The 72,089-nt window shown below is 33.9% G+C and overlaps 1 protein-coding gene, 1 long non-coding RNA gene and 1 pseudogene across 2 annotated transcripts; all 3 read right to left on the reverse strand.

Moving 5' to 3' along the window:
* Positions 1–3,896: 3,896 nt before the first annotated feature.
* Positions 3,897–5,807, reverse strand: LOC141664234 (uncharacterized). Its single transcript, XR_012551895.1, has 4 exons — positions 5,498–5,807; positions 5,321–5,353; positions 4,579–4,641; positions 3,897–3,988 (listed from the first exon to the last, which is right to left on the reverse strand). It is a non-coding gene; the product is annotated as an uncharacterized LOC141664234 (long non-coding RNA).
* A 5,328-nt stretch (positions 5,808–11,135) lies between these two features.
* Positions 11,136–12,387, reverse strand: LOC141665023 (glucan endo-1,3-beta-glucosidase 14-like; annotated as a pseudogene).
* Positions 12,388–31,859: 19,472 nt separating this feature from the next.
* LOC141665024 (glucan endo-1,3-beta-glucosidase 14-like) lies at positions 31,860–37,941 on the reverse strand. Its single transcript, XM_074470980.1, has 6 exons — positions 37,828–37,941; positions 35,798–35,838; positions 35,490–35,523; positions 35,227–35,304; positions 34,021–34,209; positions 31,860–32,924 (listed from the first exon to the last, which is right to left on the reverse strand). Exons 1-6 carry the CDS (start codon positions 37,939–37,941, stop codon positions 31,860–31,862), a joined length of 1,521 nt encoding a protein of 506 aa, XP_074327081.1.
* Positions 37,942–72,089: the final 34,148 nt, after the last annotated feature.

A 72,089-nucleotide genomic window follows, 5' to 3' on the forward strand; every position in this document is an offset into this window, starting at 1 on the left:
CAAGCAAGTCTGGTATCTCTTTATTGTAATTCTTTTATTGGCTTTGGGTAATATTCATGGTCTAAATACTTTAATATTTCTTTAGTGCATTTTTGTACAGAATGGTGTCGTGGCAGAGCAGCAACAAGATTCTACAAAAATGGGTTAAATGGAAGCCTGACTTGTTAGCACAAATTAAGAATCTGATACATGTGCTCTCTCTTTTCCGTGTTGCTAAAGATAGCTGCCAGATTAGTTAAGTTAATTGTGATTCTCATAAATTAGACTTGTAATGTTTGTATTTAGTAGATTAAGAAATTTGGGATGTATTAGAAATAGTACATTTAAATTGTACATCGATTTTATGAAATGGTATTGTTGGATGGATCATTGGGTTAATGAATTTGTTTTTGGGATTGCATAAATATCAACAAAAAAATTTCATTTTTTTATTAGCAAAGTGTTACATTAGATTTATAAAATGTTACAATAACAAAAAATGGGACCCATATTCCACGTAATAACTGTGGGCCCAATGTGGGTCCCACTTTTTTAAAAACACTTTAGAACTCTAGGGTAACATAAAAAACAAGTTACAACTGATCTCTCTTTATGATGCATTAGCAAGCTAAGGCAACATATAAACAAGTTAAAACATGATGTTGCCTTAGGAACCAAAGATGTTACCTTACACCGCTAAGGCAACATGGAAAAACCTATCTTTAAGATAATGTTACCTTAGCTTAAAAGTGGGGCAAAAGCAACATATTTACCCCCTAATGCAACGTTTTTTTGGTGTTACAGTAGGCATTTTATGGTGTAGTGAATGGAGGGGAAGAGCAAGAGTAAAGAGGGTTCGTTTGGTCTGAGTTATCCGTTGTTGACAAAAACAAATTACACGGTATGGGCTCTGAAAATGAGGGTCTTCATGCAAGCTCACGGGGTGTGGGTTGCAGTCGAGCCTAAGAATCCTGAGACTGTTGTAGATGACAAAATGGACAAACGTGCACTTGCTGTGATTTACCAGGGGGTTCCAGAGGATGTGCTGTTATCAATCTCAGAGAAACACACATCCAAAGATGCTTGAAAGGCTGTCAAAACCATGTTCTTGGGAGCAGATAAGGTGAAAGCGGCCAGAGCACAGACCCTTAAGAGTGAATTCGAAGCTTTGCGTATGAAAGAAGATGAGCCACTGGATGAGTTTTATTTGAAACTAAACAGTTTGGTCACCAACATTCGAGTTTTAGGAGAGAAAGTAGATGAGGCCTATATGGTCAAGAAATTGCTCAGAGCGGTTCCTTCGAAGTTTCTGCAAATTGCATCGGCTATCGAATAATTTGGGAATTTGGAAGAGATGTCGGTAGAAGAGGTTGTCGGTTCTCTGAAGGCCCATGAGGAGAGGTTACGGGGAACAATGGAGAAAGGCCAGGGACAATTGCTACTGACAGAGGAAGAGTGGAGAAGAAAAGAAAGCATCGAGGGGCAGCTGTTATTAACTCGAGAGGAATGGTTAAAGAAGAGTAACAGAGAGGGGACTCGAGGCGGAGGAAATACTCGTGGGGTACGGGACAGAAGTAGAGTGAGATGTTTTAATTGTCAAGGACATGGACATTTTGCTGCGGATTGCCGTAGACCAAGGAAGGAAAGAGACATGTCAAGGGAGGCGAAACTTTCAAGAATTCAAGAGGATGAGCCGGCCCTGTTGATTGCTGAGGTTGGATAAACGGAGAAGTTGGCCATGTTCTTGAGGGAAGAGGCAGTGGTACCAAAATTACGGACAAATAACGAAGACCAAAAGGAATCACAAGTATGGTACCTAGATAATGGTGCTAGTAACCATATGACTGGGCAACGTGGAAAGTTCAAAACATTGGATGAATGTGTGTCTGGAAAAGTTAAGTTCGGTGATGGGTCAGCCGTGAGTATCAACGGAAAGGGGACAGTTGCGTTTCAGTGTAAAAATGGAGAAGAGAGAACACTCGAGGATGTATACTACCACTACACCATAAAATGCCTACTGTAACACCAAAAAAATGTTACATTTGGGGGTAAATATGTTGCTCTTGCCCCACTTTTAAGCTAAGGTAACATTTTCTTAAAGATAGGTTTTTCCATGTTGCCTTAGGGGTCTAAGGTAACATCTTTGGTGCCTAAGGCAACCTCGTATTTTAACTTGTTTATATGTTGCCTTAGCTTGCCAATGCAACATAATGAGAGATCAGTTGTAACTTGTTTTTTTATGTTACCTTAGAGTTTTGAAATGTTTTTAAAAAATGGGCCCCACAGTGGGACCCACTAGCTAACATGGCAAGTGAAGGGCCCATAGTGCTGAGTTGTCTTGATGACGTGGCAAGTGGACCCATAGAACCTAATGTATCACATTGAAAAGCTCTTGTAACATTATAACTATCCTAATAAAACGTTTTAAACATAATATGGTAACAGTTTAGGAGGCTATTGTAACACTTTAGCACAAACAAATTGAAATGCTTATTATATAAACTGAAAAATCCCAATTATACAATTTCATAACTGTAAAATAATCCATCCACCCCAAACATTAAACATCCAAATATACAACCAAATTAAACGTCCAAACTAACTATAAACTAGTTCACATTTTTTACTTAACAACAGCCCAAAATTATAAATTTTAAAAAATACTACTAGAAGCTAATGCTTAAATTTGCTTCACTTTCTCCTCGACTCGACCATGCGGGCGTTTCTCTTTTTATACACGTGAAGCTTTCTCTTGTAAGTCTTCTTTGTTCCCTGAAATATTAACTAAGTTATTTGCAAGAAAGAAATCGAACCAGCAAATTTTGAATACCATATCAAAAGGCCTCTAGAAAATACTTATTAAAAAATTATTCTCTGATCATTGTTATTTGAATATCTATACTGCTACAAAACAGCATCCTAAATTGAGAATTATATGCAAGAACATAACTGATTTACAGTTTTTTGAAATGACGCTAATAGTCAATAAAATACTAATTTACTAAACAAAGTACCTACATAAATTTATTAGGTTTAAGATAAAATTTAAACTTTGCACATGCACACAAATTAATAAAAAAGACGTAAAAAGCCATTTAGTCAAAAATTTCTGCCTTTTCCTACTCTCAAACAAAAAGCACTAATCGACACATCAATATACTAACCTGTATTAAGAACAAATAATTACGTCACTAAAACAACTATAATTACATCACCAGTGCAATGAAGCTAAACATTCTTAAATTTCTTCAATTTTCCAAAATCAAACATAAATCTTAATTCTTAATCTCGACCTCTACATAAGAAGTACGACCTAGTCCATTTTAAATTTAAAGTAGAAACTAGAGCATATAATAATTCTAGAAATATCGAGCTACAGCAGAAAGTACACTACCCTCAACACGTAAACTCGAGATTAAGCATATAAATTCCAGCACATAAATACCGAAAGGCAAAATCGAACATAACATTAAACTCGAAATATCGAGCTCTAGCTAGAACACACCAACACAATAGCACTCACAGTCAATATCAACTTAAAGTCAGACATAACATATAACAGAGGAAAAAAATAAGTGATATGTTAGAGGACTGAATTTTATAAAGTAAAATATACCCTTCGGCATGCAGTAAAGCTTAGTGTTAATTATACAGGATATGATCCTGGTAAGTCCAATTACTAACACCCTGAGGTTTTAGGAGAACTGGTAACTTAAAACTTTGTAAGAACTCCTGTTAAAACCTGGAATTAATACACTTGAACTTGTTTTATTCTAGTTTCACATTGTTTTATTCTAGTTTCACAAGAAGTTAGAAACATACCTACTTAGTATGTACTTGAACAAGACACAACTAAAGCATTGTAATGTTTACCACGAAATCGATACAAGAAAATTATCATAAACTGTTCTGTCATACCTCCTCAAAATGGCTTAGTTTGAAATACTTCTTTCCAATTTTAGTCTGTCTTACTCTGTCAAACCCTTTACCACCATCTATTTTCACAAACCTAAAGAAAGATGACAGAAAAAGGTAGTTAATTGGGAATGTGAAAATATAAATAAGCAAAATCCCAAAATACAAACAAACGACTTCATTAATAATAACATCTTTATACCTATAATATGATAGTTTGTACATGAGACAAATAGTAAAAAAGCATCTCTCAGCATACAAATTTAGCATTCATGATAATAGTCTGACAGAGGAAGCTATAAAAGTAACGCAACAAGAGGGTCATCATGAAGTTAGAAAAAGCATTCACCCAAATTCAATATGTAAATGTAACACTGTGGTAAAGCAACTTCCAGGAAACTTAACAATTTACTAACAACTTACATAATTTAAATTACTCAATTTGTGTGAAAGAGGAATATTAGATTTGAGCTGGTTAAAGAAAACCAGCAGCTTGTTAACATATACTAAGAAAGAGGAGTCTGAATTAAAATAAGAAAGCATCGACGCATTAAACAAAAGAAATAAAGAAAAACTTCCATCACCAGTGAGTCCCGCAATAGAGAATCATGACAGTGCTTACTAGATAGTGTACTCTTGCACTAATAATAAGAAACCAGGACTCTCTAGCACTCTTGCCCGCACCTGCACCCAGAACTTCTCCAACTCGTAAGAAACCAGGAGCAAATCTCTCATTGTCTCCACAAACTGAGAAGATCAAACTAATTACACACCACTTCTGGAAAAATGATAATCGAAAACATTTGAATAAACAAACGCATGACACGAATAATAAAAATAGATCAACTCTATCACAGATCACATTCAAATTCAAAAAATTAAACATTTTCAATTTTTGAAAATTTAATTAAATTTTTCCGCTTATAAATAAAAATAAAAATTAGGCTTATAAATAAAAATTAGGCTTTCCAAAAGAAATTATATATACTTTTCCACAAATTTCATTATATAATTACTAATGAACTTTAATATGACCTATATGTTAATCTAGAATGAATATTGTACATCTTAGCGGTCCTTTCAAGAAAACCACAAAATCCTTTACAAGTAATTTCTATTAAACTGAACATGTAAATCAAGGTCCAACAGTAGCAAAGAACAACACAGTTAGCTGCTTCCAGCTTAGCTTTACAGAGGCATTGATGATGTGCCCAGGAAAAATAAAACCGTTGTAACAAAACATGGAATCATATTATTTAGCAGCATAGACCACAAGATTTTGGATGTTTGATGACCATAATTTTTAATGATTCACAACATGAGGAAAGATAAGGCGCTGCAAGTTATGTCACATCATCGATTACAAAGTACTAATGGTCTTACTGAATAAGTGAACGAGAACAAGAGCAGTAGTTCATGAACCAACCTCGAGAGCTTTTCGCCATTCTTTTCCTGACAGCTGTAAAAATAATAGAGAAAATAATACAATTATTATAACTATTGACCAAAAACTACAAGAGATACTTTGCTCAAAAGATGCAATGAAAGATAAACAAATGGAAAGCCAACAATTGTGCAACTAGACTTGCAAACATTGACTAACCTTATGTAGGAGAATGTCAAACGGACCTTGATCAGAAAGTGGCTTGCTTTGGTCAATAGCAACAAATAAAATACCCTTACTCCTGTATTACAACCAAAGATGACCAGTATACTTATTGCACAACAGAAACCCAAAGAAAAGTCAATAGAGGACATAAAGAGTGTCACAAAAATGTTGGACCAATCGACACTCTACGCTTCCAAATTATGCCTAAAAACAAATGGCATATTCAAGCACACTATCATACCAAAAGATTATTGTACAATGACAGAAGTTGCAAGTTCAAATTAACACCTACTCAGCGAATGGTGCACAAATTAGCAAAATTCAAAATGTTGGATTTTAGTTTAATAAGCATGGTGCATATAGACGATTATACATAAATAACAAACAGGAAATTCTGGGATCATAGTTGAACATAAGCTTTTACCCAAGGAAACATTTTTCATGTAGTCAGCACATGAGAATTTTTTTGTTTAAAAAAAGTGAATAAATATATAAAGATAAATCTTATCGAAATGATTTCTACCCTGAAACCCCATCACGTATGCAGCTTTAATTCGGAGATACGCTTAACCATTAGACACATATATATAAACCTCTCCATTAAGCTCACAACTTCCTCATTAGTGACTTGTCCTCCAAATACGACCTTACTTATTCCATCAGATGGCTATAATTCGCAAATACTTATAATGTTAAATCAGCTCAAAATAAATAAATTAATAAACATTACATAACTACGATGATTTGAGAGAGAGAGTGAGAGAGAGAGAGAGGAGACCTGGTGAGAAGTGATTTGAAACCCCAGACAATGAGAGACATCAAACACATGTTTATCTTATGTCATTCTTTATAGCAAATCGAATACATAGATAGAGAGAAAGAGACATAGAGAGATAGAAAGAAACAGAGAGAGACAGATTCAGAGAGAGACAGACAGAGAGAGAGACCGAGAGAGAGAGGGAGAGAGAGAGAAAGAGAAACTAAACACACAATTACACAACTGCACACTCACACAAGCACACAAAACTCAAATAAAACAAATCCCTAATTAAAAAGTACCTTAAAATAATGTCTTCAACTGCAAGCACAAACACGAACACCTGAAATCAAAGAGATAGAGAGCGATTAGATAAATAATTGAAGTTTAAAAGCCCTAATTGAAGCACCAAAGCCTCGGTCCCCAATTCAATTGAACCCTAATTAGAAAAGCAAATCCCTATTTACTTACTAGAGGTTAATAATGGTGGCGAGTGAAAGATAAACTGGAGCGAGATTGATAATAATAGAGAGAGTTCAGCGAGAGAGAGGTTAATGAGAGAGAGAGAATTTGAGTGTGTGAATTGTGAGAAAGTGAGAGAGAGAGTGTCTGAGTGTATGGAAAAATTTTGAATGGTCTGGAATATTGGGCGGCCAGATTCCAATAATTTTACCGCTTCCCAGCCCAAAACAACTTTCCGCTCTGTTCAAACATGCTCTGTCCAAACATTTCTATATTTTAATATTTATATTTTATTATTTTATTAGTATTTTTATAATAAAAGATTAAAAAGTCATTTTAATAAAAAATAATTACTTCTATATATTTTACTAAAAATATAATTTGTATATTTAAAATATTTCATATTATATATTTTTAGAAGTTATATATGAGTGCTTATATTAACATTCTTATAAAATTAATTTAAAGTAATATTTAAGCTTAAAAAATATTATATTTAAATTTTGGACTCCAAACTAACACTTTTACAAATATGTTGCAAACTGCAACACTTTATAGCTAATGTAACATCGGGTTTTTGGCTAAGGTAACATAAAAATTACAATGTTACATTAGAGCATAAGTAGCATAGCAAAGGTAACATATTCATGTAACATTTCTCGAGAGCGGGTTGCGATAGGTCATTTATGGTGTAGTGTACATTCCGAATTTATGTAACAACATCATAAGCTTGGGTCAATTATCTGAAGCGGGGAATAGAGTAGTTCTTGTAGGAGAATATTTGTGGGTTCACGAAGCTAGTGGCAGGTTGTTGATGAAAGTAAAGAGGACTGAAAATCGGTTGTACAAAATCAGTCTCGAAGAAAGTAAAGCCTCATGTCTACTCACGAAAGTGGAAGAAGACACTTGGTTGTGGCATGCTCGACTCGGGCATGTAAATTTTCAAGCCTTGGAATTGATGTCACGAGAGAAAATGGCATATGGAATTCCAACCATGGCTCAACCATTAAGGAAATGTGAAGGCTGTTTGATGACGAAGCATTCCAGAAAGCCCTTCCCACGCCAGACTAGCTCTGTGTCAAGGAGACCACTTGAATTAGTACATGCTAATATTTGTGGACCTATCTCGCCAATGACGCCTGGAGGTAATCGTTATTTCCTATTGTTTGTTGATGATTTTAGTAAGAAAATGTGGGCTTATATGTTGAAAGAGAAAAGCAATGCATTTGAAATGTTCAAGAAGTTTAAAGCATTAGTCGAAAATGGGGCTGAGAAAACTATAAAAATCTTGAGGACCGATCGGGGAGGTGAGTTTTGTTCCAAGGAATTTACACTATACTGTGAAAAGATGGGTATCTTAAGGCACTATACAACGCCATATACTCCGCAGCAAAACGGGGTGGTTGAACGAAGGAATAGGACGGTTGCTGCCATGACGAGGAGTTTGTTGAAGGGTTGCTGCCATGACGAGGAGTTTGTTGAAGGGGGCAAACCTACCAGCATTTTTATGGGGAGAGGCGGTACGTCACTCGATCTATGTTCTGAATCGATTGCCTACACGAAATCTGGATGGGAGAACTCCATATGAAGCATGGTGTGGGAATAACCAGACTTGATGCACTTGAGAGTGTTTGGATGTACAGCATTTATGAAGGTTCCATCAGTACATGTGAGAAAACTAGATGATAGGAGTAAGTTAGTGGTGTACATTGGCAAGGAACCAGGAACTAAAGGGTGTCGTTTGTACGACCCAAAGACAGGGGCTGTACATGTTAGCAGGGATGTCGTGTGCCAAGAGGGTATGTTTTGGCCATGGCAACGAGAAGAGGATGGTGAAGTGACATTTCCTGGGAACTATATTGAAATAAACGAGTCTGCAGAAATAGAAGAAAGTGTCGAGACAGAACAAGAACCCATGACCCCTCTGCAGTCACCATCTTCACAGTCACGATCTGTGCAGTCATCATCACAACAAATTATGCTTGTCACCACAGCTGAATCAAGTGCAGAAACCACCGGTAGGTCATCATCGTCATCATCAACCAGCAGTGAACCTGAGAGGTACAGGTTGTTGAGTGATGTTTATAATCATAGTGAAGTTGTTGATATAATTGATGAGTTAATGTTACTAAAGGTTGAAGAACCAACTTCATATCGTGAAGCTGCAGAATTAGAAGAATGGGGAGATGCAATGAAGTCAGAGTTTGAAACAATAGAGAAGAACGGGACATGGACACTTATGACATTGCCACCTGGGCACAAACCAATTGGTCTGAAATGGGTGTTTAAATTAAAAAGGGACCCGAAAGGAAATGTGGTGAACCACAAGGCCCGGCTCGTCGCCAAAGGGTATGTTCAAAGAAAGGGTATAGACTATGATGAAGTTTTCACCCCGGTTGCTCGACTAGATACAGTTCGATTGTTGTTAGCATTGTCCGCAAAAGAAGGATGGGCTGTCCATCACCTTGATGTTAAATCAGCGTTCTTAAATGGAGAACTAACTGAAGAGGTTTATGTTGTTCAACCCGAGGGGTTCGTGAAGAAAGGGCAAGAACAAATGGTGTATAGACTGATAAAGGCTTTGTATGGGCTACGTCAAGCTCCTAGAGCCTGGAATGCAAGGCTGGACAAATGTTTAAAAGTGATGGGCTTTAACAAATGCTTGCACGAACAGGCTGTGTATATGAAGTGTGGAACTAAAAGTGTACTTGTGGTAGGAGTATATGTCGATGATTTACTGGTGGTTGGTTCGGACAAACAAGAGATTGAGGTTTTCAAGCAGGGAATGAATGAGCAGTTTGAGATGAGCGATCTGGGGTTGCTGTCTTTCTATCTGGGCATTGAAGTCAACCAAAGGGAAGTATGTACAACATTGAAACAATCAGCGTATGCTAAGAAATTGTTGGAAAAATCAGGAATGATGAGCTGCAACTCATCGAAGTTTCCCATGGAATATAAATTGCAGTTGGATCAAGATGAAGAGGGAAGTTTGGTAGATGCTACTGAGTACAGACGTATAGTTGGAAGTCTGCGTTATTTGACACACACCCGCCCAGATATTTCTTACGCCGTGGGAGTAGTAAGTAGGTTTATGGGGAGTCCTACGATCAAGCATCAACAGGCTGTTAAGCATATTTTGAGGTATATAAGAGAAACGATTGACTATGGGCTGGTATATAAAAAGGAGCAGATTAGTCGAACTTTACACGGGTTTTCGGACAGTGATTTGGCTGGTGATGTTATTGACAGAAGAAGCACGGGAGGGATGTGTTTTTATCTAAATAGGAGCTTAATTTCGTGGAACTCACAGAAACAAAAGGTTGTTGCTCTGTCCTCGTGTGAGGCGGAATATATGGCAGCCACAACAGCAGCCTGCCAGAGCATATCGCTTCGGGGGTTATTGGGAGAGATCTCGAGACAGCAAGTTGGTCCAGTTATACTCCATATAGATAATAGGTCTGCTATTGAGTTGATGAAGAATCCAGAACTACATGGTAGGAGCAAGCATATTGATGTTTGATTTCACTTCATTCATGAATGCATTGAACGAGGAAAGTTGATTGTCAAGCATGTGGTTACTCAAGAGCAAAGGGCGGACATTTTAACTAAGGCACTGGGAAGAGTCAAGTTTGAAGAGATGAGGAAGGCAATAGGAGTTAAAAACCTTGCTGCAGGAAGCTGAACTAGATTCTGGAACCATGTTAAGATTAGGGGGGAATGTGTTCGGTGTTATATTTAATCTTAACATGTCTTAGCTTGTTTTATCTAATTAGTTTGTTAAGTCGTTAGGAGTTAAAATAGAATAGGCCTTCTGAGTAGGGCTGAATAAAATCAGAAGAGGTTTAGTAGGAGTAATTTACTAGATAAGCAGTAGTTGTTAAGCAGATCCTATTTTATAGGTTCTATTTTCTGTTGTGTTCTCTATTTATTCTCTTGTACGTTGTTTTGGTTTAATAAGAAGTATTGTGGTTTACTTCCTCACTGTGTTATACACATAAGAGTGTGCGTGTGTATTGTGTTCAGATACTATAATCGATTTCTTTGGACCGAGTGAAAATGTAATATCAATCAATGAATTAATCATCTCCTCATGAAAAGGTGAAAGGCCGACAAGTATACAAACATCCAATAAACCAAGCTTTGATATCCCATCTTTGACACCTGCTACAAACCAAAAACAAAGAATAAAAAACAACATCAAACACACAATTTAGTTGTTATGTATATATGCATAGTTCTCTGCCCATGTCTCCTCACATTCCCCCTCCAGTAGCTTTAATTAACAATCAAACATACATAAACTCTATGAATATACAAGCTAATAAGTACAAATTTCGAACGTCAACATGTGTATACATAGTTACCGCACATGACTTATGATCATAAACTTGACGAACCTTATGAGAATAAACTTTATGTATCTGAATTTACCTTATTATCATGACTTGCAGAAGATATTAGAGAAATGGAAGCGGTTGAAGTAGAAGTGGAGGTTAAAGCGGAAGTGGAGGTTGGTGTTGACGAAGTACTTGACGAACCCAATAGGCCAACATCGTAGGCCATGCTTAAATCAGGTTGGTACAAACCATAGTTTCTTTCTGAAGTTGGTCCTGGCTTCATGTTTTCATTGAACAATGCAAATAAATACACTTCAACTCTCATTTTTGGCCTTAAAGGAGTCCCTTCATTTCCTTATTGTCTTCTCAACAAATTCCTTCTATAAGTAGCTGCGTTCCTTATATTTGCACCAACTTCATCTTGGTCATCTTTTGATGGCCAACCGGTTTCGAAAACCCGAACCTCAATTCCTCCGAAGCCTAATCTTAGCATGGCAAATAGAACAGAGTCTACTTGAGCATATAACATGTTGTCATAGTGTAGTTTTCGGTAAGGATCAACCATTCCGATATTCGGGTAAAATAAGACATAGTCCAAAGAAATCCCATTCGGGGAATCTTTGTATGCGAAATATGGGTATGCATTGATCCAAAATGGGGATTTAGTTGCGACAAAAAGTGCAGAAATTGTGTCATTATTCCCGTGAGCTCCGATTGGAAACTACCAGCTGACGGCCGGCAGGAATTCGCAAGAACTGCTAGAGAAGAAGGGGTTGAAACTTGAATATTTTGATCAAGCCCGAGTTGAACTAGAGCACCATGAATACTAATAATGGCTGGTACAAGTTTAGCCACCAGGGACGTATCGTCTCCTGTGAAGACCTCATTGCCAACATCAATGCCGGTGATCCTAGTAGCTGGAACATTAGGTTTTATGTGAGTACTTACCCACTGGAGAGCTTGTTGTGGATCCATTAAAACACCTAGCATTTCATTTGGAACTGTCACACTTAGTTCCACGCCCGAGTGTGCGAATGCAGTTAACATTTGGGGGTTGGTGTCGTAAATTCTTGCATTTATGATCCTTAACGATCTTAAAAGCTCAAGAACTTTTTCCGGTTGAGGTAGATTGTTGACAATTTGGCCATAATTGATTCCAAAAGATTGGACTTGTGCTAGAAAACTAAATCCTGCAATAAAGAAGATTCTGATTATTGGACAACCTGCTTAATATCTAGTAATTACAAACAAATATTAACACATGCATAACAGAAGAATTAGATACCTGAAAGAGAGAAAGAGATGATTACGAGAATAATGTGTAACATGGCAATTCTCTTACAATGAATTTCCATTATTTGAGAGAGAAAGACATGGGGAGAGAAAGAAATCAAGTGGGAAGAGGGGAATAAAAGGTAGTGTTGGAAGTAATATATAACTGTTTTTGCAATCATACAACTATTTTTTTTTCGTTGTCTGAAAGGTAGTTTTTCCGTTGTCTATCCAACACTCTTGTGATCGAAGGTTAGACAACAGTTGTTTATACACTTGTAATAAGCGAGATTCAACAACGTTTTTTAATAATGGTTACAATCAAGAATTCACAACCGGTACTCTATACTAACCATTGTTAGGAAATTTTTTAAACAACTGTTTCTTTATTCAACTACCGTCTACCTAACTTAACAATAATGGTTTTGTAGAAAAACCATTATTATTAACTTATTCGATATTTTCATAAACAACAGTTTATAAACTTCTTTTAACTAGTTAAAACCGTTGTCATTAATATTTTTTTTAAAAGATAATGGTGTAAAAGATTTAAACCATTTCAAAAAATATGAAAAGACAACGGTTTTTTTTAAAAAAAAATATGTGCAGTGAGACATACAACAGTTTTCATCATTTTTTAAGTGGGTTTCACACAACTATTTACAAAATTAATCTCATTATTTAAAATAAATCAATTTTATAATAAAATAATATTATAATAATTCAATTGTTATATCATAATTGAAATTAAATTTATAATACAAAGATTTTGTACAAGAATTACAACTATCACTTAAAATCTATTTCTAAACATGCTCATTAAGGTACACAATAACTAATTTGCAATATTCACACTAGTCAATCAATGCAGCCATCCTGTGTGGCCAGGTGTACTCTCCGGTGTTGGCACTCCTCCTATGTCTATCACTCCTCTGTCTATCACTGATTTCCTTCTCTCTCTCGGTGCTTCCAACTCTCTTTTTGTACCCCTTTCCTGGTCCGGCAGAATCTGGGGACCAACTCTATGTACGCTTGATGCACGGGTAAATTGAGTTGTGCCACTGCTGATTGTGGCTCGGGAACTGTCGAATATGCTGACACTGGCGCAATTGCTCCAGCCACTCTAGCAGAGTTCACGCTAACCCTAAACCCTTTCATAAGAAATGAAGAAATATCCTACAGCTAGCGGAGATTATATGAACATTAAAGTCAGGCACCTACTTTACCATCTTTTCTTCATTTTATTCAGAGTTATTCATAAAAAAAATAGATACTTGAGGAACTCACAATTGTCTTAAGCTCATGCCATTAGCCTAGATCTTTATAACAAGATCAGGGATATACTTACCTCACTAACAGAAAGAGATTGGGGCTGACCTGAGCTCCAGCACATGCCTTAACAAACTAGAACAAAAGAGTTCTTCTCTTCATTCCCGGCTAACAAAATAAATTATGTAATAAACTTTTTAAGTTCGTGATCATTTAAATTCTTGTTTTGTCACTACTTAACCAGATTGTCATTGACTTTACATTAATCTTACTTCAAAACGAAGCAAAGGGATGAAGCTAGTGCTCACTTTGTATCATGTAAAGTATGTGAGCCATGATTCTGCTTTCATTGCTCATGTTAAGTTATCAACCCTGCACAATCAAATTTGATACATTAAAATATTGTAAATTATGCATATAGTCTGTACATACCTCGAAATCATGGTCATTTCCAAAATCACAGAACTAGCACATGGTTAGGTTATATATAAATGGTCGGGGGCGGTATGTTTCTCACGCTATGTAGTCATACTATTTTATTGCATATATGATTTACAGTATCGTATAGTTTACTATATAAGTATTACACAAGCATAGGCTCATGTATATCATGCCTTTTACAAAGAGATATTGATCATTAAACCTTGTTAGAGGATAGAACGTATAGTCTGTATAAATTTTGAACCATAATAATTATGCAAAGGTAAATTTGGTATGCTAGGTTCATGGAGCAAAATATCGTACATGAATTTTAGTATTATTTACTAGAATATGCAATTATATTCCCCTTTTTTCAATAAGGTATTTGCTTAGCACCAATTTTCACTCCGCTTCTTTAATTATTTCTTTAACAGGACAATAGCTAGATGGTGTGTGATTGTTCAAGGGAACAGAATTTGAAAAAAATATTAGAGAACCGGTCACCTTAGGCTCAGGCTCCTTCTCTTCAGGATCAAGTACGGGATTCTTTTTGTTGACCTCACCAGCACCTTCCTGTTCTGTCTGTTTTTAAACATCAACGTTCTTCTCACCTTCAACAACAGGCTCTTCATTTACCCTGAATTAATAAATGGAATTACACATTTAAAATACTAATTCAAATTTCGGAGCAGAGAATAAAGTCCTCACGGAGCAATGTCATCAGTAGCAGTTCCCCAGTTACCCTGCCTACACCATCACGCTTACTAAACTCATTTCTACAAAACAACATTTAAATTAAAACAATACAAAAGAAGAAATATAAGAGACAAGCCAAATACATAATTATATATATACACACACAATTAAGCACTTCCTATAACTACCAATCCTAGGAACAGAGAAGTTGATTCCACTTCCTGTACAAAAACAATTAAGCACAAATATCCAAAGTAAAGAGAACTGCTTAAATTATAATAACTATTACTATACTCCAACAATTAATCTCATCCTAAAAACAAACAATACCAACTAACCACAATTAGAAACTACCTTACCAAGAAGAAAGACACAAAATTTCCTACAAAATGAGCCTGTAAGCAACCAAAGATTTATGTAAAAAGCATTAAACACAAAAACAAACAAAACCCATTAACACTAACTAAAATGGGTCATCAAAGAATCAATCTTTATCTCATTTCCACATACCAACAAAAAAAATTATTTGCTCTAAATTAGCAAGAAACAATAAAAGCCCATTTCAGATCCACACCCAAGAACTTAAATTGCATGTAAAATAGATAAGCGTTTAAAAAGAGAAGCTTACCTAGGAGCACCAAAGGTAACAGAGCTAGGGTTTTTACTTTCTAAAACACTTGTTTCATTTTATTTAATCCGAGCCCCATATCGGAGTCATAGACATATCCAAGGGAGAGAAAGAATTTCGGAGTCCTGAAATACCAACAAATCATGCTTTCATGGAGAGAGGGGGAGAGAGGGAAAGAGAGCATCGATGGAGAAAAGACAGCGGTATAGAAATGACCGCCCAACAATTCACTACACAAGCCATCACTATGTTTCAATTGAAGATGAGGTTTGAGATTGAAAGTAAAAGGGGGAGACATTTTATCAGATTTAGAAGTAAAGGGGGGAAACTAAATTTTGTGAAGGGGGAAATGATTGAGTTACCGGGGGAAAGATAATATTGGTAAGGAATTATCAAAAAATTAAATTTTAAATAGTTATTTCTTAAACAATTATTTTTTTATTTAACTAAGAATAAAATCAAAGTGAGTATAAATTTTTTATTTTTTATTTATTATTATAATGATTAGTGTCAAAATATTTTAATATTTGTATAGTTGAAGAGACACATATTCTAGGATCGTCGAAAAAATCATTTTAAAAATTAATCTGGTAAATCGGGAATGAGTTTCGTTTTTGGGAGATGTACTTTTACTAGATTTTTCAAACCTGATATGCAAGAACAATTTGAAATTTTTTGATAAATTTTTCTTATGGTTAAAATAGATATATCTTAATATTCGTACGGTTTGATCATCAAAAAATTCATTTTAAAAATCGGTCTTGTAAATCGGGAACAAATCTCCTTGTTATTTGTTTTTACAAGATTTTTCTAATCTTGACATGCGAGATGAATTTGAAATTTTTTGATAATTTTTTGATATGGTTAAAATAGATATATCTTAACATCCGTACGTTTCGATCGTTGGAAAAACTATTTTAAAAATTAATCTTGTAAATCAGGAACGAGTCTCGTTATTGGGAGGGGTAGTTTTACAAGATTTTTCTAATCCTGACATGCAATATGAGTTTCAATTTTTTTTAATAATATTTATATATGACTAGAATTGATATATCTTAACATTCGTACGGTTTGATCGTCGAAAAAATCATGTTAAAAATTGATCTTGTAAATTGGGAACAAGTCTCGTTGTCGGGAGTGGTACTTTTACTAGATTTTTCTAATCCTGACATGCAAGATGAATTTCAAAATTTTTAGTAATTTTTTCATATGACTAAAATTTATATATCTTAATATCCGTACGGTTGGATCATCGAAAAAATCATTTTAAAAATTAATTTTGTAAATCAGGAACGAGTCTCGTTGTTTGGAGGGGTACTCTTACTAGATTTTTCGTATCCTCACATACAAGATGAATTTCAAAAATTTTAAATTTTTTTTCATATGACTAAAATTGATATATCTTAACATCCGTATGGTTGGATCTTCGAACAAATCATTTTAAATATTAATTTTGTAAATCGGGACCGAGTCTCGTTGTTGGGAGGGGTACTCTTACAAGATTTTTCTAATCCTGACATGCAAGATGAATTTCAAAATTTTTAGTAATTTTTTCATATTACTAAAATTGATATATCTTAATATCCGTATGGTTGGGTCATCGAAAAAATCATTTTAAAAATTAATCTTGTAAATCGGGAACGAGTCTCGTTCTTTGGAGGGGTACTCTTACTAGATTTTTCTAATTCTGACATGCAAGATGAATTTCAAAAATTTTAACAATTTTTTCATATGACTAAAATTGATATATTTTAACATCCATACGGTTGGATAGTTGAAAAAATCATTTTAAAAATTAATCTTGTCAATAGGGAACGAGTCTCGTTGTTTGGAGGGGTACTCTTACTAGATTTTTCTAATCCTCACATGCAAGATGAATTTCAAAATTTTTAGTGATTTTTTCATACGACTAAAATTGATATATCTTAACATCCGTATGGTTGGATCATCGAAAAAATCATTTTTAAAATTAATCATGTAAATCGGGAACGAGTCTCATTGTCGGGACTGGTACTTTTACTACATTTTTCTAATCTTGACATGCAAGATGAATTTCAAATTTTTTAATAATTTTTTCATATGACTAAAATTGATATATATTAACATCCGTACGGTTGGATCGTCGAAAAAATCATTTTAAAAATTAATCTTGTAAATCGGGAACGAGTCTCGTTGTCCGGAGTGGTACTTTTACTAGATTTTTCTAATCTTGACATGCAAGATGAATATCAAATTTTTTAATAATTTTTTCATATGACTAAAATTGATATATATTAACATCCGTACGGTTGGATCGTCGAAAACATCATTTTAAAAATTAATCTTGTAAATCGGGAATGAGTCTCGTTGTCGGGAGTGGTACTTTTACTAGATTTTTTTAATCTTGACATGCAAGATGAATTTCAAATTTTTTAATAATTTTTTCATATGACTAAAATTGATATATATTAACATCCGTACGGTTGGAGCATCGAAAAAATCATTTTAAAAATTAATCTTGTAAATCAGGAACGAGTCCCATTGTCGGGAGTGGTACTTTTACTAGATTTTTCTAATTTTGACATGCAAGATGAATTTCAATTTTTTTACTAATTTTTTCATATGACTAAAATTGATATATATTAACATCCGTATGGTTGGATCGTTGAAAAAATCATTTTAGAAATTAATCTTGTAAATCGGGAACGAGTCTCGTTGTTTGGAAGGGTACTCTTACTAGATTTTTCTAATCCTGACATGCAAGATGAATTTCAAAATTTTTAGTAATTTTTTCATATGACTAAAATTGATATATCTTAACATCCGTATGGTTGGATCGTCGAAAAAATCGTTTTAAAAATTAATCTTATAAATCGGGAACGAGTCTCGTTGTCAGGAGTGGTACTTTTACTAGATTTTTCTAATCTTCATATGCAAGATGAATTTCAAAATTTATAATAATTTTTTCATATGACTAAAATTAATATATCTTAACATCCATACAGATGAATCGTCAAAAAAATCATTTAAAAATTTAACTTTTTTAACCGGGAATCTCATTTTATGCGGTAATACTTTTACAGCGGTTTCCTTGAAACATAATTGTGTAAAGATAAACTAAGACAACGCTTTTTTATTATAAAACCGTTTTGTAAGTATATCAGCTTTTTTCAATCTAAAGGCTAATATCTAATCTCATTCAATCAAGGGTTGTCATTGTGATACTTCAGCAATCCTATTAAAATGTTTACAACCTATCATGGGGTGCCACCTCATCAGGTGGTACCCATTGAAATTATAAAATAACTATTTCATACAACTGTTTTATTCCATTGTATGAAGGTTTCTAAGACAACCCTTCTAGAAACTGTTGTGTGAATTATACAACGTAATATCTAAAAGCTTGTATAAGACTAACTAAGACAACACTTTTGTTTTAACATAAAACCGTTGTATAAGATTATTAGCTATTTTTCGATCTAACGGCCGATATCAAATCTCATTTTAATGAAGGGCTCTCATTTCGCCACCTCAGCAATCCTTGTGAATGATTTACCACCTATCACGTGCTGCCACCTCAATACGTGGTACCCATTGAAATTCCTCACACAACTCTTTTAATTCCGTTGTTTGATGGTTTATAGGACAACCTTTCTGAAAAACCGTTGTCTGAATTACACAATGTAATATCAAAACCGTTGTCTTATATCCCTATACGTTAACATAGTAACAACGGTTTGTAACTGTTGTGTTAAAGATCTACAACAACACTATATTTAAAAAACCGTTATCTGACTCGATGAGAGGATACAACTTGTACAACAGTTTAGAAAAGATGGATACCCGTTGTTTGTTCTAGAGCTCACACAACTGTTTTTTCTGCAAAATCAATTCACCGTTGTATGATTTTTTAGGACGACGGTTTTTTTTAACCATTTTCTGTCAACCGTTGTCTGATTGCAAATTTCTTGTAGTGGCGGTTAGTTCTTTTCTTTGCTTGGTTGAATATTTGTTATTTGGTGTTTACAGGTCTTGTGATTGCCTTGCCATGCATGTTTCTTTTCCTTCTTCACAAATTTTCTTTTTGTGGGTTTTATTTTGTCTTTTCAAGGAGGCCAGCTCCTTTCTTCAAATTACATATATGCCCTTCCACAAACACTTTCTTCGCCCAAAAGAAAAGGATGCATATTTATAATTTATTATTTATCTCTGCTATATATATAATAGGATGAGAATCGAATTTGAGATATTTCATTCACCTGTAAAATCTCATACCACTACAACATATTGTCACATGTGTTTTTTATCATACGCATAATATGTAAATGTGTTAAATCCATATTGGAAAATTCTCGATGGTACCCTCGTAGAATTGACTTTTCCAAATGGTACATAAAATATTTTTGACTTTCAGATAGTACCATTCTACTATTATGTCATTCTATACGGTAGCTCTACCGTTAACCTCCGTTAGTCAAACATTATATTTTGGATATTAGTTGGAAAAAGACAATTATAGGATGGTACAATTATTAATTTCTCTTAAATATTATTATGATTTTTGTAATCCTATTATTCTGAAAATTTAAACACACAAATTAGGCTAAATATCAGTTGCTAAAGTCAGGGTTAGGTTAAAATAAGGGATAACTGTTCAAATAAAATTGGGGACAGTCAATGTCAAATTGAGTGTATTCGGATATGATATTTTCCCTTTTTTCCGATAAGATATTTTCCCTTATTCGGTAACCAAATTATAGTTCACTTCGGTTATTGAATAACCGAATACACAACCCTAGTACATATTCGTGATCTTTAATCTTTATTCGTTAATCAATAATAATTTATATCACCTTAGTGACCCAATCCCTAGTTGCAGGGGAATTCGAAGTCACCCTTAGTTTATAGTTTCAACTTTAAATTGGTTTATAATGGATCAACACCCTTTATATATACACGCACACACATTATATAGTAATAAAAGCGTATTGAAATGATATTTTCAGAATAACATGATTAAAAAAAAGAAAATTTGAAACATATTTTAAAAGAAATTATCAATATGCCCTTCTAGAATTAACTTCTTTGAATAATACCAAAATTATAACATTTGACTAACAGATGTTAACGATAGGGGTACAACATAGAATGACATAATAGTAGAATGGTACCGTCCAGAATCTAAAACTATTTTGTGTACCATTTGGATAAGCCAATTCTAAGAGGGTACCATTGAGAATTTCCCATCAATATTTTATTTAACTTTAAAAATAATTACTTGAATTTCGCAAAAAAAGATAGTTAATTGACTATTTGTATACTTAATTTTAAAGAAATGAATTTCAGATATAAAGTTAGACATAGTGCATAAATGTAATACTATTTAATGCATTTTATACTATTTAATGAAAATATATATTGTTCAATAATTTGAAGGAAAATTATCCAGTTCAACTAATATTTATAAAACATTATCGAATTGAAAAATATTATACAATATTATCAAATTATTATTTGAAGAAATATTAGAGTCGTAATGAAAGAAATTTAAAAACGGTTTAAATAACGATACAATTACAATTTTTCCTTCGAATTCTTGAAAAAAATCATGAATACAAATAATAAGTCTTTAAAATATATAATTTATTTTAATATTACAACCATGATTGATACTCGGTTGCGTAAAAAATAGATATGGTTTATTTGTCATTAATAATGTTAATACCATATATAAATTATCACAATTTATTTATTACATAATTATATATGCATGTTATTTAAGTAATCAATTGACTCAATAAATGTTAATAATAATTATACATGTACATAAATCAGATGTTTAACATATAAATAACTGAAACCATCGTAATTTACTAAGAAATGTAACATACGATAATTTACATGCTGACGAACACACATACAACTTAATCTTACTTTGTTAACACTAGTGTAAATAAAAAACTAAAATTTTTCCATACATACATGCTTTGAATTTCAAAAATTAATATTTTTTATTAAAATCAACTTTTATATTAATAGTAGTGTAAATTTTACATTGTTGTATATTATAATTGCAAGTCATTCTGACTTCAGTTATGCATTTTTTTATCTTTTTAAGTTGAGTAAGTTAATTGTAAGTTAGTAGTGAACTCAATAATAATATAACATTATTACTGAATGAAAACAACTAAAAACATTATAATTGCATGATGCATAAAAAATTCTAGAAAATGACCCGTGTCTCGCACGAGTTAGTATGCTATTATATATATAATGGATCAACAAGGGGTTTTATTCTTATTTATTAAATTGAGAATATACCCCTATACCACACTCATACAAAATTTTTTCTTGTTAGGAATTGGGTTAAAGACTAAACTACCCATGTTTTTATTATTTATATAAAAGATTTGTTTTATGGGAATCGAACTCGAGATATTTCATTCATCTATACAACCTCATACCACTACACCATTTTATCACACGTGTTTTTTATCATACACATAATATGTAAATCTGCTAAATAAATATTTTATTTATCTTTAAAAATAGTTATTTGAATTCCGCAAAAAAAAATAGTTACTTGAATATTTGTACAGTTAATTTTAAAGAATTGAATTCCGGATATAAAGTTAGGAATAATACATAAATGGATTATTATATTATATATTAATCATTTTTAGATTAAAAATATATCTCATATATTTTTAACATATTTTTTTATTATAAAAAGTAATTAAAATGTACATATATATTTTTAAAGAAAATATTTAAAATAGAATTAATTATATATAAATAATTTATATTGGTATTAAATATTTAGATAAGTTCGAATTATAACGAGTCAATGCATTTTAGTTTATTTCGAATTTAAAATCAGAATTTGGATAATTGTTCAAAAAATACTCAAATAACAAATCAAATAAAATTATTTTGGTCTGAAAATTTGGTTATATCATTAAAATATATTTATTTTGACATCCATATGGTTGGATCAATTAGAAATAATTTTAAACAAGTCGAGATACTAATACATGACTAAACACTAATTACTAGTACTAGTCAAACTAATGTTTGACTGTTAAAATAGAAAACCAAATAAAATTATTTTGATACGTAACTTTGGTTATATCAATAAAATGTGTATATTATGACATCCATATGGTTGGATCAATATAAAGTATTTTTAAAATAATCAAAACAACGAATCAGGACTAACCACTAATTAACGGTAATAGTCAAACTAATTAACAAACCAAATAAAATTATTTTGATCTGAAAATTTGGTTATATCATTAAAATATATTTATTTTGACATCCATATGGTTGGATCAATTAGAAATAATTTTTAATAAGTCGAGATACTAATACAGGACTAAACACAAGTTACGAGTACTAGTCAAACTAATGTTTGAATGTTAAAATAGCAAATCAAATAAAATTATTTTGATATAAAACTTTGGTTATATCAATAAAATATATATTTTATGACATCCATACAGTTTGATCAATTAGAAATAATTTTAAATAAATCGAGACACCAATACAAGACTAAACATTACTTACCAAGACTAGTCAAACTAATGTTTGACTATTAAAATAGCAAACCAAATAAAATTATTTTGATCTAAAACTTTGCTTATATCAATAAAATATATATTTTATGACATCCATACGGTTGAATCGATATAAAGTATTTTTAAAATAATCGAAACAACAAATCCGGACTAAACACTAGTTAGCGTTAATAGTCAAACTAATGCTTGACCATAAAATAGAAAATCAAATAAAATTATTTTTGATGTGAAACTTTGGTTATATCATTAAAATATATATTTTATGACATCCATACGGTTGGATTGGTGAAAAATATTTTAAAAAAATCTTAACTAAAATATAATTATGAAGGCACATTTTAAAATTAGAAAGTAAAATATTAAATTTCTAAATCACGTCAAAATATATCACATACGGTATGCAAAATGATCGTTGGAAGATAAAAAAAATAGTGAAGTTGGATTTTTTTTTAAAAAATCATACCTATATAAAAATATTTAGGATATATTAGAATTTTTTTGAATTTTAACGAACGAGTTCGAGCCGAGCCGAGCCGAGTTCGAGCAGAACAACCCAAAGCTCGGCTCGAGCTCGATTTACTTAACGAACACATTTTTTTGTTCGAGCTTGAGTTCGATTTCGTTAACGAGCCGAGTCGAACGAGCTCTTAACGAGCTGAGCTTGTTGCTTGTTCACGAACAGCTCGGTTCGTGAACAGCCCGGTTCGTGAACAACCGTATTTATTACTACATAAAGCCCCACCATGAAATTAATAAAATGTTACCCTACTATCCATACAAAAAATATAAACTAGCATGCCACATTATGAACATGTTAAAAACTAAACAGCGTACAAGGCTTTAAAAACTTAGTTATACTCTCAAAGAAATTAGTGTGAGAGAATACAAGGGGAAAATAATCACATATTAAGAAAAAGAAACATACTCATTCAAGATTGAAAGAATGTTGTTTCGAGCCTGGCGAAAGAGATTAATGTTATCATGATACTGCAAAATAAAATGAAAAGAGAAAAAAATTAAGAAAATGATGACGCAAGTCCACGTCAAAGAGTGCGTAATGATGCAACAGGTGAATTGGCCTAGTTCTTGACTTGCTAATCCTCTATCTTCACTTGCTAAAAAAATGCCAGATGGATGCGTTATGTTACATAGTAAACAATGTGCATGTGTTTATACAAATCTATCTGATATTATAATATATTAAAGGAACCAAGATTGGGGAGAAATAACCTCGTTCTTGCTTCAATCCTGGTCCATTATGAAAGGCTTCTCTAGAACTTGCTCCACTCTTTCTACATGCCCTGGTTAAATAGCATCCAATCAGAGATAATCTCACTTCTAAAATTTTATGGGAAGAGTACATTCAAATAGCATCACACATGACTTCTCCTCTTTGTGAGCATTATAAAAAGACTATTATAGAGGTAATAATATAAATTATTATTATTATTATGCTATCTAGACCTGATTATTTTTCCAATTAATCTCATTTATCTGATGCTATCTAGACCTGACTGTTTTTCCATTAGTGTTGTACCAAATTTTTTAATTAAGTCAAGGTATTTTTTTAGGTGGAGTATCAGCTGCTTTGGTTTGCTGGGCTCTGGTTGAATTTCTAGTGTTTTTTCATCTAGTTTTGTTAGGTCTGGATGGTTGGTTAGAATGTGTTGTAGGCCTGTTTCTTATGTTTGGTTTTTCAGATGTGCTGAAGTGTTGCAGCATGTTTTTTTACAAAGTGGTATTGCAGGGGTCTGGGTTTTTGATAGAAAGGATTTAGAAGCTGATTTTGTCTGGGATTTTGCTGTAGTTTCTTCCTTAATTTGGAGTGGTGATTGCTTGTGTGGGGTCTGGTGTTTATTTTTGTTTATGGAGTGTTCAAAGTTCTGGATTTTCTGTTTTTTTGCTCATGTTGGTTTGCTTAAATCTGGGCTGGAATTTCAAGTGCATTTGATGTGCATTTTTATTCTTATTTGGGGTGCTTGCAGATTTTCTGTGGTTTTTTGCTTCTCTGGTTGTTTGGCAGGCTGGAGATTTTGGTTGTGGGGCTCTTTGTGTTTGGTTTGGGCCAGTAGGGTCTTTCCCTTGGTTTTGTTTTGTGGGCCTGTTGGTCTTGCCCAGTTTTCCTTTGTTAGGATTTCTAGATGAGCTTGGGTGTTTTGTTTTATCTTCTTTTTATTTTATTTTGATACTTTTCTTAATTCTTTTTAGAGATTTTTTCCATAAGTTTTTTGAAAAGGATCCCCCTGTATATTCTTCTCTCCTTTAGTTTATTTTACAAGGCTTGACCTCATTTACCCAAAAAAAGACCTATAATACAAGGGCTGGTCCGCGGTTTCAGGACTGTTAGGTGCTTCAAAGTAGAGATCATTCCCTGAATTTATTTAAAACCTTAGTACAAGTGACTGGTTTTAGCATACTCTTCAATTTGTTTGATCATTCTCTGAATTTATTAATTAAAAACTTAGTACAAGTAACTCTTAAGTAATTTTGTTAAATGATCAAAAGTTGTTTGTATATTGTTTTGGAAGTGTAGTCTAATCAAATTTTTATTCTTAACCACAGGATACACGCTCAGATCATATGGAGGTGGACGAAGATGACAATGATGTTCATATAGACGACTTGGAATATCGCTTCCCACTTTAGCTAAAGATCCTAGCTTATGATTATTTTGTCTAAGAACTTGTATGTGTTAGTTTGGTCTCAAACTTTAAAATTTGACCTATGTTTTACGATCTCAAGTTACATATTTTGTATTAGGCATGAAGACGTTGAACTAATGCTTGTTTATGTATACATTTCAATTTGGATTATCTCATTTGTTGTTTTTTTTATTAATAGTTATATATCTAAAGAATTTTACGGGAGGTAGCTTATGAGGAAGCTTATTGGAAAATTATTTTACAATATTGTATTTTAAAATTCAACTGTTAGTGGTTGAAACTAAATAACAATTGCCCATTAAGTTCAACAAGATCTGGTTGTATTTAACAGACATAATCAGAATTAATCAACCACTTCCGGTTATTAATGAAATCTATATTCAACAAAATTTGTTTGAAATTATTATACAGAAAAATGGACTAGTTTACGAATCAACCAAAACCGGTTGGGTTTTAAAAAAATAAATTCAAATTTTTTTCGGTTGTTTTTAGTAATTTTGGCGGGATTTTTTTTTTTAGTGAAATTCAAATTCAAAATTTAATTTTTTTTTTGAAATGTGTAAAGTTAACTTCAACGGAAAGTGGTTAAAAATAGTGTCAATAAACTCAACCAAAACTGGATGAATATAATCATAAATTCAACCGGAATGCTAATTTCAACGGCCTTATTTACAACCGACTGGTTGCGCTTGAATTTATACTAAATTCAACCGGATCCGGTTGGTCTTATGCTAAATTCAACCGAATACTGTCGGTTGAATTTAACCGCTTTTATTGTAGTGTATATATACATGTAACTTCTAACTCTAATCAAAGAAATGTTGTAATTCTTCAAGTACATTTTTTGTGCACGTACAAGAACATACTGATTAACTATATTATACACATACATACATGATAAATCGCTTCACTTTGTTGCCGTATGAACAGGGAAGGAGCCAGAAATCTGTGGTTGGGGTGCCAAATTTTTTTCAGAGTATTTTTAATTTATTATATATTAAATAAATAAATAAATATTATTTTTAACAACTTTAATGTACATAATATAATTAAATTCGTGAATCTAAATTTATATATATTATAAACATCATTAATTTTAGTACTAAATTTATAAAATTTATATATTTTTGAGAGGGCGAAAATTGAAAATAATTAGTTTGTTAAGTCGTTAGGAGTGAAAATGGAATAGGCCTTCTGAGTAGGGACTGAATAAAATCAGAAGAGGTTTAGTAGGAGTAGTTAACTAGATAAGCAGTAGTTGTTAAGCAGATCATATTTTATAGGTTCTATTTTCTGTTGTGATCTCTATTTATTCTCTTGTACGTTGTTTTGGTTTAATAAGAAGTATTGTGGTTTACTTCCTCACTGCGTTATACACATAAGAGTGTGCGTGTGTATTGTGTTCAGATACTATACTTGGTATCAGAGCTTTAACACGTTCGAATGGAGGGGAAGAGCAAGACTAAAGAGGGTTCGTTTGGTCTGAGTTATCCGTTGTTGACGAAAACAAATTACACGGTATGGGCTCTGAAAATGAGGGTCTTCATGCAAGCTCACGGGGTGTGGGATGCAGTCGAGCCTAAGAATCCTGAGACTGTTGTAGATGACAAACTGGACAAACGTGCACTTGCTGTGATTTACCAAGGGGTTCCAGAGGATGTGCTGTTATCAATCTCAGAGAAACACACATCCAAAGATGCTTGGAAGGCTGTCAAAACCATGTTCTTGGGAGCAGATAAGGTGAAAGTGGCCAGAGCACAGACCCTTAAGAGTGAATTCGAAGCTTTGCGTATGAAAGAAGATGAGCAATTGGATGAGTTTTATTTGAAACTAAACAGTTTGGTCACCAACATTCGAGTTTTGGGAGAGAAAGTAGATATGGCCTATGTGGTCAAGAAATTGCTCAGAGCGGTTCCTTCCAAGTTTCTGCAAATTGCATCGGCTATCGAACAATTTGGGAATTTGGAAGAGATGTCGGTAGAAAAGGTTGTCGGTTCTCTGAAGGCCCATGAGGAGAGGTTACGGGGAACAACGGAGAAAGGCCAGGGACAATTACTACTGACAGAGGAAGAGTGGAGAAGAAAAGAAAGTAGCAAGGGGCAGCTGTTATTAACTCGAGAGGAATGGTTAAAGAGAAGAGTAACAGAGAGGGGACTCGAGGCGGATGAAATACTCGTGGGGTACGGGACAGAAGTAGAGTGAGATGTTTTAATTGTCAAGGACATGGACATTTTGCTGCGGATTGCCGTAGACCACTGAAGGAAAGAGACATGTCAAGGGAGGCGAACCTTTCGAGAATTCAAGAGGATGAGCCGGCCCTATTGATTGCTGAGGTTGGACAGACGGAGAAGTTGGCCATGTTCTTGAAGGAAGAGGCATTGGTACCAAAATTACGGACATATAACGACGACCAAAAGGAATCACAAGTATGGTACCTAGATAACGGTGCTAGTAACCATATGACTGGGCAATGTGGAAAGTTCAAAACATTGGATGAATGTGTCTCTGGAAAAGTTAAGTTCGGTGATGGGTCAGCCGTGAGTATCAAGGGAAAGGGGACAGTTGCGTTTCAGTGTAAAAATGGAGAAGAGAGAACACTCGAGGATGTATACTACATTCCGAATTTATGTAACAACATCATAAGCTTGGGTCAATTATCTGAAGCGGGGAATAGAGTAGTTCTTGACGGAGAATATTCGTGGGTTCACGAAGCTGGTGGCAGGTTGTTGATGAAAGTAAAGAGGACTGAAAATCGGTTGTACAAAATCAGTCTCGAAGAAAGTAAAGCCTCATGTCTACTCACGAAAGTGGAAGAAGACACTTGGTTGTGGCATGCTCGACTCGGGCATGTAAATTTTCAAGCATTGGAATTGATGTCACGAGAGAAAATGGCATATGGAATTCCAACCATGGCTCAACCATTAAGGAAATGTGAAGGCTGTTTGATGACGAAGCATTCCAGAAAGCCCTTCCCATGCCAGACTAGCTCTGTGTCAAGGAGACCACTTGAATTAGTACATGCTGATATTTGTGGACCTATCTCGCCAATGATGCTTGGAGGTAATCGTTATTTCCTATTGTTTGTTGATGATTTTAGTAAGAAAATGTGGGCTTATATGTTGAAAGAGAAAAGCAATGCATTTGAAATGTTCAAGAAGTTTAAAGCATTAGTCGAAAATGGGGCTGAGAAAACTATAAAAATCTTAAGGACCGATCGGGGAGGTGAGTTTTGTTCCAAGGAATTTACACTATACTGTGAAAAGATGGGTATCTTAAGGCACTACACAACGCCATATACTACGCAGCAAAACGGGGTGGTTGAACGAAGGAATAGGACGGTTGCTGCCATGACGAGGAGTTTGTTGAAGGGGGCAAACCTACCAGCATTTTTATGGGGAGAGGCGGTACGTCACTCGATCTATGTTCTGAATCGATTGCCTACACGAAATCTGGATGGGAGAACTCCATATGAAGCATGGTGTGGGAATAAACCAAACTTGACGCACTTGAGAGTGTTTGGATGTACAGCGTTTATGAAGGTTCCATCAGTACATGTGAGAAAACTAGATGATAGGAGTAAGTTAGTGGTGTACATTGGCAAGGAACCAGGAACTAAAGGGTGTCGTTTGTACGACCCAAAGACAGGGGCTGTACATGTTAGCAGGGATGTGGTGTGCCAAGAGGGTATGTTTTGGCCATGGCAATGATAAGAGGATGGTGAAGTGACATTTCCTGGGAACTATATTGAAATAAACGAGTCTGCAGAAATAGAAGAAAGTGTCGAGACAGAACAAGAACCCATGACCCCTATGCAGTCACCATCTTCACAGTCACGATCTGTGCAGTCATCGTCACAACAGACTATGCTTGTCACCACAGCTGAATCAAGTGCAGAAACCACCGGTAGGTCATCATCGTCATCATCAACCAACAGTGAACCTGATAGGTACAGGTTGTTGAGTGATGTTTATAATGATAGTGAAGTTGTTGATATAATTGATGAGTTAATGTTACTAAAGGTTGAAGAACCAACTTCATATCGTGAAGCTGCAGAATTAGAAGAATGGGGAGATGCAATGAAGTCAGAGTTTGAAACAATAGAGAAGAACGGGACATGGGCACTTACGACATTGCCACCTGGGCACAAACCAATTGGTCTGAAATGGGTGTTTAAATTAAAAAGGGACCCGGAAGGAAATGTGGTGAAACACAAGGCCCGGCTCGTCGCTAAAGGGTATGTTCAAAGAAAGGGTATAGACTATGATGAAGTTTTCGCCCCGGTTGCTCGACTAGATACAGTTCGATTGTTGTTAGCATTGTCAGCAAAAGAAGGTTGGGCTGTCCATCACCTTGATGTTAAATCAGCGTTCTTAAATGGAGAACTAACTGAAGAGGTTTATGTTGTTCAACCCGAGGGGTTCGTGAAGAAAGGGCAAGAACAAATGGTGTATAGACTGATAAAGGCTTTGTATGGGCTACGTCAAGCTCCTAGAGCCTGGAATGCAAGGCTGGACAAATGTTTAAAAGTGATGGGCTTTAACAAATGCTTGCACGAACAGGCTGTGTATACGAAGTGTGGAACTAAAAGTGTACTTGTGGTAGGAGTATATGTCAATGATTTACTGGTGGTTGGTTCAGACAAACAAGAGATTGAGGTTTTCAAGCAGGGAATGAATGAGCAGTTTGAGATGAGCGATCTGGGGTTGCTGTCTTTCTATCTGGGCATTGAAGTCAACCAAAGGGAAGTATGTACAACATTGAAACAATCAGCGTATGCTAAGAAATTGTTGGAAAAATCAGGAATGATGAGCTGCAACTCATCGAAGTTTCCCATGGAATATAAATTGCAGTTGGATCAAGATGAAGAGGGAAGTTTGGTAGATGCTACTGAGTACAGACGTATAGTTGGAAGTCTGCATTATTTGACACACACCCGCCCAGATATTTCTTACGCCGTGGGAGTAGTAAGTAGGTTTATGGGGAGTCCTACGATCAAGCATCAATAGGCTGTTAAGCATATTTTGAGGTATATAAGAGGAACGATTGACTATGGGCTGGTGTATGAAAAGGAGCAGATTAGTCGAACTTTACACGGGTTTTCGGACAGTGATTTGGCTGGTGATGTTATTGACAGAAGAAGCACGGGAGGGATGTGTTTTTATCTAAATAGGAGCTTAATTTTGTGGAACTCACAGAAATAAAAGGTTGTTGCTCTGTCCTCGTGTGAGGCGGAATATATGGCAGCCACAACAGCAGCCTGCCAGAGCATATGGCTTCGGGGGTTATTGGGAGAGATCTCGAGACATCAAGTTGGTCCAGTTATACTCCATATAGACAATAGGTCTTCTATTGAGTTGATGAAGAATCCACTACATGGTAGGAGCAAGCATATTGATGTTCGATTTCACTTCATTCGTGAATGCATTGAACGAGGAGAGTTGATTGTCAAGCATGTGGCTACTCAAGAGCAAAGGGCGGACATTTTAACTAAGGCACTGGGAAGAGTCAAGTTTGAAGAGATGAGGAAGGCAATAGGAGTTAAAAACCTTGCTGCAGGAAGCTGAACTAGATTCTGGAACCATGTTAAGATTAGGGGGGAATGTGTTGGGTGTTATATTTAATCTTAACATGTCTTAGCTTGTTTTATCTAATTAGTTTGTTAAGTCGTTAGGAGTGAAAATGGAATAGGCCTTCTGAGTAGGGACTGAATAAAATTAGAAGAGGTTTAGTAGGAGTAGTTAACTAGATAAGCAGTAGTTGTTAAGCAGATCCTATTTTATAGGTTCTATTTTCTGTTGTGTTCTCTATTTATTCTCTTGTACGTTGTTTTGGTTTAATAAGAAGTATTGTGGTTTACTTCCTCACTGTGTTATACACATAAGAGTGTGCGTGTGTATTGTGTTCAGATACTATAATCGATTTCTTTGGACCGAGTGAAAATGTAATAACAATCAATGAATTAATCATCTCCTCATGAAAAGGTGAAAGGCCGACAAGTATACAAACATCCAATAAACCAAGCTTTGATATCCCATCTTTGACACCTGCTACAAACCAAAAACAAAGAATAAAAAACAACATCAAACACACAATTTAGTTGTTATGTACATGTGCATAGTTCTCTGCCCATGTCTCCTCACATTCCCCCTCCAGTAGCTTTAATTAACAATCAAACATACATAAACTCTATGAATATACAAGCTAATAAGTACAAATTTCGAACGTCAACATGTGTATACATAGTTACCGCACATGACTTATGATCATAAACATGACGAACCTTATGAGAATAAACTTTATGTATCTGAATTTACCTTATTATCATGACTTACGGAAGATATTAGAGAAATGGAAACGGTTGAAGTAGAAGTGGAGGTTGAAGCGGAAGTGGAGGTTGGTGTTGACGAAGTACTTGACGAACCCAATATGCCAACATCGTAGGCCATGCTTAAATCAGGTTGGTACAAACCATAGTTTCTTTCTGAAGTTGGTCCTGGCTTCATGTTTTCATTGAACAATGCAAATAAATACACTTCAACTCTCATTTTTGGCCTTAAAGGAGTCCCTTCATTTCCGTATTGTCTTCTCAACAAATTCCTAGTATAAGTAGCTGCGTTCCTTGCATTTGCACCAACTTCATCTTGGTCATCTTTTGATGGCCAACCGGTTTCTGAAACCCGAACCTCAATTCCTCCGAAGCCTAATCTTAGCATGGCAAATAGAACAGAGTCTACTTGAGCATATAACATATTGTCATAGTGTAGTTTTGTGTAAGGATCAACCATTCCGATATTCGGGTTAAATAAGACATAGTCCAAAGAAATCCCATTCGGGGAATCTTTGTATGCGAAATATGGGTATGCATTGATCCAAAATGGGGATTTAGTTGTCGACAAAAAGTGCAGAAATTGTGTCATTATTCCCGTGAGCTCCGGTTGGAAACTACCAGCTGACGGCCGGTAGGAATTCGCAAGAACTGCTAGAGAAGAAGGGGTTGAAACTTGAATATTTTGATCAAGCCCGAGTTGAACTAGAGCACCATGAATACTAATAATGGCTGGTACAAGTTTAGCCACCAGGGACGTATCGTCTCCTGTGAAGACCTCATTGCCAACAGCAATGTCAGTGATCCTAGTAGCTGGAACATTAGGTTTTATGTGAGTAGCTTGTTGTGGATCCATTAAAACACCTAGCATTTCATTTGGAACTGTCACACTTAGTTCCACGCCCGAGTGTGCGAATGCAGTTAAAATTTGAGGGTTGGTGTCGTAAATTCTTGCTTTTGTGATCCTTAATGATCTTAAAAGCTCAAGAACTTTTTCCGGTTGAGGTAGATTGTTGCCAATTTGGCCATATTGATTCTAAAAGATTGGACTTGTGCTAGAAAACTAAATCTTGCAATAAAGAAGATTCTGATTATTGGACAACCTGCTTAATATCTACTAATTACAAACAAATATTTACACATGCATAACGGAAGAATTAGATACCTAAAAGAGAGAAAGAGATGATTACGAGAATAATATGTAACATGGCAATTCTCTTACAATGAATTTCCATTATTTGAGAGAGAAAGACATGGGGAGAGTAAGAGATCAAGTGGGAAGAGGGGAATAAAAGGTAGTATTGGAAGTAATATTTAACTATTTTTGCAATCATACAAATGTTTTTTTTCGTTGTCTGAAAGGTAGTTTTTCCGTTGTCTATCCAACACTCGTGTGATCAAAGGTTGGACAACAGTTATTTATACACTTGTAATAAGCGAGATTCAACAACGTTTTTTAATAATGGTTACAATCAAGAATTCACAACGGGTACTCTATACTAACCATTGTTAGGAAATTTTTTAAACAACTGTTTCTTTATTCAACTACCGTCTACCTAACTTAACAATAATGGTTTTTTTAACCATTATTATTAATTTATTCGATATTTTCATAAACAACAGTTTATAAACTTCTTTTAACTAGTTAAAACCGTTGTCATTAATATTTTTTTTAAAAGACAATGGTGGAAAAGATTTAAACCATTTCAAAAAATATGAAAAGACAACAGTTTTTTTAAAAAAAATATGTGTAGTGAGACATACAACAATTTTCATCATTTTTTAAGTGGGTTTCACACAACTGTTTACAAAATTAATCTCATTATTTAAAATAAATCAATTTTAAAATAAAATAATATTATAATAATTCAATTGTTATATCACAATTGAAATTAAATTTATAATACAAAGATTTTGTACAAGAATTACAACTATCACTTAAAATCTATTTCTAAACATGCTCATTAAGGTACACAATAACTAATTTGCAACATTCAAACTAGTCAATCAATGCAGCCATCCTGTGTGGCCAGGTGTACACTCCGGTGTTGGCACTCCTCCTCTGTCTATCACTCCTCTGTCTATCACTGATTTCCTTCTCTCTCTCGGTGCTTCCAACTCTCTTTTTGTACCCCTTTCCTGGTCCGGCAGAATCTGGGGACCAACTCTATGTACGCTTGATGCACGGGTAAATTGAGTTGTGCCACTGCTGATTGTGGCTCGGGAACTGTCGAATATCCTGACACTGGCGCAATTCCTCCAGCCACTCTAGCAGAGTTCACGCTAACCCTAAACCCTTTCATAAGAAATGTAGAAATATCCTACAACTAGCGGAGATTATATGAACATTAAAGTCAGGCACCTACTTTACCATCTTTTCTTCATTTTACTCAGAGTTATTCATAAAAAAATAGATACTTAAGAAACTCACAACTGTCTTAAGCTCATGCCATTAGCCTAGATCTTTATAACAAGATCAGGGATATACTTACCTCACTAACAGAAAGAGATTGGGGCTGACCTGAGCTCCAGCACATGCCTTAACAAACTAGAATAAAAGAGTTCTTCTCTTCATTTCCGGCTAACAAAAGAAATTATGTAATAAACTTTTTAAGTTCGTGATCATTTAAATTCTTGTTTTGTCACTACTTAACCAGATTGTCATTGACTTTACATTAATCTTACTTCAAAATGAAGCAAAGGGATGAAACTAGTGCTCACTTTGTATCATGTAAAGTATGTGAGCCATGATTCTGCTTTCATTGCTCATGTCAAGTTATCAACCCTGCACAATCAAATTTGATACATTAAAATAGTGCAAATTATGCATATAGTCTGTACATACCTCGAAATCATGGTCATTTCAAAAATCACAGAACTAGCACATGGTTAGGTTATATATAAATGGTCGGGGGCGGTATGATTCTCACGCTATGTAGTCATACTATTTTATTGCATATATGATTTACAGTATTGTATAGTTTACTATATAAGTATTACACAAGCAGAGGCATATGTATAGCATGCCTTTTACAAAGAGATATTGATCATTAAACCTTGTTAGAGGATAGAACGTATAGTCTGTATAAATTTTGAACCATAATAATTATGCAAAGGTAAATTTGGTATGCTAGGTTCATGGAGCCAAATATCGTACATGAATTTTAGTATTATTTACTAGAATATGCAATTATATTCCCCTTTTTTCAATAAGGTATTTTCTTAACACCAATTTTCACTCCGCTTCTTTAATTATTTCTTCAACAGGACAATAGCTAGATGGTGTGTAATTATTCAAGGGAACAGAATTTGAAAAAAAATATTAGAGAACCGGTCACCTTAGGCTCAGGCTCCTTCTCTTCAGGATCAACTACAGGATTCTTCTTGTTGACCTCACCAGCATCTTCCTGTTCTGTCTGTTTTTAAACATCAACATTCTTCTCACCTTCAACAACAGGCTCTTCATTTACCCTGAATTAATAAATGGAATTACACATTTAAATAGCATTATAATTTTGTAACATAAAATACTAATTCAAATTTCGGAGCAGAGAATAAAGTCCTCACGGAGCAATATCATCAGTAGCAGTTCCCCAGTTACCCTGCCTGCACCATCACGCTTACTAAACTCATTTCTACAAAACAACATTTAAATTAAAACAATACAAAAGCAGAAATATAAGAGACAAGCCAAATACATAATTATATATATACACACACAATTAAGCACTTCCTATAACTACCAATCCTAGGAATAGAGAAGTTGATTTTACTTCTTGTACAAAAATAATTAAGCACAAATATCCAAAGTAAAGAGAACTGCTCAAATTATAATAACTATTACTATACTCCAACAATTAATCTCATCCTAACAATAAACAATACCAACTAACCACAATTAGAATCTACCTTACCAAGAAGAAAGACACAAAATTTCCTACAAAATGAGCCTGTAAGGAACCAAAGATTTATGTAAAAAACATTAAACACAAAAACAAACAAAACCTAGTAACACTAACTAAAATGGGTCATCAAAGAATCAATCTTTATCTCATTTCCACATACCAACAAAAAAAATTATTTGCTCTAAATTAGCAAGAAACAATAAAAGCCCATTTCAGATCCACACCCAAGAACTCAAATTGCATGTAATATAGATAAGCGTTTAAAAAGAGAAGCTTACCTAGGAGCACCAAAGGTAACAGAGCTAGGGTTTTTACTTTCTAAAACACTTGTTTCATTTTATTTAATCTGAGCCCCATATCGGAGCCATAGACATATCCAGGGGAGAGAAAGAATTTCGGAGTCCTGAAATACCAACAAATCATGCTTTCATGGAGAGAGGGGGAGAGAGGGAAAGAGAGCATCGATGGAGAAAAGACAGCGGTATAGAAATGACCGCCCAACAATTCACTACACAAGCCATCACTATGTTTCAATTGAAGATGAGGTTTGAGATTGAAAGTAAAAGAGGGAGACATTTTATCAGATTAAGAAGCAAAAGGGGGGAAACTAAATTTTGTGAAGGGGGGAAATGATTGAGTTACCGGGGAAAGATAATATTGGTAAGGAATTATTAAAAAATTAAATTTTAAATAGTTATTTCTTAAACAATTATTTTTTTATTTAACTAAGAATAAAATCAAAGTGAGTATAAATTTTTTATTTTTTATTTATTATTATAATGATTAGTGTCAAAATATTTTAATATTTGTATAGTTGAAGAGACACATATTCTAGGATCGTCGAAAAAATCATTATAAAAATTAATCTGGTAAATCGGGAATGAGTTTCGTTGTTGGGAGATGTACTTTTACTAGATTTTTCAAACCTGATATGCAAGATCAATTTGAAATTTTTTGATAAATTTTTCTTATGGTTAAAATAGATATATCTTAATATCCGTATGGTTTGATCGTCGAAAAATTCATTTTAAAAATCGGTCTTGTAAATCGGGAACAAATCTCCTTGTTATTTGTTTTTACAAGATTTTTCTAATCTTGACATGCGAGATGAATTTGAAATTTTTTGATAATTTTTTCATATGGTTAAAATAGATATATCTTAACATCCGTACGTTTCGATCGTTGGAAAAACTATTTTAAAAATTAATCTTGTAAATCAAGAACGAGTCTCGTTATTGGGAGGGTAAGTTTTACAAGATTTTTCTAATCCTGACATGTAAGATGAGTTTCAAATTTTTTTAATAATATTTATATATGACTAAAATTGATATATCTTAACATTCGTACGGTTTGATCGTCGAATAAATCATTTAAAAAATTAATCTTGTAAATTGGGAACAAGTCTCGTTGTCGGGAGTGGTACTTTTACTAGATTTTTCTAATCCTGACATGCAAGATGAATTTCAAAATTTTTAGTAATTTTTTCATATGACTAAAATTTATATATCTTAATATCCGTACGGTTGGATCATCGAAAAAATCATTTTAAAAATTAATTTTGTAAATCAGGAACGAGTCTCGTTGTTTGGAGAGGTACTCTTACTAAATTTTTATAATCCTGACATTAAAGATGAATTTCAAAAATTTTAACAATTTTTTCATATGACTAAAATTGATATATCTTAACATCCGTACGGTTGGATCGTCGAACAAATCATTTTAAATATTAATCTTGTAAATCGGGAACGAGTCTCGTTGGGAGGGGTACTCTTACAAGATTTTTCTAATCCTGACATGCAAGATGAATTTCAAAAATTTTAGTAATTTTTTCATATGACTAAAATTGATATATCTTAATATCTGTATGGTTGGGTTTAGATTACAATTAATTAATGGATAAACGATCTCAGTTGCACTTGGGTCGAATACAAGTACTCAAAAATAAGAATGTTCCACCTATTCAAAAACTAAGAGATAGCCAAAACAGAGAGAGTAAAATGTTGCAAATTCAGGCCAACCATTATGCAACCAAACCTGGCTTTTTTTTCTTTCTACCTCCACTGGACAAGGTGCACCACTTGGAGCATTCAACGTAACGCGTCCACCCAACTCCTCTCCGTACTTTCTTACAAATTTTTCCAGAATCATCTTCCATCCAAAATATACATTTGTTACAGATACAAACTCATGCACAAAGACATAAATTTATATAAAATGCATTTCATATATAGCACTATGTTATATATACCCAACACCTCTTGTCGTAGTGGTATCGCCCTCGTTTCATTTACGGGATGTTCAGGGTTCGAACATTATCAAATATAAAAAGGGTGTGTGAGTGTGTTTAACTAGGGAAAAAACTAAGTCAGGGTCGAGTGTGTGTGTTTAACTAAGAAAAAAAAACTATGTTAGATATGTTGGATATTAATCTAAACGTTGTGTCATTTTGAATAATTCAGCTGTATGTAGCGTATTAACAGCAGCATGAATAGGTAGTAGAGTAGTTGAGTTATATCAGGCTAGTGCTAGAGATATAACAGGAAGTGTCCGAGTTTGTAGCAACCACCTGGTGTGTGGTATTTAGTTCTTTTCTCATTTCTTTGTTTTTATGTTAAGTCTGTAACTTTTGCATAACTATTTTCAGCAATTTCATATATAAAACGAGTCTTTGCTCAAATATCTCTTTAGTTGTTTATTTATTTGCATCAATCTGGTATCAGAGCTTTAAACGTGGTGTATGCCAAAATACATGCCCAGAGCGGTGCCAATGGAATCGAACAAAAGTAAAGAAAATACTATCGGGCTGAGCTATCCAATGTTAACGAAGGTGAATTACACAGCATGGGCGCTTAAAATGAAAGTCTTCCTGCAAGCTCAGGGCGTGTGGGTTGCCATTGAACCAAAGGATCCGAAAGCACCTGTGGAGGAGAAGACAGACAAGTTAGCTTTGGCTGCAATCTATCAGGGAATCCCTGAAGATGTTTTGCTATACGTGTCTGAGAAAACAACGGCAAAAGAAGCATGGGAGGCAATTAAAATGGTGTCCCTGGGTGCAGATAAGGCGAAGAAAGCGAAAGCCCAGACGTTGAAAATTGAGTTCGAGTCTTTAAACATGAAGGAGACAGAGCAATTAGATGAGTTCTACATGAAATTGAACAGCTTGGTTACCAGAATCCGAGCTCTTGGTGAGAAAGTAGAGGAGACTTATGTTGTAAAGAAATTACTCAGGGCAGTTCCCTCGAAGTTTTTACAGATCGCCTCAACCATAGAACAGTTTGGTGACTTGGAGACGATGTCTGTGGAAGAGGTTGTTGGCTCTCTCAAAGCACATGAAGAGAGATTACGAGGGGTAACTGAACCAGCTGATGGGAAGCTTCTTCTCACAGAGGAGGAATGGCGAAAGAGGGAAAACTCAGAGGGGCAACTACTACTTTCCCGTGAAGAATGGTTGAAGTGGAGTAGTAAGGAGGTAACTCAAAACTCTGGTGAAAATCGTAGCAGAGATGGAGGCAGGTTCGTGCGAGACAGTAGTAGAGTTAAATGTTGGAACTGCTCAGGATATGGTCATTACGCGGCTGAATGTCGTAGGCCACGACGGGATCAAAACAAGGAGCAGAGGACTGAAGTGAATCTAACTCAGACTAGTGACAACGAGCCAGCACTGTTAATTGCAGAATGTGGAGAAAATGAAAAGGAAATGGTGATGCTGAATGAAGAAAAGGTAGTTCCAACATGACGATCAGTTCAGGAAAGAGGTGAAACAAATGTTTGGTATCTAGATAATGGGGCTAGTAATCATATGACTGGAGATCGCTCAAAATTCACCTATTTGGATGAAAAAATAGCTGGCAAAGTCAAGTTCGGTGACGGATCCACAGTAAATATCAAAGGAAGAGGCTCAATTGTGTTCAATTGCAAGAATGGTGAAGAACGTTTTTTAAAAGAGGTATACTTCATCCCCACTCTTTGTAATAATATAATTAGTTTGGGTCAGCTCTCTGAAGATGGAAATAAAGTTATATTAAATGGTGAGCATTTGTGGGTCTATGAGAAAAGTGGAAAATTGTTGATTAAAGTTCAAAGGTCTTCTAATCGATTATATAAATTGGTTGTTGAAAGTAATACAAATATGTGCTTGTTGACAAAAAGGGAAGAAGTGTCTTGGTTGTGGCATTCGCGACTAGGACATGTCAATTTTCAGGCAATGCAACTTTTGTCTAACAACAACATGGCTCGAGGGGTTCCTGTCTTTAGTCAACCCAAAGAAGTTTGTAATGGGTGCTTGCTATCAAAACAAACACGAAGGTCATTCCCGGCACAATCAGAATTTGTTGCAAAATCCTTTCTTGAACTAGTCCATGGAGATTTGTGTGGACCTATCTCACCTCCAACCCCTGCTGGAAATAAATATTTTTTTCTGTTAGTGGACGATTTTAGTCGTCTGATGTGGGTGTACGTGATCAAAACAAAAGACGAAGCACTGAGTGTTTTTAAGAAATTTAAAGCAGCAGTAGAAAAGGAGAGAAAGGAAAGCATTCAGGTCTTCAGAACCGACAGGGGAGGAGAGTTCTGCTCTAAGGATTTTTCTTCGTTTTGTGAGGAAACAGGAATTCAGAGGCACTATACGGCACCCTACTCACCATAACAAAATGGTGTAGTTGAGCGCCGTAACAGAACCGTGGTAGCTATGGCTAGGAGTTTGCTAAAGGAAACACACATGCCATTAAGGTTTTGGGGAGAAGCAATTCGACACGCAATTTATATTCTGAATAGGCTTCCTACAAGAGCACTGTCAAACAAGACACCTTTTGAGGCATGGAAGGGCAAGAAACCAAAGTTGGATCACCTGAGAATTTTCGGCTGTGTTGCCCATATGAAGATAGCAGGCATTCATCTAAAAAAACTTGATGATAGAAGCAAGTCAGTCGTGTATTTGGGCAAGGAGCCAGGGACCAAAGCATTTCGTTTGTATGACCCAAGGGAAGGAACAGTTCATGTCAGTAGGGATGTGATTTTTGAAGAGAAAAAAACTTGGCCCTGGGATAAAGAAGAAAGCAGTACAACTTTGGTGGAGAATAGTTTGAGAACGTTCACCGTCCCGGATGTCGAGACAAATGTACAAGATAACAACATGGGTGATCAAAGTCAAGTACAAAGTACACAACCTGGTATGTCAGCTACAGGTGGTAGTCAGTCTGGTATGTCGTCTCCAAGAGGAAGTAATGAAGAAGGTGGTTATAGATCTGATGTCTCGAGTCACAACAGTGAACCCTTAAGATACAGGAGACTGAGTGAAATCTATAATCAAACGGAAGAAATTCAAGCTGCTGAGGAGGAACTAATGTTGGTAGAGATTGATGAACCTACCACGTATGATCATGCAAGCAAAGAAAAAGTGTGGAGAGAAGCAATGCAAACAGAAATAGAATCCATAGAAAGAAACAACACCTGGAAATTAACTGATCTACCACCAAATCATAAGGCAATTGATTTGAAGTGGGTATTTAAGGAGAAAAAGGATACAAACGGGAAGATCGTAAAGCACAAGGCACGACTTGTTGCCAAAGGGTATGTGCAGAAATTTGGAGTCAATTTTCAGGAGGTTTTTGCTCCAGTCATAAGGATGGAAACGGTGCGATTGTTATTAGCTCTAGCTGCTTACAACGAGTGGCAGGTGCATCATCTCGACGTGAAGTCGGCTTTCCTGAATGGTGAATTATTGGAGGAAGTTTATGTAACTCAACCAAGGGGATTTGAAAAAGAGGGGGAGGAGCACAAAGTCTATAAGCTTTCAAAGGCCTTGTATGGTTTGCGTCAAGCCCCTCGAGCCTGGTATGCTCGACTCAGTAAATATCTTGTTAAGCTTGGATTTACTAAATGTCCATTCGAACACACAGTTTACATGAAGCATGAAAACAACGAAGTGTTGATTGTAGGAGTGTATGTGGATGATTTGTTAATAACTGGGACAAACTTGAAAGGCATTATGGACTTCAAGCAGCAGATGAAAAGTGAATTCGAGATGAGTGATATGGGTCAGCTGGCATATTACATTGGGATGGAAGTCGAACAGGAAAGGGGCTATATAGAGATAAAGCAGACTGCATATGCTAAATGGATACTTGAGAGGGCTGGCATGGCTGATTGCAAACCTGTAAGTTACCCAATGGAACCTAAAATTCAGCTGCATAAGGACGAGAATGGGAAGCTGGTAAATCCAACAGAATTTAAAAGCTTGATAGGAGGATTGAGATATCTGGTAAACACGCGACCTGACATTGCTTATCCAGTTGGAGTGGTCAGCAGATTTATGGAGCAGCCAACTACTTTACATTTGAGTGCAGCTAAGCGTATATTACGCTATGTAAAAGGAACATTACACTATGGTCTGGTATATACGAAAGGTCGTGGAGATTACTTGTTGACAGGTTTCTCAGACAGTGACTTTGCAGGAAATATTGATGATAGAAAAAGCACGGGTGGAATGGCATTTTATCTTAATGAAAGTTTAATTACTTGGGTTAGTCAAAAACAGAGGTGTGTAGCTCTTTCATCGTGTGAAGCTGAGTTCATGGCCGCCACTGCTGCTGCGTGCCAAGGTATATGGCTACATAGAGTGCTGAGTCAAATTTCAGAGGTATCACCAGGACCAGTCGTACTTTACATAGACAATAAGTCTGCCATTGACTTAACAAAAAACCCTGTGTTTCATGGGAGAAGTAAGCATATAGATCTGAGGTATCATTTCATCAGAGATTTTGTTGAACAAGGTTCTATAGTTGTCAAACATGTGAAGACTGAAGAACAACGAGCTGATGTTCTAACGAAAGCCCTTCACTTGAGCAAGTTCGAGAAGATGAGAAAGTTACTTGGTGTCAAGAATCTCCAGCATAGTTTAGATTAAGGGGGAGTCTGTTGGATATTAATCTAAACGTTGTGTCGTTTTGAATAATTCAGCTGTATGTAGCGTATTAACAGCAGCATGAATAGGTAGTAGAGTAGTTGAGTTATATCAGGCTAGTGCTAGAGATATAACAGGAAGTGTCCGAGTTTGTAGCAACCACCTGGTGTGTGGTATTTAGTTCTTTTCTCATTTCTTTGTTTTTATGTTAAGTCTGTAACTTTTGCATAACTATTTTCAGCAATTTCATATATAAAACGAGTCTTTGCTCAAATATCTCTTTAGTTGTTTATTTATTTGCATCAAGATATAACAACTGTAGAAGGGTTTGTGAGAAACTTACAACCTTACTTCCGGGACTAATTTCTGAGACAATGATTTTGAAAAAACCTTGGGTCTTTGCAGGATGATTGGAACTTAAAGCGAGCTCCATGCATGTGTATTTTAAATTAAAGCATGCAAATATGAGATTATTATTTCAGTTATAGATAATTTAGCCTCGGCATTAAGTTATTTCTATATATGAAAAGTATAAATGACCATTCTTGTAGTTAAGTAACGGTTTCAAGTGGAGCGTTAGACTTTTTTAATTCTGGGCCTTTTCGGATTAGTCGTATATTTTGGATTTTGATGGTAAAATACACAAGTATTTTAAATGCATACAAGGGTTCTTTTAAAAAAATGCATACAGGGGTACAATTGTATAGGTGTTTGTTTAAAAAAATTTTAATACGTGTTATGTGAATTTTAAAATACGTGCACAAGTACAAAGAATCATAAAAATCATGAACTTTAAGAAATTCAGTTTACACCCTCATAGTTCAACTTTGGGATTCATTATGCACCCCTTTTCAGAATTTTGTTGAATTGGGTAGGGGTTAAATCGGAAATTCAACAATCACTACAAGAAAAACGGCCATTTCCTACCAGCGTTTTGGTAGGAAATGGGCTATTTCTGGTAGAAAAAGTGGGCAATTCCTACCAAAAGACTTGGTGGGATTTGCTATGTCGGAATTGCTTTGTGGTAGGGATTGGTGCTTGTATCTCAAATGGTCCCTCTTGCCAAGTGGATGCCCATGTGGCACCAGATGGGCGGCCACGTCACCTGCCATGTCAGCTGCCACGTCATACAAATTAGGGTCAGATTGATGAGTTGGCATGTGGGACCGATCCACATGTCCTGCCATGTGTCCTGCCACGTGGCAATTGACACAGAAAAGACCTTTTTCCTACCAAAATTGGTAAATTTTGAGTGAGTATTTCCTACCATAACTCGTAGGTTTTGATTGATGAATGATAGATTTTATGTCAGAAGACATGAATATCAGCATTTTCTACCAACCATTTCCTACCACTGTTTAGCTTGAATAGCTTGAATGTGGTAGGAAATACATTGAATGTGGTGGGAAATGTTGGACAAATTTTTTATAAAAAAATTTATTTCATTGATAACAATGTAGATAAAGTTGTACAGAAATTAATATCTAAATCATAAGCATACAACAATAACCAAAATTGAAAAATTCATCATAAATCACAATCCGGACATAACACCATTATAACATTAAAAAAAATTACATATTCGTGATAATTGCATATTAGAAATAATAATTCATTACAACAATTAATAGATGTTTCAAAAGTTAAGACTAATCATCTTCAAGTTCTCATCATTGTTGAATTATTTGCCTTCATTCTTTGTAATTTCTTCATTATCGTTGTTGAATAATTTGTCTACATTCTTTGTGAGTTTTCCATTTTCGTCTTTGTTTGTTTCATTTCTTTGGTCTCGAGTGAATAAAATCTACATAAGAAGAGATTATAAATGTTAGTAGTCATTAACGTACATGAACAATTAATACATGTAGTAAAAACAAATAAGTAATTATATAAACGAATCAAGATAAAAAATATGTTAAAAATATTGAAATGCATACATATATATGAGATGGTTTAAATGAAGAAGATGAAGATATTTACCAAAAGATAAGAAGAGGATGGAGAAATTATGAAATGAAATTTTGGTGGAGTAGATGAAATTGAAATTGAAAAGAGGAAGATAGTGGTTTATAGGTTCAAGTCACCTATTTCCTACCAATATTGGTAGGTTATGGGTTTAGGCGGAATTTTCAAATTTTTGAGTTTAATTTTGGCTCCGTATTTGAAATTTTCATTTTTGATTTTGGCTCCACAATTGAATTTTTTGTGAAATTAAGGTTCATTTTCTACCAATACTGGTAGATTTTGAATTTGACGAAAATTTTGAATTTTTGGTTTAGGCTCCATATTTAAAACTTTTAGTTTTGGCTCCATATTTGAATTTTCGTGAAACTAAAGTTCATTTCCTACCAATATTGGTAGGTTTTGAGTTGGACTTTGTTTTTGAATTTTTGGATTTCGCTCCAATTTTAAAAATTTTGAATTTACTTTCATGTTTAAAATTTTCGTGAAACTACAACCAATATAGGTAGGTAATTGGGTTTAACAATTTTTTTTAATTTTTAGTGTGAGTGCAATTATTAAAAATTAAATTAAATATTTAAAAAAATTTAAATATCAATATAGCACTGAATACTAGTAAACCAAATATATTTATTTTTTTTTCTAAATTTTTTATCATATCCCTAAAATATATAGAGAAACAAACAAATATATCTTAGTTAAAAAATTGGATAATATTTATTAAAAATCGGATATTATACAAAATTGTTAAAATAACAATTTAATTACTATTTTCAGGTGATGCATTTTCCTACCAATTTTAGGTCTATTTTATACCAAACTTGGTAGGAAATACCCAACTAGGAAAAGGACAAACAACTTTTTTGGGCAAAACCTACCAATTCCGGTAGGAATTAAAAGTTTGTTTTATGGATCTATTATTAAAATATAATAGCTTAATTTTTAAAAATTCAATATTTTGACTACATGTATAAAATTTATGTATCTAATCATCCTAAGGTTGGATTATTGAAAAAAAATAAAAATCCAAGTGTGTAATCCTAAACATCCCCGACACTTGAGTTGAAAACCTAACTCAATCTTCGAACAATCTCGACATTCTGTTTTCTAAACGATTTTCTTAGTCATAATTATTTTCTTACCCAATTTTTTTTCCTAGTTTTATTTCACTATAAATTGACATTTCACTTGAAAAGTTTTAATTTATCGAATCATTTTCATATTTAATATTTTTTCGTAATAATTATAATTATCCAAAAAATAAATGGAAACACGAGACTATAATTGTAATCAACTAACTTTTAGAGTTCCACTATTAAAATTAATTGATGTTTATGTTTTTAGAGTTTGATAAACGAAAATGTGACAAATAATGGGCGAAAAGTACAAAAAATATATTTTTCTTGCATTTTTTTCTATATATCTATTATAAAAATATAATAGCTTAATTTTTAAAAATTATATATTTCAATTACATGTATAAAACTCATATCTAATCATCCGGAAGGTTGGATTATTAAAAAAATCTAAATGTCTAACCCTTCCCCGAAACTTTGAGTTAAAAACCTAACTCAATCGTCGAACAATCTCGACGTTCCGTTTTCTAAACGATTTTCTTAATCATAATTGTTTTTTTACCCAATTTTTTTTCCTAGTTTTATTTCACTATAAAATGACATTTCACTTGAAAAGTTTTAATTTATCGAATAATTTTCATATTTAATTTTTTTTCGTAACAATTATAATTATCCCAAAAACAAATGGAAACACAAAATTGTAAGTGTAATCAACTAACTTTTATAGTTTCACTATTAAAATGAATAGATGTTTATGTTTTTAGAATTTGATCAACGGAAATATGACAAACAATGGGCGAAAAGTACAAAAAAATATTTTTCTTGCAGTTCTTTTTCTATAGATCAATTATAAAAACATAATAGCTTAATTTTTAAAAATTCTATATTTCAATTACATGTATAAAACTCATATATCTAATCATCCGTAAGGCTGGATTATTAAAAAAATCCAAATGTCTAACCCATCCCCGAAACTTTGAGTTGAAAAGCCTAACTCGATCTTCGAACAATCTCGACGTTCCGTCTTCTAAACGATTTTCCTAGTCATAATTGTTTGCTTACCTGATTTTTTCCCTAGTTTTATTTCACTATAAAATGACATTTCACTGGAAAAATTTTAATTTATCGAATCATTTCCATATTTAATATTTTTTTCGTAATAATTATAATTATCCAAAAAACAAATGGAAACAGAAAACTGTAAGTGTAATCAACTAACTTTTAGAGTTTCAATATTAAAATGAATAGATGTTTATGTTTTTAGAGTTTGATCAACGAAAACAAACAATAGGCAAAAAGTACAAAAATATATTTTTCTTGCAGTTTTTTCTATAGATCTATTATAAAAACATAATAGCTTAATTTTTAAATATTCTATATTTCAATTACATATATAAAACTCATATATATAATCATCCGTAAGGTTGGATTATTAAAAAAATCTAAATGTCTAACCCATCCCCGAAACTTTGAGTTGAAAATCTAACTCAATCTTCGAACAATCTCGACATTCTATTTTCTAAACGATTTTCTTAGTCATAATTGTTTTCTTACCCAATTTTGTTTTCCTAGTTTTATTTCACTAGAAAATGAAATTTCATTTGAATTTTTTTAATTTATCGAATTATTTTCATATTTAATATTTTTTTCGTAATAATTATAATTATCCAAAAAACAAATTGAAACACGGGACTGTAAGTGTAATCAACTAACTTTTTGATTTTCACTATTAAAATGAATAGATATTTATGTTTTAGAGTTTGATCAACAGAAATGTGACAAACAATGGGCGAAAAGTACAAAAAAAATAATTTTCTTGTAGTTTTTTTCTATAGATTTATTATAAAAATATAATAGCTTAATTTTTCAAAATTCTATATTTCAATTACATGTATAAAAATCATATATCTAATCATCGGTAAGGTTGGATTATTAAAAAAAATCCAAATGTGTAACCCATCCCCGAAACTTTGAGTTGAAAACCTAACTCGATCTTCGAACAATCTCGACGTTTCATTTTCTAAACGATTTTCTTAGTCATAATTATTTTCTTACCCAATTTTTTTCCTAGTTTTATTTCACTATAAAATGACATTTCACTTGAAAAGTTTTAATTTATCGAATCATTCTCATATTTAATATTTTTTTTTGTAATAATTATAATTATCCAAAAAACAAATGGAAACACAAAACTGTAAGTGTAATTAACAAACTTTTAGAGTTTCAGTATTAAAATGAATAGATGTTTATGTTTTTAGAGTTTGATCAACGGAAATGTGACATACAATAGGCGAAAAGTAAAAAAAAATATTTTTCTTGTAGTTTTTTCTATAGATCTATTATAAAAACATAATAGCTTAATTTTTAAAAATTCTATTTTTCAATTACATGTATAAAACTCATATATATAATCATCTGTAAGGTTGGATTATTAAAAAAATCTAAATGTCTAACCCATCCCCGAAACTTAAAGTTGAAAATCTAACTCAATTTTCGAACAATCTCGACAATCTGTTCTTTAAACGATTTTCTTATTCATAATTGTTTTCTTACCCAATTTTTTTTCCTAGTTTTATTTCACTATAAAATGACATTTCACTTGAAAAGTTTTAATTTATTGAATCATTTTCATATTTAATATTTTTTTTCATAATTATTATAATTATCCAAAAAACAAATGGAAACACGGGACTGTAAGTGTAATCAACTAACTTTTAGAGTTTCACTATCAAAACGAATAGATATTTATGTTTTTAAAGTATGATCAACAAGAATGTGACAAACAATGAGCGAAAAGTGGAAAAACACATTTTTCTTAGTTTTCTCCTATTTCCTACCAATATTGGTAGGAAACGACCTGAATTATTGATATTTATTTATACTTCACGAAAATGTTATATATTCTTAACAATACGTGGCATGCTGATGTGGTTGGTGGGGTTATTTTCAAATTAAGATTCTACAAAAACCTACCAACCTTGGTAAGAAAAACTTTCCCACCAAACTTGGTAGGAAATGGTCTCGGATTGATGATATTATTTCTTTTTTCATAAAAAAAGTTTGATCAATAAAATAAGTGAGGGCTGATGACGTGGTTGGTGAGACCATTTCGGTATCAAATTTTGGTCAAAACCTACCAAAATTTGTAGGTTTTGAGTTTCCCACCAATATTGGTAGGTTTTGGTGCTTGCGTGTACAAAATCTGTGCCCCACCTAAAACAATTCCTACCAGTTTACGGGTTGGTAGGAAACGGTAGAGTAATTCCTACCAAATTTTTTTGGTTTGATTTGTTTGGTAGGAAAAAGCCGTTTTTCTTGTAGTGAATATACTTTATCAAAATAAAATTTAGCTTGTTCCACATATTATTAAAAATTGTATATTATATTATAGCAACTATAAAATAATAAATTTTTAATTTTCAAATAATACTATTAATTTTACATTCGATTATCATTCTTTTAATATCAATTTCAAAATTTTTATTACTCTACTTAATTAAATTTAATTATATAATCAAAATTAATTGTTAAAATATTTTTTTGTAGAATTACAAAATACTAGAATTAATAATATAAAATGAAATCAAAACTCAAATTACTATTCTCATTTTAAAAATTAAAAACTTACAATTTTGTATCAAAATTCAATTTTTAACATTATTTTAAAAGATATGAAATTAATTTTCTTAATATTTTTGCTGGATTTTCGATTATGCCCCTATTCAATTTAACAAAATTCTGATAAGGGATGCATAATAAATCTCAAAGTTGAAGTATAGGGGTGCAAACTGAATTTTTCAAAGTTCTGGTATAAATTTGTTTTTAAAACATAATAGTAGGGTGGAAAGTGCAATTTACTCAAATATGAATAGACTTGAAATTAGCAAAGCTTTTTATGAAAAGAAATGAGATAATTCAAATAATCGGACCTGTGGAAGCGCCAACTACCTGGTCCATCCAAGTTCACCTAGTCGAAGCGCCAACTCTAAGTAGGATCGGATAACTTGGTTTTATGGGAGATAAACAAGAACGTGGACGGACACCTGGTGTAGTGGCTGTGCCAGGGTAATACAATAAGTTCACCTTTACCTGCAGAATTGTACAGAGGAATACATATATTAATGTAATGCATTAAAATCAAATAGCAGAACCTCATCCAAACAACCCTATTTTCTATAATATTTGTATTTTATTATGAAAGAGGAGAATTAAACCCCTGCCTCTTTTTACTCTTCAGGTTCGTGGATACTATCAAATTACATTCCTCCTCTATAAATTTTTTTATTATTATCATTGCTGATTTATTCATCTTTATAGCTTTTTAAACAAGAGCAAGTCAATGACAAAATATTACGTTACAATGTTATATTTTATCAGATTTTACAAGAATCTTCAAAGGAGGTTTAAAAATTGGCTGCTATTTAGACAAATTATCATCTATTTGATTATTAACATAGTAAAGATACAGATACAGGAAAAACATATATATAAAAACATATGAATCGTATTGCATAAAAACCCACAAAATATTGACAAATTAAAAATTAAAAACAGAGAGCACACAAATTAAAACCCCCTAAAAATTAGGGTTTGTAAACAAATTCTAAAAACCCTAAAATTAACCAATTAAAAAACCCAAAAAATTAGGGTTTGTGAACAAGTTAAAATGCCAATTTGTACCTTTAATTAGAGCTTTAAAATGAGAACGAAACTTTGAAACCGAATTTTAAAATCACAACGTAGGTTTGAAACCGAGCTTTGATGAGCAGCGGAGACAGAGATGAACAAAGATGTGGGTTCGTATGATGAGACTGAGATAAGAGATTTTTATGTTTGTGTCATGAGACTCTGATAAGAGAGGGTTCAAAGAAAGGGTGGGAAAGTCAGGAAGAAACCCAAGAGCTCACATCGACAAAGAGAGCTGAGACAAAGAGATTTTATGTGGAGAGGCTGAGACAAAGAGAGTTGTTTATTCTGTTTTAATTTTATTTTAATTAGTGTGGGCTTTTTATTTAAGCAAGAGCGGGATTGGTCCCCCGCTTTTTTTTTTAATTTTTTTCACTTGCCTAAGGCAACACCAAGAAAGGTGTTGGCATATTGAATCTAAGCCAACATATAAAGTGACATTTGACTATGATGTTGCCATACATTATCTTTTTCAATTTCATGTCACATAACGCAACATGTTTTGTGGAAACATCATTTTTGGAGGTTGGTAAAGGCCATTTCTGTGGTAGTGTTGATATATGTTAGACATTGTACAACGTTTACGAATTATAAAACAACTAAGAACATTATAATTGCATGATGCATAAAAAAATCTAGAAAATGACCCGTGCCTCGCACGGGTTATTATGCTAGTTATATATATAGTACAATTATAGAGGAGTTTGATGTGTAATTTAATTAATATAACGATTATAGAAAAAAGTTAATTTTGTAAGGGTCTTTCTGGTATTTGTGTTAATTTAACTTTTATCTTTGCAATGGATGAATGAGTGTTGATAAGCCAAAAAGATCTGCAAGAGTATCCAAACCAAATCTGAAGTTCTTTGGTTAAAAATGTAGACATGTCCTTGCTGATTGTAGGAGAATGAAATGTTACTTAGTGATAGAAGTCCAATTGTTGTTCCTTATCTTTATTTTCGTAAGAATATGTCAAGTAATATATTTTATTTTTATTATGTCAATTAGATAAAATAGTGTCAGTAATTGTTAAGGTGTGGATGTGTGGGCTTAGTGGAGACGTGGGTAGTAGCATAGTATTTAAAGTCCTTTTGTAGTAGATTTTTTATGATGAATGAACAAATATTCAAGGTCATTCTCGCCTAAAGTAGAAAATTCTCGTTGTTACAATCCTAAGGCCTGATCGGGACCAATCATTAGGTATCAGAGGTTTAACATGTCCACCAACAAAGATCAAATTGAAAATATTGAAGCCACCCTTGGCGGCTTACAAGATCAGTTTTCTCGCTTTGAACTTGGAATGGCTGATAAGTTCAAGCATCTGGAAAATGCAATCAGCCAGATGACTGAGAGCTTGCTATGAAAGCATGACTCAACGATTAACCACAATACTAAAGATCAGGGAAATTCTTCACGAGGACATTTTCTCAATTTTAGGGACGGGGCAGGAGATAACTGTGAAGGAGGAAGAAACATATTCTCATCTAAATTTGCTAAACTTGAGTTTTTTAAATTTTTTGGAGACGATCCAACTGAATGAGTTTCAAGAGTAGAACAGTTTTTTAAATACCAGAACATAATAGAGGAGCAAAAGGTATCACTACAAGAATAATTTCAATAGACATCACACATTAGACATCGGTTAACTTTGCCACTGATGTTAAAAGAAGTATTGACATCACCCCGTGTTTTTGTGATATCTTTGTTCTTTGTAGACATCAGTTATAATTAAACCGAAGTCTAAAATTCACCAAAAAAAAAATTAAAAATCGTCCCACCTTTTCTTTCCCCCTTAGTCAAATTTTCATTCAGTTTTAATTCTAAATTCCCCCCTCCCAAAATTCTCCCCCCTTAACCAAATTTTGGTTCCCCCAAATCCATCTTCCGACACAAAATCAAAACAAAAAAACTAAAAAATCTAAACTAAAAACTAAAAAACATAAAACTGTTCTCTCTCTCTCTCACCCCTCTCTCTCTCGAACCTCTCTCTCTCGGTCGAACCTCTCTCCCCTCAAAATCTCTCTAAACTCCAGCCATCATCTCACTATCACAATCTCTCGAACCTCTCTCTCTCTCGAACCTCTCTCTCTCTCGAACCTGTCTCTGGAACCTCTCTTTGAACCTCTCTCCGATCTCAATCTCTCCGTTAAGCCTCTTTCAGTTAACCTCTCTACTTCGGTAAGTGTTGTATCTACTTAAATCGAACTGGTCTTCTCTGCATGAAGAACAGTTTTAAAGTTGTGGATTTTTGAATTCAAAACCCTAATTTTGTAAATTGGGGTTTTTTCTAATTCGAATCCCTTATTTTTTTATTAATTTAGTGTCTAAACTTGTTGCTAATACTTTTATTCTTTTTGTATACAGGACCTAATTCGAGAAAAAAATTTAAAGCTTTTGGTAATTTGGGTGTTTTTGGTTGTTCATTTGTATTTTTGTTTGTTTTTTTATTTTTGTAAATTGTGTAAAGTTAACGATCCTTTCATCTCTACTGATTACATGGTATTTTTTAACTTTAATCCTCATTTTTTTGCTTTAGTTGTGATTTCTGATTTGATTTAGTGTTGTTTATCTAATTTTGCTCGTTATAAATGCTGATCTATTATTTTATTACGGATATGATTAGGTTTTAAATGTTTTGATTTGGTGCTTGGTGCTTGTTATAGATTTATCTCCTTTATTTTATAGACAAGTTATCGAAATTAAGTTGTTTGTATGCGCGCTCTGCTCGGGTACGAGAGGCTCATGACAGTGTTACTATAGAGTTAATGTAAGTTTTCATATGTTCTAGAGTAGATGATTTTCATTTTTACTTGTAAAACTGCATAATGGAACTTTACTAAAAACTAATAAATTGCCTTGTCACTTGAAAGTCTTTGAACACAAGTTTACTCTAATTCAGGACGGGCTAACTACACGTAAATCATATCACCTTTTAGTGAATTAGTGTCAGGATAGATATAGTTTATGACATAATTTCCTGTACCTGCTGCAGAGCTTACAATTACTGCGATGAAACAAGGAGCCATGTTGACTGCATTATACTCTCTTGCCAGTGCACTGGCCTGGCCAACAGCGTTACTCAATGTACTTGATCTTATTGACAGCAAATGGGCAATTGCCATAGACAGGTTCCTCTTTTTATCAAGAGTTCTCCCTTATCTTTTCCCGCTTCCCACGTCTTGCTAAATTATTCTATTTTGTGAGTAGGTCTGATTAGGCTGGAATGTTACTCACTGAAGAAGTTCTGTTAAAGGGATTGCATGGACAGAGGTAAACATGCCAATCAAAGTATAGGAACATAATTTTGATATACTAGGAGTTCATGGTTAGTTGTTTAAAATTTAATATATATTGTGTCCAAATACATTTCAGGCCTGTTACGCTAATAGGGTTTTCGCTTGGAGCACGAGTAATTTTCAAGTGTCTTGAAACTCTGGCTAAAGCTGACTGTGATGGTATCTTCAGGGACATAAACTCTTTTTCCTTTTCGTTTATGCTAGCCTGAACTGTTCTAATGCAGTTACAATGAATACTTACAACTCAGCTGGTTGAAAGAGTTTTTCTCCTTGGTTCAACTCTTTCTATTAAAGGTGAAAACTAGGAAGAAGCAATGAAGGTAATATCCTACTTTTTTATTTATAAACGATCTGTCTTGGTGATCCATTATGTTTCCCTTTAAATTCATAGACCAGTTCTTTTGCAGGTTGTGTCTGAAAGATTTGTGAATGCATATTCTACAAATGACTGGATGCTTGGAGTCGTCTTTCATGCTAGGTAAATACTATAACAGCCGTGAACTTATTACTTAATGTTCACAATTCTGCTGGTTCTTCCCATTTACTGGATAATACCATTTCTCGGTTTCATTTCTGATTAATTTTAAAAGTATAATATTGGTTCGCCATAACATGTGATTTTATCTTTGTGAGTTTATTCTAAAATGTTGCAACTTGATATTCTCATATATAAAGAGTCTCCTCAGCAAAGGATTAGCTGGAATGCAAGAAGTTGATACCCTGGAATTGAGAATGCAAGTATCTGCTAACCATCATTTTTTGTTACAATTAGCAGATATACTTATCATACTTTGATATAAATTTAACATAATTATGAGTAAATGAGTTTTTCTTGGTACAGATCGATATAACAGAATTCGTGGAGGGTCACTCTTCATACCTCTGGACTACTCAACGAATTATGGAAAAAATCATAGGTTGTAGATTGCTATATGATGTGTGCTATAATATTATACTTGGAAATAATCCACCTGCTGTTGCTTCTGTAGTTGGTAAGGGAAACCACCTTTTTTGTTTCCTCTTTGGATCTATAATTTCATATAAATGGTAATTTAATAGCAGGCTAATTAATTTCAGAAAATGTCTGAAGCTGATGTGGTTTGTATATTAAGTGGCATTGCACTATGTTGCAGGAGATTGTATCATCTCAGATGGTTTGTTTTATGTCCAATTCTTTATTTGAGCATTGTTCAAGAAAGATAAATTTATTGCTAGTCTGACTTTAAGTTTCTTTTTGTAGGCTTAGGAGCTCCCTTTGGCTACAATTTAAACCTCATCAGATTGCTGCCGGAGCTGCATATCTTGCTACAAAGTCTATAAATATGGATCTCACTTCATCACAGCATGTCTGGCATGAGTTCCAGACACCGTCCTCTGTACTTAAAGATATGTGTGCAGAGTGTTGAATGTGCCAATTTATTGTCCAGATATATAACATTTTATAACATGCATTGTAAATTCCATTTTATCTCAAGTTGACCCACATTATCTGTATTTTAAACCGTAATGTTCACTTTTATTATTGACACAGGTTTGGTAATACGGCATACTTGCATATATCTGTGGCTTTCATTCAGATGCTTAAAGCCCTGAGTATGTGATTTGAACAAAATTTACACTTGTAAATTGCCTGTAAATTGTATCCAACTCTGTGATGGGGTGATATTTCCTGTAAATTGCCTTTTTTTTACTTTTAGAAGAAAGCATTGTTCAGTTCATGAAGCATTGTTCTGAAAGCATTGTTCGCATTTCTTTTTGTACCTTGGTACTTCTTGGAGCAGCCTGGAATAGAAGTCTCTCAGATTAAGTTCAACTTCTGGATTTTTTTTCCAATGCCATTTATGCGCTAGCATTGAACTTCTCAATTTTCTTAGTGATTGGTCGAACCGGAGCAGTGACCATTCGAGTTGTTGGTGTTCTGAAAGATTGGATATTGATTGCTCTTTCAACTGTAATATTTCTGGAGTCTATTATTACTGGACTAAACATTACTGGACTAAACATTACTGGACTAAACATTACTGTTTATGCAATAGGTATATAACTTACGATCATTATACTTTTGGATAAACTTTGCTTGTATAAAGTTAATAACATGCAGTGTTTACTTTCCTTGATCATCAGATGTTGTCCAGCAGTTAATGGAGCTCTTTTAGAAGATAATATGAAAGACGAGTACAGAATGACTCAGTGACATCTGAGTTTTATCTGTAAATGTTAGGCAGCTAATCGTTCATATACATCATGTCTTACTTTTATGGTCATTAGTGTTTAGGTGTATGTATAGTAAACCTGCTATACAGGAGAGAGTTTAAGAGATATTACTACTGATTGAAGAAATTTTCAATATACTGGCTACCCGTTTACATGGTTTTACATAAATCTTATTTATTTCTTTTTGTGTTAGCAGTGTTTAGCACTTGACATGTATATAAGAAAAGCTGATGTCAAAAAAGATAATGTACATCACTTTAAGGTAAAACAGTGATGTCAAAGAATTCCAGGTTCAAGTCTAAATGAAACATAGAAATCACTTCGTTTAAGATAAAACTGATGTCAAGTGACATTATAAGCATCACTTTTAACCAAACAAAACTGATGTCAAAAAATGCAATGTACATCAGTTTCAGACAAATAACTGATGTGAAAGACTAACATGTTCAAGTCTAAATGATACATAGACATCACTTCATTCTAGAAAAAAGTGATGTCTATATGCTAAATTAGACATCACCTTTCATTAAAGAAACAAATGTTTAATATGCCATTTTACATCACCTCTGTCAAAATTATCGATGTTTTTGTGACAAAAAACATAGCTCAATATATGTTTAATATGTTTTAATAGGTGTAATTTAATTATTAAATAATTTTGTTATAGCATTTTTTGAAAAAATCATTACATAGACATCAATATTTTTCACTAAAATCGATGTTTTTGTGACAAAAAACATAGCTCATGATGTGTTTAACATGTTTAATTGAGTGTAATTTAGTTATTAAATAATTTATTTATAGCATTTTATGTAAATAATCAACACATAGACATCTGTTTTTTAACTAAAATCGATGTCTAATCGAGTATAGACATCGGGTATCCACCGATGTCTAGAATAGACATCACCGACATCAACATCGGTTGTGAAACAACATAGACATCGGTCAAAAAGCCATGTCTATGGACTTTTTTCTTGTAGTATATCTCTGGCATCTTTTCATATTCAAGGGAAAGCTAACCAGTGGTGGCAATGTTTACGCAAATCCTTCAAGGAAGAGTAACAAGAAGTAACTTGGGCTATTTTTCAACAGGAGCTATAGGCAAGGTTTGGACCTACGGAGTGTAAAAATTATGATGAGGCATTATCAAGGGTAAAACAAACAGACTCTCTACGATATTACCAAAAAGAATTTGAGAAACTTGGGAATAAGGTACACGGATGGACGCAAAAGGCACTTATTGGTACTTTTATGGGGGATTTAAAACCTGACTGTACAGATGGAATTAGGATGTTTAAGCCTAATTCCTTGAAAGAAGCTATCAGGCTAGCATGTATGCAAGATGAACAACTGACTCGTTCAAGGAATTTTATTCATCCAGTTAACAAAATAGTGACGGGACTATCACCATCTAATTCAGTTAAAACAAAACCTACGACCAGACGTCTATCGTGGGAAGAGATGCAGAAATGACGAGCTTAGGGTTTATGTTTCAATCGTGATGAAAAATTTACAACAAGCCACAAATGTCGCAAGGCTCAATTTTTATTGTTAGAACCCGGTAGTGATGCAGCTGATGAGTTAGATGAGTTAATAGAGTCAGAAGAACCTCAAATATCACTCTGTTGGGTAATGAATATAATATAGAGGGGGGGTGAATGTGTTTTAAACAATTTTAATGGCTTGTTGAACTTTTATGAATGGTGAACAAAGTAATCTGTATTGTAGAGATAATATGCTTTATCAGAATAATTAAAACATGCACAAGAACACACTTATCTTTCAAAAATCACTTAATTTTATATTAAAATCAAACTAGTGTTTTGCTACAAATTTATGGGTTCTTTGTTGATAAAGAACTCAGCTTCTCTCTTGAGAGTTACAAGATTTTTCAGATCTATTTGTTACAACTAAAAACAAAGCATCTGTTAGGAATATGTTGTAAACTTGATGATAAGTTAAACAAAATACCTTAGTAGATTTAACTTAGTGAACTTTGTAGCACTCGACGGATGATCTAATATAGTCCCGACGGATGAACTTTATAGTCCCGACGGATGACAAATTGACATCCATCAAGTGAGTAGCTTATGTAACAAATAAGTACTGTAGCACATTTCTGCAAACAACATGTATTAGTCAAGTAGATTACGTAGGGTTTTCTAAGTCATGTTGACTACTAGATTGATATGCAGAATAGGTTGATTAATTGTAAATATGAGATGTCTTGTTATTCGGTGTAAGTGAAATAGAGTCAAGTGGCAAATAGATTCCCGACGGATGATCTGCAAGACTCCGACGGATGGTCAACAAAGCTCCCGATGGATGACAAACATAGTCTCGATGGATGATCAAATACAAATAGCCGTTGATAGTGACAACACAGTCACATGCGTTGGGTGTTTACAAAAGAAATGTGGCAGTCTGTTAAGCAGGATTTCGAGAACAAAGAAGCATTACCATTTCCATGCAATTTTGAAGATATACAAAGATGCTGGAATAGAGTACTGAAGCAGCATGGAGTTAGACTAGATATGTTTTGTTTTATTATCTTGTCTTATTGTCATGTAAACTTGGTGATATATAAACCAAGTAAAACAAGTAGAATAATTAACTAAGCAAATACAATTTTTCAGAGAAACATATCAAGCTATATTCTGTAAGTATTTCTCTGAAGTTTAGTTGTTCAAACTTGTAAGCAGCTGTGAGCTATTCAAAGCTTCACAGAGTTCTCAATTTGATATATATATTTGATATATATATATTTGGTGGATACATTCAAATCCACCAGAAAGTTTTAAAGCCTTGTGTTTTATTACTTAGTGTTTTGATTTCAACTATCTTTTCATTCCGCACTGTTAAATGTATTAAGTTAGAACATTTTTAAAATCTTGAAAAGTAGCCAGAATTACATTCAACCCCCCTTCTGTAATTCTTGTTGTATTGTTAGGGAATAACAACATCTATTGTTTACTTTATAAGACACTAAACACTGGTTTTACACAGCATGCAAAAACATGTACCAAACCCTACTTTAAGTTAACTAAAACTTTCTATTTCTGGCTTAGTGTATCTTTGCAAATCGTGCATGTCTATGACTTTACTTTTTCAGTTAGTCTTGGCCTTTGATCTTGTACTCTTCAAGCTGCTTTTATAGACTTTTGAAATCAGTGATTGATTTGTTTGTTGATTGATAATCTTGGATATTAAACTGATCTGCATTCTGTACTTGAGCTTTACATCGAGATCTCCAGTTAGTTATATAGAGAACTTGACATCTCGATAAGTATAATGACTTATCGAGATCTCTAATTACCCTATAGTTGTTTGACTTATCGAAGTCTCTAAGTTATCTATAAGAGAATTTGGGTTGTCAAGATCTCTCATCTTCATGTCTTAATTTTAGCTTATCGATATCTCTGAGTTCTCTAGTGACAAATTGACTTATCGATATCTTAGATATCTCTAGTGATATTTTGACTTATCGATATCTCAGATATCTCTAGTGATATTTTGACTTGTCGATATCTCAGAGTTCTCTAGTGAAGAAATGACTTGTCGATATCTCCAATCTTAATGTCTTCACACTATACCATGAATGGCCTACAGCAATACCAAGAAAATGTTACAACAGGCCCAAAAAAGTGTTACCACGGCCAGAAAAAGGCCTAAGGTAACATAAAAATTAAGTTGCTTTTTTTCGAGTTACCTTTGGCCCCTAACATAACATTACTTTTGCCCTGCTGTAACATTCACTTTTATGTTACAATAGCTGTCAAAGGTAACATTAATCTATGTCTATAGTATCACAATATGTATGTTACCTTTGGACTCAGAATTTTCAAAAAAAAATGGGGCCCACATGTAGGGCCCACTGGTGGGCCCCATTTTGGGGCCCTATTTGTTTGCAAAGGTAACATACATAATGTGATACTATAGACATACTTTAATGTTACCTTTGATGCATATTGTAATAGTAATGTTTTGTATTATACCAATTTCTTTGTAACATTTTTAGTACCTAATGTAACATATTTTTCAAAAAAAAAATTGACAGGAATGGATTGTAAATTCAACATGCCATAAAATCTGTTTTTCATCCAAGTCAACCAAATAAACAATTTCAACCAAACTCTATATCAGTTTTCACAAACCCCCACCAAATACTGCGGTTTCACACAATTCACCAACTCCACATACTCCACATACTCCAAAGAACAGTTACTTAGTCTAGGACGATAAATAAACATCCAAAAGCTAGTACGATAACACTTGTTACTAGTACGCAAAATAAGATATGTAAAAAGGTGCACATCTGAAATCTAAAGTCCAGAGCCTCCGGTAATTGGTATGAGGTAATTGTCATTATCGCTGGTTGTGCTGAAATCTTGATGGTTGATTGTGATGCCTGGATTTATGTCAGCTATTTTCTTAAGTAACCAGGCCATATTCTCCTGCACCTTCTTGTTGACTTGCATATCCACTTCTTCTTGTACCTTCTTTGTCATCGATGCCTCGACTTCACTCACTAGAGTCTGCTTTATCTTTCCTGCCAACTCCTGTACATAAGTATTTGTCGAACCAGCAGTACTGGAGTAACCTTTTGCAGCATCAGGACATCTTCCATGGAGCCAAGATGGCCCATGTTTTTTTCCATCAGAAAGTAGTTCCTCGTTGGGATCTTCGCTCGTACTGAGTTTTTCCTTAATCTTTTTCTACATACCAGAAAAACAAACGAACACTTGGTCACACAATAATTTAAATGCTTCACTAACTAATTTCAAAATAACCGAATAATTTAATCCAATTAAATTCACAATTAGTAATCATTAAATAAAAATGCATGCAGGTACATAAATAAAACTTCTAAACACCAAATAAATCATAAAACACAACTAATTAACCATCTTGCGACATTAACGGATATTCAGAAGCACTAAGATTAATAAAAAACACTTACAATCTTGTTTTTTATTTCTTCAGTGTTGGTCTTATACTCACGACCATCAGTACGCTCACGAGTCTCAACAAAAACCTCTGCTTCAGGTGGTGGACGCTGATTCTTTGCCTTTTTTTTTCTGACAAAAATGAACAAGTTAGCCAAAAGAAATATAGAAATTAATTTCTAGATATATAGTAATATATGTAACCAGAAGGCTGCCCACATTCATATATTTGCGTAACAACTAGCTTATTGAGGTTAATTTACGTAATTGAGATTCTGGCCATACCATATTGTTTCGAATTTGTGCGAAAGTCTTTGGACCAGTAGTGTGTGTGTCTGTATACTGATATCGACTTCTTGCATTTGTCGATGCTCTTTTCTACAAAAATGTGAAATACCTTTATGTCACTTAGATCAAATATAAATACATAATTAAATATGAAAGTGCAAGGGGAATTAGAAAACCTTAATGCTTTCATCATTCCAGTACTCCAGCAACATCTTGAAACTCTCAAGGGGAATATCATTTGGCCTATTTTCCATCCGTTCTTCATCAGTTTCAAATGCTTTATAATGCGCCTTCTTAATTCGGCTCTTACGTGTCTTCCAAGATGACTGAATGGTTTTCAACACCCATGTTTCACATTCATCAGGTATAATGTATCTTTGCTGGAAAAAGTCAACAAAATAAAGAACACAAGTACAGTTAATCAAAGGTAATGCTGCAGAAAAATAAATCACGATAATTAAACAATGTACGTGATACCTTGACATAATTCCACAGTGTATTTTTCAAAGTTTTCGGAACATCACGCCAAGAAACATAGGTAAATGACACGCATCACTTTGAAAGTGTCCCCAAGAAGTTACTAAGTTCAGAAATTACTTTGTCCTCATCTGAAACGGGCTGGAACCTTTCATTCATCTGAAGGACAACTCGATGGTCCATATTTCTGGTATGAACCCTATCCATCCTCGTCGGTCCTCTCAGCCTTATAGGAACTTCAACTACATATGAGCAAAAATTACTTGTAGGAAAATCAAACAAAGTAGGAATATTATAATAAATTTGATTATATTTATGGGTGTTTTTCTAATATATCGTATTTCAAAGATTGATCTATAAAGATGTCTTATTTTTAGTTTTTATTTTTTTAATGGGTGTCTTTATAATAAGCAGCCCTTATTTTTAAAATGATAAATATAGATAACGCATACCTTGGATTCTGGACACTCTAAAGGACCTACTGTCATAAAGAATACATTAATTCTCATGGGGGTTGTGTTTTAATAATTATATAAAAACACAAATAACAATTAACAACATTATAGATTACATATGCTAATTAAATTTATGCAAGAAGTTTTACATCTATCACATAATTAACCATGGTTAACTTCACAATTTCATTAACTTAAATGACATAAATAACCTTATGCCAATTAACCTCAATTATAAGTAATTTACAAAACTGATGCAAATTAATCAATTATGGAAAATATATAAATGTGGGTAGCCTCAAAGTGAGTATTCTTTAAGGGGCCTTAAAGGAATAATTCCTTTATAAATAATCAGTTTATGTAATCATAAATAAAGGAAAGAAGATACCTGCTTCCTCCTCTTCTTCAATGTCCGGAAAAACATTGGGGCAGGCGTGTATCCTTTGATAATCGAGCCCTAAATCTTTAATAACATTCTTTTCCGCATTAAAAGACAAAAGGAATGTGTGCTTCTGGAAAAGCATCTTTTATCAGCTCTAATAAATCCCCGAAACCCGACTCCGAAATCCCATGAATGCACTTTAAAGAGTATAGCCTAATGATAAAACTTAAGCGGGAAAATTTTTTGCAGCCCGGATATAAGGGCTGCTTTCCTTCTTCAAGATGGCCATAAAATTTTTTGGCATCATCATTCGGTCGAGTAGTATCATTAGTACGATGGAACATCTCGTCCAAATTATCTCCGAAGGTAAAGGAATCTTCAAAACCCATATTTTCTGCCCGTTCAATATCTATCCTATGATCTTTGCTCGAAACCTCACAAATCCAATTCGCATACAATGGACAAGGGCCATGACAAATAAGATGATCATAAATAAGATCTTGAGTATGCCACTTGCCATTTCTACAATTCTTGCAAGGGCACAACATTTCATCGCCTACGGAAAATTTGGGAAATGCATTTTCTAAAAAATCCTTTATCCCCTTAATGTAAGGTGTACTGTATTTTGGAAGGGTTATCCATTGACTTAGATCATCGTCCATCACTACAGAAAATAGGACAATAATGTTATATTCCTAAAAGAAAACAACGTAGTCTTGAAACCATACACCCATATTGGTTATACGTTCTAACAACACAACACAGCCGTGAAGCCCTAAGCAGACCGAGGTAATATTTTATGTTCTCCTTCTCATTGGTTGTACATACTAATAACGACACAACCGTGAAACCCTAAACCCATATTAGATATGCGTACTAATAACAACGCAGAAGTGAAATCCTAAACCAATATTATAGATTATATGTATTAATAACAACACAGCATAACAACGCAGCCCTGAAATCGTAAATCCATATTAGATTATACGTATCAAATCCATGTTATATGACCATGAATATACATGTGCATACACCCATTTCCGTATTATCCCAATCTTCCTACCTACCGAACTGTGACAGTTGATGTTAACAAAAATTTAAATACTCATAAAGGGTTGAAACTCTCAGGAATAAAGGTCAAATTAACATAAATGTAAATACTCATAAACAATTGCATTATAGAGACAACAGATATCTACATACACAATCAATTATATCCACTTGACTATGATGATTTACATGTAAGTTATAACTAAAGCCTAACATGAAAATCAACCGGATAAAAAGCAAATATTGAGAAACAAATTTAATACAAAAATCACACTTACAGATCTACGAAAATAAAAAACCCCAATTCCAATTAAAATTACACAAAAACATGCATGTAACATACATATACATGTATAAAATACACAAAAACACGCATGTAACAAATTAGAGAAGAAACTAACAGAAATAGAGGGGGCGAGAGAGAGAGAGAGAGAGAGAGAGAGAGAGAGAGACACAAAATCAGAGAGAGCGAGAGCGAGAGAGAGAGAAAGAGAGAGAGACAGAGAGAGAGAGAGAGAGAGAGAGAGATGTAGTACCTTAATGTTGAACCGCAAGCTGATTTGAAAACCCAATTAGAAACCCTAGCTCCAATCTGTGACCCGCTTCTCCAAAATGTGACCAGCTTCGCCAAAATGTTACCCCCAATTAGAAACCCTAGCTCGAGAGAGGAATGAAAGAGAATAGCTACTGGGAGAGAGAGAATGAGAGAGAGAGTGAGAGAATGAGGGAGAATGAAATTAGAGGGAGAAGTTAATTTGTCTGAAATTTTAGCGCTTCTCCAAAAAATTTGAGCCCGCCTGAAAAAGCCCAGCTAATTTCATTCTCTTTTTTTAAAAAAATTAAGTTTTAATTGTCTTTAAATTTTTTATTGATAAAAATTTATCAATTATTAATTAATACAGTTTATAAATATTTTTAAAAAAATATTTTATCAATCTTAACTAATATTAATATTTTTGCTTAATTATATGATAAAAATTGATTAATTTTCATGTCAAATAATTATATATATTTAATTGTTTGTAAAATATACTACTTTTTTATCCAATAATACCCTATTGTAACATAAATTGCCACATGTTACTCGTATGTAACACTTTAAAGCTATAGTAACATGTTTTAAAGGCTATGGTAACATCAAAAATACTACGTTGCGGTAGGCTAAGATGAGCATACCTAAGGTAACATAATTTTGTAACATGCATGATTAAACCATTGCGATAGGCCATCTATGGTGTAGTGTCAATTTGGCTTGTCGATATCTCTGAGTTCTCTAGTAGCTTTTCTTGACTTCTCGATAAGTCATTTTGGAGTTCTCGAATGACTTCTCTATAACATTTAATCTGTGACTTGTAGACTTCTTGACTTTGAATGTTTTTCACAAAATAGATTTATTCAACTTCAAGCTTCTTCACACTTTCTCTGAGGCATGATCTTCATGATCTTCTTCCAGAGCTTATTCTTAGGCTTGAGACTATTTACAAAAAAATACTCCAGTCCAGTCTATTTACATTTTTACAGACTTAAGTGATACAATACAAAATGAAAACTTATATTATCATACAACTTACTTAGGGATGTCAATCCTGACTTAGTCTTGTTTAGTATAGGCATGTCTTGCACAATCTCCCCCAATTTGTGAGAAGATTGCTTATTACAAATTCATGTCGGTTAACAAGACTAACCCTAAGCTACAATGAATAATTTAGACTTTACATAAAAATTGACAGAAATATAACATTTGACATTAAATGGTTATTGAAGTTTTAACAAGGACATTCATTACATAAAATCTTCATAGACTGGCTCCTTTCTAATGAGATCCTTAAAAGTCACTAAAACTTCCATTTTATCTAAAATTTCAGTTCCTCTTAAAGCTTCCAAAAGCTTGATCCACTCATCTAATGAATAACCATTTGAGTAACCAGCCCTAAATCTGGAGTATATGTCAATCTTGATGTTCAGAAAATGTCCATCTTTGGAGAGTCTGCTCATTCCTTTTGCTTTAAGCTCATTTATTCTTTTCTCAATTCTTTCTAGTTCTTCAGCATACTTCCCATCTCTTTCTTCCTTTTCATCCTTTGCCCTTGCAATTTTCTCATCCCTTTCTTTCATCCATACACAATATATATCTTTCCAGAACCTTGTAATTATATCCTTATCCTTTATCAAATTGATCACTCTTTTAAACTCTGTGGTTGAAAGTGTGTCCATTAGGACACTGCCAAGTAAAGTGAAAGAACCATCATCATATTAAATTCTAATTTCTGTATATGATACAATGCAGACTCTGACTATTTCTTCAGCTAGCTGTTGAAAGTATTCTTCATCTGTGAGGCACCAATTTAGTGGCAGAAAGTTAGATTGATCATAGCAATTCCACAGTGATCTCTCAGTAACTTGTAGTTGCTTTGTTTCTCTCCCAACAGATTTAAAGTGTGTCTTGTTTAGAGGTTTATATGAAGTTAAGGTTGTGATTTTCTTTAAGCAGGTTTAGTTGGTAGTGATTAGGATTTTGAGAAATGAATTTGCAGCTGGATTGAATCGAAATTTTGGCTTTGAGGTGAGAGGTGGTTTTATGTTTGAGCTTGTTGGCTTAAAGGGTTGAGCTTGGTTAATTTGGATTTTTAGGGTTTGTTGTGATCCTGAGCCATCTTGCATTTTCTTTCTCCTTCTTTCTCCTCCTTTCTTCTTGTCATATCCCTTCTTTTCATCCTACGTTTTTTCATTGCTATCAGTTGCCTATGAAGACTGACTTGGATTTGAGCCAAAAGGTTTTTACTCATCATGCTTCTACTCATCATCATCCTTGTAATATTTTAAATTAAATGGAGAGGATGGCAATATAGTGTCAGCATTTCCAAGACACCTTTCAAGAATTCTGATCATTTCTTCATCTTCAGTTTTCTTGTTCTTTTTATATTTCAAATCAGATTGAAGAGTTATGATCAGCCTCATGTTCCCTCCCACACAGTTCTTTGGAATATTAAAGATTTTTTTTCTCTTGGTCTGTGAGCAGATGTAGGACACACCCCTGCTTGGATTTAGATAGGCTTCGGGAAAAGCTTCTATCTGTGAATTCTTAAGCTCATTAAGAAGCTGAGTGTCCTCTGTGATGACTACATATACTTTGTAAATCACAACATCTAGCTCAGATGCCCTTAGTATTCTGGGAGTTGAAAGAGATACTTGAAGGAATCTATCCATACCACCATCATTGATGTTGACAACAATCCACTTCTATAAGTAGTTCTCAACATTCACAACTACTGCCCTGATCGAGTTGATAGTCTTGGCCAATGCTCTTTTGTATATGATGTAGTTATTTTGAAGAGACATCTTTAGTACTACAAGTAGTTCACTGAATTCTTGATCTTGATTTGGTCCTTCAGCAGCCTTGATGAGTCTTTCTTTTCCCACATCTTGAAATTGTTGAGTTTGTGAAGAACTTTGGCCAACCTGAATAGGCTCTTTAGATTTAGATTTACCAGCATCCTTGGATTATAGAAACCTAACTTCAATCTTCCCCTTAGTCTTGATGACATTCATAAGTAGGGGAGTTGGTAATTCTTGCCTTATATCTTTAGGTAATGAGGGTAATGGTATGTTGAGCTTCCCCATGATTCTCCCAAAGCAACAAAGTTTTGCATTTGGAGATGCTTGTGAGAGTCCACTAGGGTTTTGATGTCTGTCTGTTGACTCTGCACCAAAGATGTAAGAGCTTGTACTTGTGCACTTAATGAGTCATTGGAAGATTGGAGAGAAGATACTTGTTGTTGAAGCTCTTGAACTTGCATTATTGATGAAGATTGAGATGTGGAGGAAATAGAAGTCCCAAAACTGTCCTGCACAACCTTCTTAATTTCATCCATGGGCAAGGCTGAAGGAGTGTATCTACTAGAGTGCATTTGATCCAGCTTCAGTCTTGTATCATTAGAGTGAGTGATATATTTTGAACTTGCTCATTCAGGGTCACAAATGAGGTTTTGAGATTCTTGACATGTGTTTCGATTCCACTTAGATCATACCTTGACATCTGATCAGCAAAGTTTGTGAATTTATTTTTAATCTCAGTTTGAGAAGGGATGATTTGATCCATCTTTTCCCTCGCCATCTTTATTATTTTGTCTTGATGTCTAGTCAATGTAATTTAAAGTGCCTTTCTAAAGTTTTGGAAGGCCTTGATTTGAGCTTTGTATATATCATTGATGGCATCATACACTTCCTGAGGAGTTAGAGATCTATCATTACTTCCCAGAATAGTGATATACCCCTCCCTAAACTTAGCTAGCACAACATCCATTTCAATAGAGAATTCTTTATCTAACCAAGTATCACAGTTTGCATCCTGACCAGCTTCATCCACAATCTTGGCTTGATTGGCTTCAACATCTGTCTGGTAGTAAGCATGATGGCTTGATAGTCCTGATTTGACATGTTGGATGTGAGCAGCTGTTGAGAAATTTGTGCAAGGCCTCCAAGCTGGTCAACTACAAGGTCTTCAATGGTTGAAGATTGATCTGCAGTTTCTTGGAGCCAATGAGAGATGATATGGGGATGTTAAGGTTGAGAAGTTGACGGGTGATTTTTAGGGTGAGAGGGTGACAAAGTGACAGAACCACCTTTGACAGGATTCACAGTTTGACTCACAGATTTCTCTATGTTTATGACAGTGTGTTGTCTACCACTCGTAGTGGGAACCTCCAATTGAATTGGAGGGGATTTGACTAGGTTACTATCATGTACACCAGCCTTAAACCCTTGTGCTTCTTGCAAAGCACTATCACATTAATGTGATAGACTTGCCTCTCACATAGAAGGGTCACTGGAAATTGTACTCCCAACTACAATTGTTAGAGCAATTTCAGCCAGAGTTTTGAGGGGAGTTGTTCCTGGAACAGGAACCTCCAATTGAATTGGAGAGGATTTAGATAGCTCCCCCTCAAGAGTACTACCCTCAAACCTAACAGTCTGTGAAGACTGATTTGCACATGAAGATACATTTTCAACCACCATGGGGTCTTTAGTAAAAATTGTTGAATCCCCCACGTTTGTGATGGTGTCATCAAGGTCTACCCCAGCTAGTAGCCTCTCACCATCTAAATTAGGTGTATGGATGGTGAGCAAGGTTTCTTGAACCAACTCACTTGGGTGAGTTTGCACTTGAGGATTGAATTCAAGTGCAGTGTATGAAGAAGAAATTTGAGAGATTAAGAGTTGTTGTTCAGTAGTGAGTATTGGCAGCTTCCCCTGAATAGATGAGGGAGATTCAATTGATGTGATGTCATGGTGTGTGCCATCCTTGTTTCTCCTCTCATACACTTGAATTTTTTCAAGTGCAGGTGCAGACTCTATACAAGATTTATTTGGGAGAATGATTTTTTTAATAGTGATACCCTGTTGAGAGAATGCCCCTAGATTCTGGTCAAGTCCCTTGTTTAAAACTATATCCTTTTAAGAGGATGCAGAGGTGCCTTGAGTGGTCAACTTAGTTTTCTTTTGCTTTTTTGTTCTTTTGACCAGAGGTGACTTAGTTTTGTTTGTTCCTCACCACTCTCATTCAATATAGTAAGGGTCACCTCCTTTCTCTTCTTTGTACTCACTTCACCCTTTTGAGAGGACGAAGTGGTTGGTTTCCAAGCAGCTATTGGTTTCGAAGGAGTAGGCTCCATATGGGAAGGTCCCTGTGGGTGTGCCTGTATTTGTGCTTCCATAGGCTCAGGAACCATTGTTGTACTAGGTTGAATTTCATTGGTCCTTATGTCATGCATATGGTAAGGTTAGGTCTTAAATCTTTCAATCATGAAAGGTGTTAACTTCAGACCCACTTGTACCATATTCTTAGTAATAAGTGATCCAAAAGGGATTTTGGAAACTTGTTTACAGTTGCCTATTAATGACCTATCTACACCTTCAAGAATATGTATGTCATAACCTTATGATTTAAAGCAGACATAATAAATCTAGGAAGAAAAATTTCTTTACCTCTTGAAGTTAATGGCATGGTGAGCCTGGTGCTCAATTACTCCAAAATGTAGTGTCCTATATTAATCTGTTTGTTATGAGCTATTGAGTAGACCAGCTTCTGAACAACACTAGAAATGTTGTCAAATTCTGATTTTCTGCATGTGAAAGCCCTCACCACAAAGTCAAACAGAAAGGACCACTCTCTCCTTAGATTTCTTCTTGTTCAAGCTATCCAAGTTGATTTTCCCAGAGTAGTTGATAAAATCCAGTATATTATACAGCTCCTCTTGAGTTGGAATCTCTACTAACTTGTTAGTTGGAATGTTCAAGGCCAGGTTCATGTCAACTTCAGTTATCTCAACCTGTTATTTCTTGATTTGACAGTTAACCACTAAAGTTGAAGATTGGTCTTCATGCACAACTGTCCTAGCTACAGCTGTATTCCAGAAATCCCCCAATACATCCGGATAGAGAACTGGGTTAGCTGTAAGAGCTCCAACAAAGTAAGTTTCAAATAAAAATTTGACAAAGCTTTTGAAAGCTTCAGGAGCTTGATTGCTAAGAATGCAAGGAAGTTGTAAAATAATGTTTGATGCCATTGTTGTGTAAGTGAAGATTAATGGGTAAAAGAAATTAGAGAGAAATGATGTGTAACGAGAGAGAAATTGGTTTAGATTTGAAAAAGCTAGGTCACTTAGAGTTCTCGAAGGCGTAAGTATATGTATGTCGAGATGTCTAGATATTTTTAGTAAAAGTAGATGACTTGTCGAGAACTCAAAAATAGATGTTTGGAATTTGTCTATCGAGAAGTCATTTTGAAAAATGTAAAACTTATCGATAAGTCATTTTATTTTATTTTTGTAGAGAACTAAAAAATAGGCTTATCGAGATGTCAAATAAATACCCAGTTTTTCCAAAATGAACTGAATTGTTTCCAAATTTTATTTGAATAAATCAAAATAAAACCTGAATAATTTTGCCAAACGTATTTTACCAAAATAATTTATTGGATTAGATTATTTCAGTTCTGAGTTATTTAAAAGTCTAAAATTATACTTGTAGAGAACTCTGTGAGTTAACACTTATAGAGAATTCTACAATGACTTATCTATAAGTCATAATGAAGCTGATCGAGAAGTCCCTCGAGAAGTCAGAAAATTGACTTATTGAGAACTCACTCGAGAAGTCTTGAAATGACTTGTCGATAAGTCAGTTAGACTTATCTAGAACTCAGTTCTCTATAAACTTTTGATCATTTTGATTCTGCCTTGTGTTTATTTTACATATTAAAAATGTAAATCAACATTTTTGACAGCTTTCTTAGAATTGAAAAATTCCAAGCTAAATTTTAATTTAAAAAATAAATATGCAGAAATTTCTAAAATATTTATAATTCATATTCTAGTTAATTTCTCATAAATCAAATTAATTTTGATTTACTAGAAATTAATCAGCTACAACACATTTGCTGAGTTCTTCCCTTAGGATGAAGAATTTAACATTCCAATTTCACTTACAAGTCTAGTGAAGGTTGCTTCATCCAAATATTTAGTAAAAATGTCAGCTAATTGTTCTTCTGTTGGAATAAAAATGAGCTCAATGGTACCATTTGCAGCATGTTCTCTAATAAAATGGTATCTTACATCAATGTACTTTGTTCTAGAGTGATTAACTGGATTAGCCACAATAGATATTGCACTAGTAGTGTCACACATAATTGGAATATTGTGTAACACTAGGCCATAGTCCATTAGCTGATTTCTAATCCAAAGCACTTGAGCACAACAACTTCCAACAACTATGTATACAACCTCAGCTGTGGAAGTTGACACATATTATTGTTTCTTGCTATACTAGGATATAAGTCTTTGTCCAAGAAACTGACAGCTATCACTAGTACTCTTTCTGTCAACCCTGCATCCAGAAAATCTGCATCTTTGTATCCAACAGCTTCAAAACTAGTTCCCTTAGGATACCATAACCCTAAGTTTGGAGTCCCCTTTAAGTATCTGAAAATCCTCTTCACAGCTATCAAATGTGATTCTTTTGGATATATTGGCTTGAAATCTTGCACACAGACATGTTACAAACATGATGTCTGGTCTACTTGCAGTTAAGTAAAGCAGTGATCCAATCATTCCTCTATAGCTTGAGATGTCTACACTCTTGCCCTTTTTATCTTCATCTAACTTTGTAGCTGTAGAGATATGTGTAGATGCAGGTGAACAATCAACCATACCAAACTTTTTCAATAAATCTTTGACATACTTAGTTTGGATGATGAAGATTCCATCACTTCTTTGACTGACTTGAAGTCCAAGAGAGTAACTTATTTCCCCCATCATACTCATTTCATATTCACTCTACATAAGCTTAGAAAAACTTTGACAAAGTTTTTCATTAGTAGAACCAAAGATAATATCATCCACATAGATCTGAAATAGGATCATGTCACTACCATGCTTCTTGTAGAATAGAGTCTTGTCAATAGTACCTCTAGTGAATCCATGCTTAATCAAAAATTCTGACAGTGTATCATACCAAGCTCTTGGTGCTTGGTTAAGTCCATAGAGAGCCTTGAGTAACTTGTATA

The sequence above is a fragment of the Apium graveolens genome, chromosome 6 (genome assembly GCF_009905375.1).
Source record: "Apium graveolens cultivar Ventura chromosome 6, ASM990537v1, whole genome shotgun sequence".
Lineage (NCBI taxonomy): Eukaryota > Viridiplantae > Streptophyta > Magnoliopsida > Apiales > Apiaceae > Apium > Apium graveolens.

Bases quoted from the DNA above. Each gene is read 5' to 3' on its own strand.
- LOC141665024 (XM_074470980.1), bottom strand. From the start codon at position 37,941: ATGATTCTGGAAAAATTTGTAAGAAAGTACGGAGAGGAGTTGGGTGGA. The intron at 35,524-35,797 runs GTAGATTCTAAT...GTTGTTTTGTAG, and splicing joins GTGTCTTTCTTCTTGGTAAG to AAATGAGTTTAGTAAGCGTG. The intron at 35,305-35,489 runs GTAACTGGGGAA...GTTTAAAAACAG, and splicing joins AGCGTGATGGTGCAGGCAGG to ACAGAACAGGAAGATGCTGG.